Source organism: Carassius auratus, chromosome 8, assembly GCF_003368295.1.
Source record: "Carassius auratus strain Wakin chromosome 8, ASM336829v1, whole genome shotgun sequence".
In the NCBI taxonomy this organism is placed as follows: domain Eukaryota; kingdom Metazoa; phylum Chordata; class Actinopteri; order Cypriniformes; family Cyprinidae; genus Carassius; species Carassius auratus.
The window spans coordinates 4,903,322-4,975,410 of NC_039250.1; the positions used below are offsets into that span (position 1 = coordinate 4,903,322).

The following is a 72,089-nucleotide window of genomic DNA, read 5'->3' on the forward strand; positions in this document are numbered from 1 at the left end:
CTGTACATCCCTATAATATGTCTGATCAGTTTTGTGATCAAAGCTCTACAGTTTCAAAACATTTCATGCAATGCAATGCAATGATAACTGAGAGATGAACAAATAAACTTCAAAATCCTGATGACCATATTTGAAAAAAAAAAAAGAAAAGAATGATGTATGGGTAATCACTAAACCTACTTAATCCCAGTAAGTGTTTATCTTAAAATATTACTAAAAACAAAATGTTTTCTTATGTATTTGAAAAAAAAAAAAAAAAATTTCATAGCCAGAACCACAAGCCAAATCCATAATTACAATTTTCATGCTAAAAGTCTAGGCAGATATGTAAAAAAAAAGGTTAATTACTATGATACAGTAAGCATTATAGGGTTATTCTTACGCCTTTATTCCAATGCAAAACTTGACATCTAAATAGAAAAATGCTCTTAAATTTATGCTAAAGGCTGTACACGTGAAAGCTTCTCATGTAAACATGTTGCATTCTTTAGTGTTGCTTGCATCTATTAGACAAAGTCCAGAAATTGCTGTTCTAATTTCTTTACAGATCAAAATTCATGAGCATCACCGATCCCCCCCCCCCACATCTCCCCTGTCTCTCCTTTTACAAATATCCCATTTCCTTTGCAACAATCTAGCGAACCCCCTCCACCCTTCCTCTGTGACAAGCGTTTTCGTCTGTTGTGCTTTGCTGTCTAGATTGATGAGAATAGCTTTACTGTTTGACAGTCTGTTAGAAAACATTTCAAGGGAACGCTCTACTGACGGCCCAATATGGAAGCGCTGACAGCTCACTGGTGACCCGCCGCTGAGGTTTCTGAATACTGAGACGTTTCCTGCTTCTCATCTGCATGATCTGTGTTGACCGCGCCGTTTGTCTTGGTGTTTTGATCCACAGTGACTATAATTCAGACAAATCGACTATTGGCATTCACATGCTGATGATGAAGCTCTCTTGCTTTGTTTTGGGTCATGTTATGGCTGTAACCTGCCAAAGGTACTTATGAGAATCTACTGAATAGCATATGTACAGTAACTATGTTAAAGCAAAGCACGTCTGTGATTTCATTTACTTATTTTGGTGAGATGGGGATCACTGTAGTTATTAGTTTTGTTTGTAGTGTGTAGATTTGTATACTGAAACCCATGCTGAATACGTACATTTATAATAAATGGCGAATGGATTGAATCAATATGTAGCAAACTTTGATGTGAATCCAATACTAAAGCAAGAAGTTAATTATGTTGAAAATTGATATGACACTGTATATATGAGATGAGGAATTGATCACTCAGAACTCAATCATGCATGTTTATTGAAAGGTAAAGAGAAACTGGTTTGTGATTTATGTAATAATTTAATGTATAAAATATATTTTAATAGAATTTCCATTTTAAACTATTTTAGACAATGTTTTTATTCAGAAAATATATGGCTAATTGATATTGTAACATACAATGAACACAAAAATCTATATACGGTAACTTTTATTACTATTAAATGCATATGTATTTATTTTTTTGGGGTGAAATTAAGTACTTGTTGTTGTAAACAATATATTAACATGTCATTGTAGTTATAGTACTGCATATTTAAAATGTAAACACATTATAAATGTTTGTATATTTTTTAAATGTTCTGTTCAAATCCCTCTGCTCACCAACGATGCATTTATTTGATTAGAAATACAGTAAAACTGTAAAAATGTGAAATTAAAATGATTAATTAAAATAACAACATTAAAAAGAAGTTATAAATAAATATTAAATAAATAAACAAACATTATAACATCTACTACTATCTCTTTTAATGAAACTGGTCCTTGCCGAATAAAAGTATTTAATTTATTTCTTTAAAAAGTGACTGCAAATATTTAAAACATGCATAACATTTAAAACCCACTTTTGCTGAATAATTTAGTCCTTGCTGAATAAAAGTATTTAATTGATTTATTTTTGAAAAACAAAACAAATAAAATATAATTAAAAGCTGATCTCAAATGTTTCAAACTATCATAATATGTAAAACCAACTGTAAAACCAACATATATATATGCGCGCATATGCACATCATAAATGAGTACACTCCTTCTGAAACATTACTTCAGCAAATACTCTTTACTTTAAAAACATGTTAGGATTCTTCAAAGATATAACATTCCAGCAAGACTGCTTAATAAGTAACCAAAGAAGAATGTTAAAATTATTCAGGAAGATATAATTTTCTTATCAAAGTGATAAAATGCAGTGTTGCAAAATAAAACTAAATAAGGTGTAAGGTTAAGGCAATGTTTGATGCAGGAGAAACCGAGATAGTGTCTCAAAAATATGAAAAGAGAGACACTTTACCTTTAACATGTGAAGAACCTTTCTGTTTCCAGTGTATGTAATGTATGCAATGTATGTAATGTATGCATGTAATGTAAGTAAATAAGTACGTAATTAAGTAATGTCCAATGTCCAGTAGACTCTCCTGTCTGAGCAAGATTATGTTTCTTAAAGGTTTTGGCCAAGTTTGCTGATAAAAAACATTCTTTTCCAGAGTCATGTAAGGATAAACACAGCTATGTTTGATTCGGATGGTATTACAATAACACAGTTTGTCTGTGTAACACACATTTACCCAGCATTCCCGGTCTGAATAGGGCTATTGATTTAATTTAAAAGCTTCTGTTGGTGGCCAGGCTGAATCATCTATCGATGAAGGCTGAACAGACTTGTGGTTTCACATCATTTAATACAGTGGCTGAAAGCACTACAGCTACAATTTTCTTTTCCTCATGACCGGTTTCCTTCTGAAAGCGATTATTTTAAGATTAGGTTTGCTTATCTAAGATGAGGTAGTGTCTCAGAAATGCAGTACAGCTGTTGTTTTGGGAAATCTTTTGGGCAATTCTTTGGTTTGAAAAACTGATTTGTGCTCCAAGTTGCTTGAACAGGCAAATAATCAAAGGCTCTTTCTCTAGAATCCAAAATATAATTCCAAGTTGCACAGCTATTGTTTCCTGGAGAGTGTTTAAGGCAGATTGCTTTTCGACATACAGCAAAGAGTCGAGTGCACTTCCATGGAAACTCATGACGAGATTAACTCCTCGGATGACAAGCCAAATCACGTGACTCATAGCAAATATTGAATATTGCTTTTGTGTTGTTTGAAAGCTACTAATGAAAAGCCTCCTTAAGATGCTGTCTTGAGATTTCTACATTCTGTCTGAATGCATTTACAAATATAGCTGTTGCTAAGGTTGTGATTGGTGATTGGTATGACTTGACAAAAGGAGAACACTAATGCAAAACTCTGTTTAACTGAGTCACATCTCTCAGGGATGACACTTTCTATTGTGTTTGTTCATCATAATGCCCGACAACCATTGCAGGCTGGTTGTAGTGGTGTGTTTGTACTGATATTGACCCACTGGAAGTGTCAAACAATGCAACACAGTTGAGAAAAGTTGGACAGCAGATGATCAGTGGCTTGATGTGAAATGCTGTCATTGATGCTCATATGATCTGCCTCCTTTTAGTTGAAAAAAAAACAAAAACTGCATATGCTGGTTAGGTATGTTTGGATGCTGGTTTGAGCTGGTTTAAGCTGGTCCTTTGCTGCACCAGTAAAGTTAATTTATTGTTTGTATTTAGCTGTTCAATATTAGCCTATTTGTCTCCACATACAGCAGTGATAAAACATTACGGCATCCAATAATTACTATCAGTAAACAGTGATTGAAGTCAGTGTTAGTGTGAATACAGCTTTAGACTTGTATGCCTTGATAAATTAGTTCAAAAATATTACAAGTGGATAATATAATACCTATGGATTAATAAATTGAACGGAATTATTTTTTTTACATTCATTTTTTAAATAAAAAAGTTCTGTTCAATAACTTATTTGTTTTTTTGTAACTTGCTAACCATGTTAACTATATGCTAGTAACTTGCTAATCATGCTATGAGATTCTAATCATGCTAGCAAAATGCTAATCATGCTAGCAACATGCTAAAACATGCTAGTGACATGCTAGTAACTTGCCAATCATGTTAACTACATGCTAGTAACATCTTAATCATGCCAATGACATGGTAGTAACTTAGCTAGTCATGCTAATAACATGCTTGCCACTTGCTATTTATGCTAACAAAAATGCTAGTTCCTTGTTAATCAGGCTAGCAACATGCTAATCATGCCAGCAAAATGCATGTAACATGTTTATCATGTCAAAAACAATGCTAACCATGCAAGTAACATGGTAATCATACCAGTGACATGCTAGCCATGCTAATAACATGCTTGTTACTTGTAACTCATGCTAACAACATGCTAGTTCCTTGTTAATCATACTAGGAACATGCTAATCATGCTAGCAGTATGCTAGTAATAGGCTAATCATGTTAAAAACATGCTAAGAACATGCTAATCATGCCAGCAGTAGGCTAGTAACAGGCTAATCATGCTAAAATGCTAACCATGGTAAAAGCACGTTATCACATTTATCTCATCTATCCAAATATTCAAACTTCAGGCTTTCACAACCGCTTTACACATTCAGGCTAGGCTTTCTCAATCCAATCAAAGTTTTTTTTTTTATCTAGTTTATTATTACCGTTCATTTTTATCCTGTATTTATGTCAGTTTGCCTTTGTGCCACATCCTTCTGTTATTAAATAAGACATTTAGAGTAACTGCTGAGCCTGTATTGGGTAAGTTGAAGCGTACGGTGGATGAAATGGGCTGTGTAATAAGTCTAATTCAAGCTGTGCAGCGGCACGAGCAGAACGCCAGTGAAATGGTTTTCCTCACGAGATCTTCAGAACGTTTGGACATGGCAGTCTTTTCTATCTAATCAGCAGAGATTACAGCAAGCTTAGCCCAGAAGAATGTGTGTCAGTCTTAATCCTATATTTAAGTAAGCCTAATGAAAACGTAATTTATAAGGTCGACGAGGGCAACTTCCCTTAGATGTGCTGGTAAGGACAATTTGTTGGTAAGGCAATTTAAAGAGTTGTGCCACAACACAAGCTTTTCCTCCAAATGGATTACTTTTCACTTCAATGGCCTGGTTTAGTTTCAGGCCAAAAGACAAGTAATATTAAAATCCGACAAGCCTCAGTGTAGGGGATTTATGATGATTATTTTCCTGCATATTTATGGCCCTTGCCGCTCTGCTGATTTGGTCCAAGTGTTTGTGTGAATCACTTACTAAGATAGATGTGATGAAAAGTACTGGTGAGTGTTCGAAAAAGATACATTTGCACCAAGCTACAGAAGAGTTCACACTGACAGCGAGTTCACTGGAGGTCTTCGGGTCTCTGTACAGCTGGACGTAGTGGGCGTCCTGATGCTGGATGGCCTGAAGTTAATGGTGGGCTGTATGACTGGCCAGATGCGATTTATTGCAGTAAAACAATATATCAAAAAATTGGACAAGGAATCAACATCTTTCTGCTTAGAGTGAACATTCTGAAGAATAAAGTGTTTCATATATACTAATAAATTATTTATATTATAAAATTATATATTTTATATTTATGTTAATAAACACACACGCACACAGTAAATATCATTTAAATGTTATTTAATTTGAATAATGCAGTGGTGCATAATGCATACATCTACAAGATGAATATTATAAATATTAATGATTTTTTTCTTTTAAATACGTATATAATATTGCTTTTTACATATTGCAATGTTATATAATAATGTTAATCTGAATTATAATTCTTATTATAAATGCTATTTTTATATTTATATTTCTGATATTTTAATTCTTGGCATTTTAATTGTTTTACATCTTATTTAATATATTTATATATTTTATAAAATATAACAACATTAAATCTCTCTCTTTATTTATTTTCCTTTATTTTACCAGGAAATAATCCCATTGAGATTCAGAATCTCTTTTTATAGGGAATCCTAGCCAATACGGCGGAATAATAGTTCCATTTTAAAAATACATATGTATTATACAAACATTTAACATCATCTCAACATATTCACCAGCAGCACTCAGTAACAGCACATGTGCATTTAGTACTCAAATAGTTCTTTATCCTCAATTAAAATTGTGTCATTGTCAGTAAATAGTCAAATTTTAGCTTATTCTGCAATTTATACCAAGAAAAAGGTGCGAAAACTTTAAAAGCACTTTCACCAACGACAGTTCGCATTCGTGGGATATCATACATGATTTGGCCATATGATCTAAGATTACACTTCCTGGTAGTGACTTTCGTAGTCAGAAGAAAACATAAGGAAGGAGGCAGTTTACCAAGTATGGCCTTAAAAAGAAAAATGTACCAGTGTTCCAGCCTGCGATTTGTGCAAAGATGGCCAACCAACACTCTCATACAAGTTGCAATGATGAGAACGAAAATTGGAATTAGTCAAAAATCTTTCAAAGAAGCTTTGTTTGCATGCATATATAAAATATCACCATAATCCAGCATTGACATATATGTTGTTTGTATAAGTGTTTTTCTTGAACTAAAAGAGAAACATTCTTTTTTTTCTATAATAGAAACCCAACTTTACTCTTAGTTTTTTGTTAGACCCTCTATATGCTGTTTGAAAGACAAATTTTCTTCTAAAAGGAAACCAATAAAACACCATTTTATAAATACACAGTATATATATTTGTTATATTTAATTTTTAAAAATGCAGTAGTGCATAATGTATTATATTATGAACCTGATATATATATATATATATATATATATATATATATATATATATATATATATATATATATATATATATATATATATATATATATTAGTAGTGTTTTCAAATGATTAATTGCACTTAAAATAAAAGTTTTTATTAACATGACATATGCATGTGTGTATATTTATTATGCATATATAAAGTATATATTGGAAATATTTACATGCTTGTACATTTATCGATTTAGATTCTTAGATTTGATATATATTTAATACATAATCATAACATTATTTTTACATATGTGTATTTAATTTGTATATATATTTGTATTTTGTATATAACCTGTAATATAAATATAAAAATGCATACTTCTCATTACTTAGATTGTAACATCATTTTTTTCTCTTACAGTAAGATGCATTTGTCCTGCATGTTTTCACAGAAGATAGATCATGTCACGTTAGTGTTTCATTTTTGTGTTCAGTTTCTCTGTACACAGCTACATCTCACAGTAAAGCTCGCCATCACTCACATTACTCACTGAAAACCACTGACATACAGTTGCTTTGTTGCTGTAAACATGGCTTTTTATATCTTTGTGAAAGACAGTTATTTTTTATTTTTTTGTCCTTGAAGAGTGCATCACTTACAGCCGTGTTTTCCAGTGTAAATCAGAAGTACTGTATGTGTGATTGAATGTGATTTTTAACAAGGTCTCACACTGTTCAGATAACAATACTCTCTGTGTGCGGACCTTGTTCAGAACTGCCATCTGCAAAATAAATAAATAAATAAATCAAATAAACTGCAGCTTCCATTAGTCCAAAACCCAGAATACAGTGTATGAGCTCCTAGTTTAGACTAAAACAGGGTTTCATTCTGACAAACATCTTCAAAGGTGTGCGGTTACTCTCAGCTTTGACCCACGAAGAACACAGCTCGCCTGTGAAATGAGCCTGTCAGTAAACAGCGTGGAAATAAGGGGACACTTTACACTTGCTCACTTCATTCGGTTTTTACTGATCGAGTAGCTATCAAATCATGAAAAGTCGGAGTGAAAATGCCCTCCAAGACACTTTTCAAGACGTATAGCAACTTCCAATCACTCGGGAAACACATACTTTTACACAAAGCATTTGATTTTCTTTATTATCTTGCAGTGTGAGAATTGTAGATGAGATTTATATCAGTTTTGTAAAGACCAGTTTTATGTGGCTAAGTATAAATGCAATATCGATCAAGACATATGAATTGTGTTCTAGAACATTGCTGCTTGATTTACATTAACATTAAAACACATTTTGATGCTTTTGAAAGAAGTCTCTTGCTCACAAAAAAAAAAAAAAAAAATATATATATATATATTATTGCACTTTAATATAATGGTTTTCTATTTGAGTCTATTTTAAATATGGAATTTATTTCTGTGATGCAAAGCTGACTTTTCAGGAATCTACTCTTATTTGTTATTATTGCCATAGCCTTTAATTAACTGTTATAATTTTGCTATTGTAAACATTCTATTTTCTGTCCACGATATTTACAGAATTGATCTGAAATCTAAATCTTTCGTTATTAACATTATACATGTCTTTACTCTGTCTTTTTTTTTTAATCCATCTTTTCTGTATAAAAAATCAGACAGAAAGGCGATGTACTTATTTTCTTTAGTGAGGGAAAAAACTACAAGAAGTACTATGAATGACATAAATAGAATTTTTACCTTTTCAACTTTATTGGTTCTTTGTTTGTGTTTGATAAAACAATAAAAAATAAAAAAACTGAAAATATTCTAGGAATACTTTCTGCCAGTAGTTTTTTTCCAATTTCAGATAACATTTAGGATAAATTAGCTTTCAGAATGAGTAGTTGAGGACATGCCTTGCAGAGTCGTATGATTGTAGACAGCAAAATGAGTTTCTTGACGTGACCGTTGTAAGTCCACTTCACTAACAGGGTCCTCAGTGAAAGCGTTTAGCTGCTTACAGTCCTCCTCCAGCGCCAGCAGAGCCCTTCAATGCCATTTGGATTCATCTGATGTCTATTAAAATATAATAGAAAGTTCAAATTTAATAGAAAGTGAATAAATTATATGCACTGCACTAGTCTTCTGTCCCTCGGTGGCTATATTTCTCTCATAATCAGATCAGGCACCGTGAGTCTGCATTGTGTGGAAGAAGTGCATCAAGAGACTCCGAACAATGGCTAAAGTATCTCAGGAAAGTTCTTGATATGCTCTCGGCCCCCATCTCTTCTCATATCCATCTATTGCTTTGCTCTTTTCCGCTTTAACAGCCACCAGCTCCTCACTTTCCAGCAACCCCCATCACAAGACCTTTTCTGCTTTTTTCTATTTCTATTGATATTCACTTAGACATACAGAAACTGACTGTACTGATTTTTCCCATTTAGTAATGAGACTAAAACCTTATGTATATTCTTTGGTTTTCCAAAATCTTCTGCATATTTGAACCCTTTTGCATGATTTATGAGAACCATATAAATATAATATAACTTATTTAGGACTTTATTAAATAAACAATAACATGCAATTTTTATGATGCCTCTTATTTTGTTAAAATTATTATCATTTAAATGCTCTGCAAGAGGCATGTAAATTTGATTACAACTATCTATCGATATATATATATATATGTGTATATATATATATATATATATATGTGTATATATGTATATATATATATATATACAGGGGTGGATCTACTGGGGTGGCATAGGGTGCCAAATGCCACCCTAAAAGAAAGCCTTGCCACCCCTGCTGCCACGAATTAAAGGTTATGGCCAATTTGAAAATTTACAAGCGCGAATCTTTCGTGATTCGTGATCCCGCTCCGAACTCCCGAACTGATTCAAATGATTTGCGATCCCCAAATTGACTCAAATGATTGGCGAACCCGATTTGAACTCGCAAACTGACTCAAATGATTCGCGAACCCGCTACGAACTACCGAACTGACTCAAATGATTCGCTAACCGGCTCCGAACTCCCAAACTGACTCAAATGATTCGCGATCCCGCTCCAAACTCCCAAACTGACTTAAATGATTCGCGATCCCCATAACTGACTCAAATGATTCGCGATCCCGCTACGAACTCCCAAACTGATTCAAATGATTCGCGATCCCCAAACTGACTCAAATGATCCGCGAACCCGCTTTGAACTCCCGAACTGATTCAAATGGTTTGCGATCCCCAAACTGACTCAAATGATTCGCGAACCCGCTCCGAACTCCCGAACTGATTCAAATGGTTTGCGATCCCCAAACTGACTCAAATGATTCGCGAACCCGCTTTGAACTCCCGAACTGATTCAAATGATTCGCGATCCCAATAACTGACTCAAATGACTCGCGATCCCGCTACGAACTCCGAACTGATTCAAATGATTTGCGATTTTTTTTTTTTTTTGTTGTTGCTATAAAAACAGACCTAAGCCATCAATAGCCTTTAAAATGGCTTAAAATGTAATATATAAAAAAATGAGGCAATAATGATTGGTTAATAATAACACTGTTAAAATACATAATGTATAAACAATTTATGTAGTACATGTTATTACAAATGCCATTTGATTGCTCCTGTTACACTTACAGGACGATTAAATCCTTGTTTAGGCTACTGACCAAACATTTCATTCAAATATTCACTTAATATTTAATTTTTGGCCACCTTTTTGCTATAGATGACACAGGCTTTATAATTTCTTCAACAAAAAACGTGCATATCACAACCCTTACAAAAATAAACCATGGTTTTATCATAGTAAAACTGCTTAGTTTCCTTTTGCATGATTTATGAATGCTTGAGACTATAAAATAAATTAGAGTCATAAAAAAGTTATAGCCACATGTTAAGTGAGTCAAGTGAGTCAAGTGAAGTGACATTCAGCCAAGTATGGTGACCCATACTCAGAATTTGTGCTCTGCATTTAACCCATCCGAAATGCGCACACACACAGAGCAGTGAACACACACACACACACTGTGAGCACACACCCGGAGCAGTGGGCAGCCATTTATGCTGCGGCGCCCGGGGAGCAGTTGGGGGTTCAATGCCTTGCTCAAGGGCACCTAAGTCGTGGTATTGAAGGTGGAGAGAGAACTGTACATGCACTCCCCCCACCCACAATTCCGTCCGGCCCGAGACTAGAACTCAAATCTCGGGCCGGACGGAATTGTGGGTGGGGGGAGTGCATGTACAGTTCTCTCTGTACATGCATGTTAATGTCGAGAGCTACAATTGTGATTTGTAAATAATACAATTTATTCATTTAGTTTTTTATTTGATTAAAGTTATTTTTTCACCCCTATAGTAGTTTTTTTTTACCATCATCATATTTGAGGAAGGGGGGCACAACAATAAATCCTGCCTATGGGACCCCTTAAGGTGTTGTTATACATGTCTCTGGGAATGTGTGCTGTACTACACACACACACACACACACGTGGTGTTTTCAGCTCTTCACTATATTGATGCATGATGTATGCTACACATGTGCACATCTGATAGTTTATACTATATTACTGATATATATATAATTTTACAGAAAATATAGTTTTTTATTGATATATTATGTTGGTAGTTATAACAGTCCCATTTAGTTTTTATAATTTTTTTTAATATAAGTTCTTTACATGATGTTAAGATGAACAGCAGGAGAAATGTACTTAAAATCTTATTCATGCACAATAATTAAATGCCTATTGATGTTATCTAACAATCAGTTATGATGTACTGTAACATTAACATCAGAAGTTTTATCATGAGGGATATTGCTTGTCTTCCGTCAGTGGTCCAAGTGCGATGGAAGAAAGTCTGACCTCATTTCTTTCACGTTGTTTTTGCTGTTTATACACACGCAACTAGATGCAGTCTGTGCCAGATGTCTGTGAAAAAGTCTGAAGCACCGGCTGACAGCGTGGCTTTTGTGGTTTAGATTGCAGGGAGCGAGATCAGGGAACAATTGCTTTAAAATTGCAGTCATCTCTCCTGACTGTCCTACAAAGTTGGCAAAAAGGCTTGTATCCAGAGACCCAGACAATGCAAGTGAGTCATCAAGTCTGCATTTGAGTATTCGCTGCCAGATGAAAAGCTGAAGGGATCCTGCATCGCTCACTGTAATATTATTGTAATCCATACTGTCCACTTCTGAAATGTACAGTGTTTCTGGAAGAGCGGCGGCCCTGGAGAGCCTGAAGAAAGTGCAATGAGTTGCAAGCCTGCTAATGAGACAAAAACATTAGATTCCTGCTAATGACTATTATATTGATATTCATATGCAGCCTTGTGCCACTGCTATCTATCGATGATTATTAGCATGATGAATGCGCTTTGAATGCATATTAGCAATATTAGCTCTGTGATTTTGTTCTGATGTACTGTATAAATAATTCATCCAGTTTCACTTTACTATTCGGCCTCAACTATAAGTAAACAGAGGTGGTTTGACTTTCTTAAAAGTGTAACACTCTTTTTCTCTTGATCGGTCCGTTTGAGCAGCGACATTGACTCAGGCAATTGCATGTGTTTGGAGTTTGTCCGTCTTGTTTATCAGACAATCATTAGTGGTGCTACGCCAGGCATCAATATCAGCTTATTACTGTTCATTTGCACTTTTGCATGTGATGTACATTGATGTACTAGAGACCCGAGCTGTAACAAGAGAGCAGAATATCAGTCTTGAGATAAACTAGTAAGAAACTGTACCTGAATAACAACTCCATAACAACATACTCAATTATATTTAATAAATGCATTTAACAAATATATTTAGAAAACCACAGGAAACATGCCAGCATAGTGCTGGTGAATTGTGCAGCACTCAATGCGTCATCGTTTTTTAGTTTTTTTTTTTTTCAGTCTGGCTTGAAGTTACAAGTGGCGTAGAAATTACACGCTTCATCTTTAGGTTTCGAGATTGGATGCATGAAAATTGAATAGTATGAGAAATGGAGAGAGAGTGAAGGAAAGCTGAAAAGAATTGTCAAAATATGAATGAAATAAAGCATTTGCATCCAGTCCAGGAAACCTGTAATTCACAACACTGCAATTACAATCATCTTTCATGCCTCACGCCTGTAAGGAAAGCAAAGTTAATCCATAAATATTCTTTCAATATGTTCATTTACACAATGTCTTTAATTAAACATTTTAATCAGGCTACAATCAGAAAATCATTTACAAAAGGAACCATTTACTTTTTCTAGGAAACATTAATTATGTTTTTATGGATGGAAGATGTATTAAAAAGTACACTATACCATAGATTTTTTAATTTTTTTGAGAGAATAATTTTATTCTCACCAAAACTGTATTCATTTGTTCGTAAATGGTAAAAACATTGGGAAATATTATTTAAAGAGCCACACAGATGGGAAATCAAAAATGACCTGTATAACAGTGTATGCTGTAGCTGTCCATCAGTGTAAACAATGTGCAAAGTAATTAAACCAAAAAGTACACGATTTATAAAGTTATTGGCTTCTAAAGTAAGGAGTCGACTCTGAATCGCTGAAACGAGTCGTTATAGATTTCAAATCTTTTGCCCATCTCTATGTCAGTCACTAGGAGCACTTTGCATAATAATCTCCGCCTACTGTCTTGAGAGAAACGGAACTCAGACGCTCTGTTTGGTGTGAGAGCATCATGTCGAGGAGACAGTGTTTTTAATTGTAAAGGCAAGTTTGTTTTATTTACACTGCCAAAGAATGAAGATCAGAAGAACCAATGGCTAAAATTCATTTTTACCACAATCCCAGAGCAGTACAACAAATCCCTTTTGTTGTGTTCACAACATTTCACTGATGACTGATTTTCTAATCTTGGTGAGTACAAGGCGAGATTTTCAAAGCGTTTGGCCATAAAAGAAGGTTCATTACCAACTTTATTTAGACCAACAAGCATCTCCGAATCACAACGCGAAGTATGATTATGAAGTTATGTGTTTGTTTTCTCCCGAGCGTCTTATCAGTATGTGTGCTGTCTGCTGCCTTTGATCTTCATTTACAAACACATCATTAAAATGAAGTGTAACAAGTGCTGCTAACAGATATTCTGTGATGAAGTAATCCATATGAAAACAACGCTATGTCAGTTTTTCACGTCTCCCTTCGTTATATCTAATGTGACCACACCCCCCCCCTGAACGCGCTATTCAGATTCAAACTGAAGCGCGCGGCTTGGATACGCACACACAGAAGAAAAAGCAGCGAGACTGTTCAAGTTTTTTATTTTACTGTTTGCTTCGCGGTGAGAGGAATAAGACATAATTCACCCCAAACAGATGCTAACGCATAGTTTACTGTGAAGTTGTGTGCGGAACAACCAATCAAAACTGGGTCCCACTTTATATTAGGTGGCCTTAACTACTATGTACTTACATAAAAAAAATAAATACAATGTACTTATTGTGTTCATATTGTATTGTAAAACACTTTTGCTGCTATTGAGGTGGGATGGGGTAAGGTTAGGGAGAGGGTTGGAGGTATGGGTAAGTTTAAGGGTGGGTTAAGGTGTAAAGTATGGGTCAACAGTGTAATTATAAATGTAATCACAGAAATTAAATACAGATGTAATTACATGTAGTTTTTTTTTTTTAAGTATAAGTACAATGTAAAAACATGTATGTACAAAATAAGTACATTGTACTAAATTATTAATTAAAATGTAAGTACATAGTAGTTAAGGCCTCTTAATATAAAGTGGGTCCCAAAACTGACTATGTCAGTTGACCAATCAGAACACAGTATGCTACCGGAAGGTGGGGTTTAAGGAAACTGAATCTTTTGAACAGCTTCGTGCGAACCGTTTGGGGATCTTGGATGGATTTAAACCTGTTGTACAGGACTTATAAACAGTGATAGGAAGCTTAGAATTTTAATCTTACTGGCTCTTTAAAATTTCATCTAACGATTTTCCATTTGAATAGATTTTAAGATATAATTTATTCCTGTACTCAAAGCTGAATTTCCAGCATCATTCCTTCAGTCTTCAGCATCAGATGATCTTTTAGAAATCATTCTAATATGCTGATCTGCTGCTCAAGAAACATTTCTGATCATTATCAATGTAGAAAATAGTTGTTCTGCTTCACATATTTTTGTGGAAACCATGGTACATTTTTTTTTTCAGGATTCTTTGATTAATAGAATGTTCAAAAGAGCAGAATTTATTTGAAATATTTGGTTACAATGTAGAATTCGCTTCTGATAAAATTAACATGTCCTTGCTTAATAACAAATTCATCTTTTTTTTAAATCATACTTTCCCTAAAACTTGAATTTATAGTGTTTTAACTTGTCCGCTATGATCATTAATTCTGTGTTATTAATGCCAATTTGTGTTCATGTTAAAGAAACAGATTGTCATTGTTTCTCAACCCACGTGTGCTCACACAACGTTCACCTTGACAAATGGATGTTTTTTTTTTAGTTCGAGCGCTTCATCACATTATATCACGACTGCAGTGCTGGAGGTTTAACAATACAAAGTGATTCACATGTGAAAACTCGGCCAGCCAAGGCAGATTGTAACGCTGGAGAAAAATCCCATGTTCCCTTGTCACCTTTTTCCTCTAAAGCTGAATCCACAAGTCGTGCACACCTTCACAGATTGACAGGTTTTGGCTGCATATCGAAGGAACACTATTTGTCCGTTACTGACACAAAGTGCTCTTTTGCTTGTCACCAGGGAGCTCATTGGCCGGGCAGCCCTCAAACCTGTCTGCTTAGCCAGAAAAAAAGGTCAAATTCAGCTAATTCTAGAGTCAGGCTAATTTGAGAGGTTTTTTTCCCCCTGTTCTGCTGTAAGCCTTCTGTGGGCAGATTGTCGTCAGCACAGTCTCCCACAGAGAGATTTCCTTAGGGTCGCATTGTGATTGTCACAAACTGTAAAGATAGCAAGGGAACCGCTGCAGCACTATTGTGAGAATCGAACGCCTGTGTTTCTCACTTTACTTACACAACACGGTTTGGCATGCTACTGGCCATTTAGCATAACAATATTTTGGGGTTTTAGGGAAAGGTTTGGAGACAATGAAATGCTGCGTGGCTCAAACATGCTTTCATCAGGAGATGCAGATGAGCTTGTGGGAAGTCTGTGGGAACTGTATTTTTGGTTGTTTTTTTAATGATTTGAGCATAATTTTTAAAGCAAATATTAGATGTTTACGTTAAATGTTTTACTTTGGAAAAATTATTGATTTTAATCAAAGAGGTGACAATAAAGACAGTTATGTTACAAAAGATTTCTATTTCAAATAAATGCTGTTTTTGAATTTTTTTTTTTAAAGTTTTCGATTCATCAAAGAATCCTGAAAATGAATGCACCGCGGTTTCCACCAAAATGCTCAACTGAAACATTCAACACTGATAATGATCAGAAATGTTTAACACAAATCAGCGTATTTAAATGATTTCTGAAAAATCAGCTTTGCAATCACATGAATATATATATTTTTTATGTACTAAAATAGAAAACAATCACTTCATTGTAATAAATAATGTAAAAATAAGTGCATGAACTTGTTATCAGTTATTATCAAATATGTTGTTATTATATTGTTGTTTCCACCTAATCAATAACCATTGATTTAAAGTCATAACAACAGATTATGGCCTATATTCTAAACTTTTTTTTGGCAAGTATGCAATATGCAAACCTAACTTCTCTAGATTTTTTTTTTCAATTCATTTTTAATTGCAGATTTTGAAGTAATACTTATCTCTCTCATAAGGGTATTTTGCGTTGTTTTGTTTAGTTCTTTCAGTTTTTGTTATAAAGCAAACATTCTGGGTCTTGTAGATTTGTAGTTGGCCTCTTTTTAAAAAATAGCAATTTCCCATATAAAGCTCAGGACAGAACTCATAGGACACGTACTGGTGATAAGCCAACAAAACTGAATCAAATGTCACGGCTGAGGTTGTCAGTTGTAATGCCAAGTAAACGGTGCTGTGTCGCGGCACAATCTTTGACACGTAAAAAGCTTTTGGAAAAGGGCATCACGGGTGAACACCAGTGACAGGAGCAACAGAAAAACAGCAGTGAGGATGTTATGGATGTGCACCTGCAAGCTGAGCTTTACTGTGTGCGCAGAGTACATTGAGTAGAGTTTTAATCTACTAACCAGTGGGAGAGAGCTGTAAGAGACCGTGATTAGTGTTGTAAACACACCAAAAGGACTCACCAAATGGTTTTAAAGCCCTGCCTAATGAGTAAACGTGGTTGTATGAGAACACTCGACATGAGCTAAATTCATAATAGATTGAGATGTTTCTCATATTGTTGCTGGGATGAGGAGAAAAATCCACGAGAGGACCTGCTAAACGTCACTTTAAAAGCTGTGCTGCAATTACGCGAGTTTCCCTTCAGGACAAGGAAAGCGAAGATTTCACTGCACGTCAATTAAAGGAGGGAGAGCTGTCAGACGAGAGGCGGATAATTACTTTGTGATTTGGATTCAGCAAGTTCTGGCATCTATTAAACCTGATATCAGATAACGCTATGATAAACGATCGCTGATTTGATTTAGGCGCAATGCGTTCCGGCAGAAATGCTAAATTTGATTTTGCCACTGAAATATTGTATAGCCATGCCTTTAAGTCATATAAGACTGTACTTCATAAACACAATGCGTTTGATAAGCATAATTGGAAACTGCATGTTGATACAGTTAACACTTTTTCAAAGCTGCTATTTATCCTCAAAAGAGATAGGTGATGTCCAAATCATGCTACTCATATTGTTTCTGCAGTATGTATTATGTTTCTAAAATGTGCCAAACAAAAGCATGCTGTATCCCACAATGCATTGCACAAATGCATTTCCAGTGTGATAAATGAACAGACAGTCATTTCAGACACAAATTTCTTATTCTTGTCTTACACTGCTAAACTTTAGTTAAAAAGTTTGGTTTTAACCCAGTGTTGGGAAGGTTTACTATGATTTCAATTATTTTTTTAAAGTAATGTAACTGATTACGTTTTCAACTTAATCATTTTGAAAGCAGGCATGGTTATCCTTACAGTAGGTCTCAACTTATTACTGTCAGACTTCTCAAAATACTTCACTTGAATTAAGATTAGAAAAAAATATATATTTTAAATAAAAGCCTCTATAAAATCAGATTTTAACAGCTCTTTTTTTTCTTTGAGATTTAATATAAATGTAAAATCATGACAAGAAATATTTTAATAGCTGTGACACTGTTTAGAAAATCAAATCTTTTCATAGCTATGACAGGAAACACTGACATCTAACAATGCCTTGGAAAAAAACGGTAACAAGCATAAATCCAAATAGGAAATTAAATCGTTATCGAATAAGCTTGTGTCCTATTCTTTCCTAAACTCCTGAAACATTAGAGCACTCAGTTTAATTTGGAAAAGAAAGGAATCAATCAAATCTGATTGTGTGTGAAATTAAAAATAAAATTTCTCAACTTTAACTGTAATAAATATGGAATGCTTTGGAGCACAGACTTAAGTTTAGTCGATATTTAGAAATGTACAATTTATTTAGGATGTGAAAAAAAAGTGCTAAGTTAAAAAAGTTTACTATTATTATTATGAAAAATGCTAACTTAAAAAAAATTAGCATAAAAATAAAAAGTTCCACTGTAAATTGACTTCTCATTTATTTCCAATGCTGAACTTTTTAACCTTTTCAAATAATGTCCATGATTTCTTTCTTTCAATTGTTTGTGTGTGTGTGTGTGTGTGTGTTCACATGGCATGTGCAATAACCTTAACCAAGTACCATTCTGATGAACTAAAGAATTCTACAATAAAAAATTATGTTTTTCCTAATTTCAGGGAATCTTCTGACCCCACTGTGAGACTTTTTTTTCTTGTTTATTTATTTTCTAGAAAATAAGGATTCATATCTCAATTCGTTCAGCTCTTTAAGTAAATGTATCTTGATTTAAGGATGTTTAGTTTTTACTGGAAAACAAGACAAAAATGCTAAGTAAGAAAATGCAGATAAAACATTTGTAAACAAAACTGGATAAGAAAATACATTTAATAAATGAACTACACATGGATCATAATGAGACCCTTTGACAGTGACGTACCATACCATTTTTATTTCAAATACAAGAGTCGTCAGTATTCAGTTTACATCATGTAGTATGCAGTATGCATATGTTATAGCATGTGTTGACCAGAATATTATTTATGAAATATGACTGGAATATTAAACTCTGAGAGCCAAATGTCTTTGCTTTCTGAACTGCATACTGCAGATCCTCTCATGCAAATTGAAATATATTTACATAACCACTAGTTAAATCAATTCTTTAGGTGAATTTCACTTGCAAACAGACCACCTTTATTCTTATGGTCCTCTATGGTATGAAAATAAGAGCCATATTTAACTGCATTTACATAATTCATCTCATCTCACCTTTCATCATGACACTTGTTTGATTGTAGTTTAATCCCCAGCTTCATATTATATTTACACTGCATCAGGTCTTTTTTATGAAAATATCTGCAAGCAAGAGCATGATTAAATGAGTGACACTTCATGTGAGGTGCTTGTACAAATGTAATTTTTCTGCAACAAAATTAAATGAATCAGCAGAGCAGGGCCCATCATCTCAGATGAAGCGTGGGAGGTATTTAACTAATACACAACACATTAATTCCACCCTTCACTTCAGATGTGCACTGTAAAAACTATTTGTCCGCACAGCAAAATCATGAACAGACAAATCATTTGCGTGAGTTGAATACTTAGATTCTTGCAGTGGCAACGTAAAGAAAAGGTGATTCCTGTCTGTTAAATTTCTCTTAATTTTTTACTTTTGTTGCAGCAAAAGCAATCTTAAGTGACTTTAATATTTTGAACTGTATGGCTGGACAATGGCATCTCTTTGGATACTGTGGATGGGATATCCAATAATGTTCAGAATAATCAAATGTTTAGAATTTTTTTCACCAAGGCTGCATTTATTTGATCTAAAATACAGTAAAAATATTAATATTATACAATATGATTACAATTTAAAATAAATGAATATCATTTACAAATTTAATTTATCTCTGTGATTTAAAGCTGAATTTTCACCATCATCACTCCAGTCTTCAGTTTCAAATATATCTTTCAGAAATCATTCTGAAAATGGTCAATTGTGCTTAAATGTGCTGTTTGTGCTATTTATAATGTTATCCAAATATAATAAAATAATAATAAAAAAATCAGTGTATGTGTGTGTGTGTGTGTGTGTGTGTGTATATATATATATATATATATATATATATATATATATATATATATATATATATATATATATATATATATATATATATATATATATATATATTTCCTATATATATATTTATAATGCACTACTGCATTTTTTAAATTAAATATAACAAAGATATATACTGTGTATTTATAAAGAGAAAGATTTAATGTGGTTATATTTTCAAAAATATATAAATATATTAAATAAGATGTAAAACAATTAAAATGACAAGAATTAAAATATAAGAAATATATAAAATAACATAATTAGAATTATAATTCAGATTAACATTATAATATAACATTGCAATAAGTAAAAAAGCAATATTATATATTTAAAGAGAAAAAAATCATTTATATTTATAATATTCATCTTGTAGATGCATGCATTATGCACCACTGCATTATTATATATATATATATATATATATATATATATATATATATATATATATATATATATATATATATATATATATATATTATTATTTTTTTTTTTTTATTTTTTTTATTTTTTTTCAGCAAAATTCAAATTGATCAATGAATCCTGAGTTTCCACATATCAAGCAATAAAAATTCTTCAACACTGATAATAATAAGAACCATTATTAATAATTGGGCAATGATGACAATGGACCACTATAATGATTTTTTAAGGTTCATGCGACACTGAAGACTGGAGTAATGACGCTAAAAATTCTGCTTTACCATCATAGGAAAAAATTACATTTTACAATATATTCAAATAGAAACCAGTTCTTTTATTGTAATATATATTTTAATATATGCAGCCTTCCTGAGCAAAATAGTCTTTCATTAAAAAAATAATAAATAATAATAAAATCGAGACTTTTCAGTGACAAAATCATCACAGGTAATTATCTAACCACTTGTGATCATTTAGTATATAAATAGTCAACATGTCCTCTGTCAAGACATCATTGTGTCCTTAAAGGTCCATTTGAGTGCACGCTGAGAGTCACGTAGCACCTGCTAAACCACTACTTGCTTTGCATCAGAACATTCGCACGCAGCAGAAATCAGCGCGATGCACGACTTCATTACTGCTAATACCACTACGAAACTAAACAGCAAGCCCTGCAGATTAAGAGGAAGATGTTGGTGTGACTGCAGCTGTGTCACTCATGTGTCTCTATAATGACACTCGTAATTAAAAGCGCATTAGTGTCCTCTCTTAAGGATGCGAGCCAGTGACAACGACAGCTTGGCAATCCATTATTCACACACCATTGCACCCGTAACTCCAGCCTCACCGTCAGAGGAGAAACCGACGGGGAGCACAGCAGACAGAGATCTCACCCCTGCAGAGGAAGAGGAGAGAAACAATTGCTTCTGTCCCATGCTATTATGAAATACAGAATAGGACTGATTGGATGCCAGTCATTCTGATTAATCTTTTATTATAGGCTTACATATTAGTGCAGCATTTCAGGGACAGTGCCTTGATTTTATTAAATTTATTTTCTTCTTCTTTTCATTTTAAGTAGTCATTCTTCCCTAAATGGGCAGACTCTATTTTGTCTAAGTAATTTAAAGTGACTTGCAGTTAGGCTGAATGATTTTATTAATTTATTATTTATAAATGAAGACAAAAATTAGACAAAAATCTATTCTATTAGGTATTGTATTCTACTTTCTCATATTTTCACATCCTTGAAATTAACGGAACTTAATTTAATTATTTTTTATTATTCTTAATGAATTCTATCTTTCTATCTGTCTGTCTGTCTGTCTCTCTCTCCCTCTCTCTGTCCGTCCTTCCATCTGTCTGCGTCTCTTCTCTCTCTCTCTCTCTACTTTTTCAATATATTATGTTTTTATTTAAATACAGTTGTGTAATTTTTAATTGTCATGCAGGATTTGAACCTACAGTCTTGTAACCAGCGTATACCAACATTGACAAATCAGTCTTTCAAGATTATTTTATGAAAGTATTTCTTTTATTTATTTATTTTTCAAGAAAGGGAGCCACATACATACAGGATACAGATAAAAATACAAATATCAACATATCTTTTATCTCTGGTCCAGGATTTCATAAGTCTGTACATGTGAGCATGGCAAGTGATGTCTTTTTTTTGGCTGATATTTGTATGAAATGCACGCTGCAAGACACAGCCAGGTGTGGCCTGTGATCACAGAGAAAGATGAACATACAAAAGCAGAGTGTGTCACAGTGTGCTTGATGTATCGTCATAAGGGAATCAATGAAGAAATGTTTTAGGTTCAGTCAAAGTAAAGCTATATAGACAACATCTGAAAACAGTTTCTGCTTCAATCCTTCAGGATGGAAACACAAGCACTGGGTGCAGTTTGATTTGTCTTTAAACAAGGATAAATGTTTTAAAAGTGACCAAGACTTGAACATAATTTGTGTTTACGTGAAACAGCGTGATGAAATCGCCTTTTCTATACAACGTTATATCCAATATTAAACTCTTCAAAGCCTTTAAAGTGACTTCTATTGTAAGTGCAATATTGTAATTTGTGTTAACCAGGGTCATTACCAATGCTCTTTATACATTAATTATGAATTTACCAGCGGGCAAGCTTATTTTAAGTCTTTTATCCAGTAACTCTTTTATCCAAAGTGACTTAGAAAGGAAGAACCTCGAAAGCAATTTGTCATAAACCAGTGTTTGTTTATTTTTTCCTTGGAACTTTAAAAATATTTTTTTATATTTATTTTGCCACAGGTGAATTAGATATGAAGTGCCAGAAGACTTGGAATTTAATGCACACATCAAATGGACCACTTTTATGATATTCTTTGAAGCAGCATGAGCCAATTTGATATTCTGAGGTTTTTGATCTGGTTAAATCGTCCAGTGTATGTGTCTCCATATGATTGAGATCATGTCACAGAGGTGGTCAACAGAGCTTAACTAGTCTTAAACCTTGGAAACATTAATTGAACTCTCTCTCATATCTCTCTTCAGGTATTGTGATCCCGTGAGTGTTGCATGCATGAAGTGGATGATGCAGGTGTGAGTGTCATGTATTACAGTTTAAGGAGGAGCAGTTTATCCTTCATACAAACATTCACAAGCACAGACTGAGATTCAGTCAGCAGAGTTAACCTCTAACAACCTCGTCTGTCTCCTGAATAAATGCACATATAGATCAACACTGACACGGTACTGATTTACTTGTCATTGGGGTCCAAAATCTGTTCTAAGAAATGCTTCTATTATGCTTTTTTTTTTTTTTTATTGAATTTGGTTAATGTTTTTCTTTGCATATTGTATTATTAGATTGACAAATTTAGTGGAAAGTTTAATTAAAAAGCTGATCTGGAAAATTAGTTCAGTGTCATTTATTTGTATTAATGACCTGGAAATAAGACTTGATGACACTATTGACGAGCATCATAGCATCATAACATCTCTTCATCACTTGCTTACCAATAGATTCTCTGCAGTGAATGGGTGCCATGAGAATGAAAGTGCATGCAACTGATAAAAACAGCACAATAATTCACAATCAGCCGAGTCAGAGGTATAAGTGGATTTTGATTATAAACACAATGCTTTTTGCTTCACAAGGTATTATCAATTAAGCAAAAAGCAGCATGTTTATAATCAAGATCCACTTCTTTAGAATCGTTTTGGAGTCTTTTCGCTAGTAAATGGAGTTTGATATGTGCATATTTCTCTCTTCATATTTAGCATTTAAAAAAAAAAAAATCACCTTGATGTATTTATTTCTTACAAATGCACATTCTTACTTCCCAAGAAATCATATGATAGACTGGAATCATGTGGATAACTTCTTATAAGCTGTTTAGACTCTCATTCTGACGGCACCCATTCACTGTAGAGAACCCATGCTAAATTTACCCACATCTGTTCTGATAAAAAAAAAAAAAGATATTAGAGTACTTGAGGGTGAATAAGTTTTTCTTCTTTTATGATTTGCTTTTCATTACCATGGCTTCAATTGTTTTTAAATGTGAGCCAGTGATGGAAAAATCAAAGGATAACATGAAAAAATATATATATATTGTTCAATTAAATTCAAAACACCAGCAAATGGAGTGTTCTGGTTCTGTTGGTTTTCTAGCTTTATAGAGATGAAGACAGAATGTATCTTCACAGCATTTCAATGTTTTTAATAAGAACATAAAGAACAACTATGCTTTAAATCCTATTTTTACACAAAAGACATGTCTTCAAATTTAGAACAATTCAGGAGAGAGCAAAACTGGGCAATTTGTCCTTGACCCTTTTCACACATGAGCTCAAAATGCAAATCAGTATTTACACCTTCACCGTCTGTCTGCTTCAGTTCAGTCATAATGGTACAGAGCCTTGAACATCTTCAGCTAATAGAGGCCTCTTAGAGAAGCAAATTGCATCATTTGCGTTTTCCCCATCAGCCTAGTCCTGCTTTAGAAACCCAAGGTTGTTGTGCACGCTGAAAAGTGGATGGCTAACAAAAATATGCATGCATATCGAGCATATAAACATGTGAAAGCCCTCAGAGAACTATGGGAAAAATCTTTTTAATTTGACCAGTCATTTCTTGGGAGGTATGAAGACACTTCATCATGCTTTAAACCCAGAGGCATGATTAAGCAACCGAGATGGCCTTTTTAGTTCTTTTATTATTATAACTCTGACTAAAGGATTTCTTAAAAAAAAAAAAATCAATAAATCAGGGGAGAGCTGTTCTTCTAATCTGAAATCTGTGAATTATTTGGCTTGTTCTTCAAGAGGATGTGAAGTGTTACTAAGCAAACTGCACAGAACCCCCCACAGTCAGACCGTCCCTGCAGTGACATTGATAGATTGTGTGTTCTTGGCAGACACGGCCCTCCCTAAGAAGATCTGATAACATGAGACTTTAAGGGTGGCCATTTCTCACTAAAGGACACATGATGGCACACAACTCAGTGGCTTGTTTTACATCTTTTCTCAGTGGAGTTTGCACAGGCAAACTTAACTCTCACTATTGCTCAGAATTAAGACGGTTTCTGTGCGTGACTCATCCATTTGTTGCTCATCCTCAGCGTTTGTTCTTTGGGCATGAGATACCACAAATCACGCAGCTTGTTGAGGAGAGATGTGCTATTCATTTTCTAAGTGATCTGACTTATGATTTCTGCCTGGCAGGTGATCAAACAGGCAAAAAATTCCCTCAGATATTAAAGAAAGGACCTAAGCCTTTAATCTAGAGATTAAAATACCATAGTGTGGGCCTTTATTAATTGGGATTAATAACTCATAACACTATAGCATTCAACTGAAACCATTTAGTACACCTTAGCAACATGCTGGCGCTTTAAACAGTGATGTGATTGTTGAACCATTTGGGTTCTCCAAAGAAACTTTCAGGTAACAGTTCTTAAATGAGCCATTTTTCTCCTTAGTGGCACCATATTAATAATCTGAATATATTTATTTCACTATGAAGGTGCATTTTATGCAGTGGAAATTTTCCAAGGAAATTTAAAGTTCTTCACTGATGCGTCAATACCAATAAAGAACCATTATTTTTAAGAGTGAGTCACCTCCATCTCAACTTCAGCTCTCTTTAGCTAATATCTTTGACTAATAGCAATAACTATTTGTTCTGCTCTGGCAGGTCTAGTTCTCATTCAGTTTGTTACTGACTGAAAACACAGCTGCATATATGTTAACCAATTATGATGGATGTAATTATAATGATTATACAACAATCAAGAGGGGCTTTTGGATGCTTTTGGACAGATGGCAGTGGGTGTGCATATTCTTTCCCGTGAATTTCTGTCCGTTTGCATTCATTCACTGACGTGCTTGATGCATTTAGTTACACGATGAATGTATTATGGTCGTCCAAGTGGGAAGATCTGAGAAAGGTTTTAAGTCTCAAAAGAAACCCAGATTTTGCCTCAGAAATTAAGTGGTGACCCCACATGATACCCAAATTATTTACAATACAAAAAGTAAGAAATGTCCCTAAATTCAAACATTAAAATGTAATAATACTATTTTCAAGAAATGCAAAGGCTCAACAATATGCTAAATTATTAACTTGACACAATCTAGCTAATTTGGTTTCTAAAGCATGATGCCCTAAACAGACAAAAATTGACCTTATAAAACACATTGTGGTCTACACAAACCCTGTGAACCCATATTTAATGTAATGTGGGTCATATTTTCCTCACGTTTAGGATTTTGCTCATGGATTTTGAAGATTATGTCATGCAGCCTTTTCATTTTTGGCTTTTCTGTTTTGTGGATACATTTGTGCCAAAATACTGTAGAGTTGGATTGCACACATCTTCGACGCCCAAAATTAAAGCATTTATTTTGCAGTGTCAGCTATGAATGATTATATGGTTAGCTGCATTGTATTATGTGTCTACGACCCTGATCAGAACAGACCTGCAAGCCAATAGTTGAGAACCAGTGTTTTATGCCATGTTAAATTTGCAGCACAAAATAAAGATGGTGTAGAGAGAAAACGTCCAGTGTGATGATCCGATGTCAAGTGACAAAGGCATTCGGATGCAAGTGTTTCAAAAACATGAAGTCGATCTCTCTTTGAGTCATCACATTCGGATGATATGTTGCTCATAAAAAAAGTAATCAGCTAACTTTTCTGTCTGAACCAAGAGAAAGGACTGCTAAAAATCCAACTTTAAACGGAGAACAAAAAAGCGAATTCACGACACACATATACGATACCCACAATTCAACTCTCCCGTGGTGTGTCCAAGTTCAGCCAGGGTTGAAATCAAAACACAGTGGGAACTCGTGGTGAGGTTACAGTCCTCGCAAACAGGCTTTTCTTCACAGCAGTCAAAAATATCTTCTGTTGTTATGTAGTCCTCAGAAACATTCTCGTGGGTTGTGCTCAACTGAGCAATTACCGTCCACTGATCACGAGAGACGTTTCCGATGGTTCGGCATGAATAGTTTGTCACATCACTACACAACACAAAGGGATGAACAGGACAGTGGGCGTTGATTCCTTGGAGAGAGCAGGTAGTAGCTATCATACAGCAACAATGGCAGCGTTGAGAAACATTTGCTGGTTCATTACGGATGAATTTGCCTTGCGTGCTCGCAAGCCCCATTGTGGGGGACGTTTATTGTTGGTTGAAGTAAAAACCAAACCGGTTCGACTCGAGGATGGTGGGGTGGGGGGTGTCAAATTGATGCCGTATCCGCTTGCTCAACATTTAAACGAGTCCAAAACGAGGGGTTGAGGATGTGTGCTGCCCATTCAGCCTAATTCTTTCGCCTTTTGTTTTGGAAAATTCAGGAAAGGCTTTATCTGAGCCGTTGCAAATCATAATGGGCAGTGGTGCATTTTCTCATGGGCCCCTCAGTGAATTGTGGATATGTCTCCCATCCAGGCCCCTGGCAGTGGTCTGGGATACGTGTATGCATTCTGTGAAAACAAGCGAGAATGCATTAGATTTACATGACAAATATAGCATTGTATCAGGCACTTTTCCAGCACAATTGGAATGCACTAAGCATGTTGTTTACACCCGGACTCAATGCATCCAAACAAATTAGCTTTCAAATGTGTTTAATTTGATAGCGTTCCCAAGATGATGTTTCTTGTGCAAATAATGCTCTGCTTTTAATCGAGCTAAACTGTCTTTGACTCTGGATGAAGAATCAATTAACTGTCACAACTATATATTCGGTATCTTTCTTCCTGCAGCCAGAAACATTTTTTAAAAGCATGTCATTTTCCAATTAACTTCTACACGGCGCATTCACGAGATGAGCGGTTCACTTAATGCACATAAACATGTTTTGCACTCACTCATCTTCATGTACAGAGTAACCTGTGTTGCGAACAGCTCCAATGTTGAAAACCCATTAAATTAAAACGATCCCTTATGGAAAAGTAGCTGTGCATACATCGCAGTATTGCATTAAATGCGAGTTACCAGATGCATGCAAATCATCTCCAATCTCTGTGCCTTCTCAGAAACACAAGTTTGTTCTCTGCTTAAAAATGTCCTTTCATCCAGCCAACAAGATTTTTTTTTGTGTAATTATGTGCCAAACAGAGGAGTTTACATGCTGTTTTTATTTTGTAGTGTTAGTTGAATATATGATCTTCATTCTTCAAGACACAAAAACAGTAGGGGTCTGATCTCTCAATTGCAGGGCTCCACGGAGAGTTGTAATTATTGAGCTTATGAATAAATCATATATCATGTCTCGCAAAGTGGACGGAGTAGGATTCAGTTTGTCAAAGCTGAACATAAAGAGGAAGGTGTACTTGTAAGGCAAGTATAGCTAGGGCATGACTTTAAATTGCCTATTTAGTTAATATTATAACACTAGACACGGCTGTGGGCAGGAAACATACATGCATAGTGAGCAGAATATATTGACGTGATCAAGGAAATTAGAAAAGGCAATATCCATTCACACTAAGTGCAAATAACTGACCTTGAGTTATTGAAAAAGCTGTTTTCCCTCCACCTACCACTGCTTAGGCGATGTATGCTAAGTACAATAGCTTTCCACTTCAATTTCCACTGTGTGAGTGGCATGTCTGTTTGCACTTTGTCTGAAAAGGATGCTCTGTGTTGCTGTATATACTGGTTTAATATTCTGTTACACTTTGTGTAAATAGCCATTGGTGTTAAACACGCAGCAGGTCAAGTAAATTGGTTCTTATCAGCCCAGATTAAAGTGGCCACTGGAAATTATAGTATATATAATGGTGTAATAAAATTACTGGAATCAAAACCCTCATTTTTTTATTTATTCTTCTATATCTCTCTATTGAGTTGATGTCGAATGAACATCCAGTTAGTATTACAGTCTGTTGACTGATAAATGATAATAAAAAAGATCAAAAGAGTCATTATTTTTTGTTTGTTGCATTTGTTGAAATCAAAAGAAAGAAGTATTTGTATAATTGTTCTGTGCCCAGTCTGTCATTCTCATCTCATTCTATTCACACTGTAAGGTTTTAGTGCAAAAAATAAATAACAATTTAAATACTGTGTGGGTGTATTAAACTTACAGCAAGATAGTTTAGTACCAAATCTTTCCAGTTTTAATCTAAATCTACATGAACAGTATGTACTGTGAAAAAAAAAAAAAAAAAACTAAATTACTAATGAAACCTTTAAAAGAATCACTCAAGGTCATGTTGACATTATGCAAACACTGCATGCATACGTAAGGGAACATACAGTTCTTTAGTTTTCTTTGCATTTTAGTCTATCTGTCTGTCTGTCTGTCTGTCTGTCAGTCTGTCTGTCTGTCTGCTGGCTGTCTGTCTAAGGTTCTATAGTTCTATCTATCTGTACCATTCTAGTTAGCTATCATTCTTCCTCTTGCTGTAGCGAAGTCATTTTTCTAGGTATCTAGCAATTCTTCTAGCTTTCGTTTTAGTTATTGTTCTAGCTAGCTATTTTTATAACTATCTGTCTACTGATCTAAAGATCTAGTTTATCATTCTTGCTCTTGTTCTAGTTAGTTTTTGTTCTAGCTAGCTGTCATTCATTCTAGCTCGCATCTAGATATCGTTTTACTGTCTACTGATCTGTTGCTCTAGCTAGCTATCTGACAATCATTCTAGCTAGCTGTCATTCTAGCTCTCATTCTAGTTAGCTATTGTTCTAGCTAGCATTCTAGCTATTGTTTTAGCTAGCTACTTACTGTATCTAGCTAGCTAGATCTAGCTGCCATTCTAGATATCTTCTGATTTATAGTAGGACAAGAGCAAGAATGATAGCTAGAACTATAGATCAGTCGATAGTTGGCTAGAACGACAGCCAGAACTATATCTAGCTAGATAAATTTAAGAACAACAGCTAACTAGGATGAGAGCTAGAATTCTAGTAAGCTATTGATATAGCTGTCGTTCTACCTCTCATCCTAGTTAGCTGTTGTTCTAGCTATCATGCTAGATAGCTGTCCTTCTAGCGATTGTTTTAGCTAGTTATTTATCTAGCTAGATATACAGTAGTTCTAGCTGTCATTCTAGCTTACTATTGACTGATCTATAGTTACAGCTAACTATCATTCTTGCTCTTTTTCTACTTTTCTATCTAGCTCTTGTTCTAGTTGGCCATCAAACTAGGTAGCTTTTTATAATCATTAGTTATCTGTCATTCTTTTTATTTAGCTATTTTTAAACTACCATACTAGTTAGCTAGTTCGAGCTATTGTTCTAGCTAGCTGTAGTTTACGTTATAAACACTTTTATAAAGATGGGACGTACTGAGGATGATAATGGGGAAGTAGACGTTGTGAGCCAGATTCAAACTCTAATTGCCCTTAGAAGCACCACTGCAGCATGTCTATGTGTTTATTGATAAACCTTGACTCCAGCTATGTTTTCTTTTGATCCTGAGTTTTGAGATTTCCAGATTGTTATAAATCACTCAGACCTCAGATAACCGCTAACCTGAGAACTCTTTTCACCACGGTGGGAGATGCTTCTCTAATGGCTTTTTAATTTGCACCTCATCAGTCCTGCTATAGAGTTTTCCAGACGGAGAATGGATAGCGCTCACCTTATCATTGATTAGTCTTTCTCAGAGACTCTAAATGAGCCTGTCCATCAGAGGTGCTCATTTCTGTACAAAATAACACTTACCATAATGCCATCATTATAAATCTGCCTCTGTGCCACCTAACTACCCTTTCAGCACACGTCTGCACTCATGTGTGTTAAATTGTGTGTGTGTTTGTAGGCAAACTTGGCCTTGATTTATCAAGCCTGAATTGCTGTGGATTGTGAATAAAGGACAGCAGCTCTGAGAGATGCAAGCCAAACGCTATGACAAATAAACAGGCAAGCATATAAATCTTGATGGCCACTCCACCTCTCCGCCTGTACAATAGAATCATGAGTCATGCAGTGATGCAAATTAACTGATGGGCCACATAAATTGTTATGATGACAAATAAAAACGTCAACATCAACACTTCGCCAGGTTGGAACACATTTCATATAATGTGGCAGTCGGCTGGAGTGAATCTAACAGTAGTGAGACACAGAACTGAAAGGTTATTACTTTCACAGCTCAGAAGTCTCATGGAATATTTTGTTATGTATTAGTCTTTTGATATGTCAATATGCCTCAGATGTTTCTGCTAAAACACCCTTAAGAAAAATACAGATTCTCACAAGCTGAAATACAGGAACAGCATTAAATGTGCATAGCAGCTAGGATCATTTGCTTTTGTGAGAAATATTTGAATTTATATTGAGATCTCTGACTTTTTAATTTTTCTAGGCAAGACTGAGCATAGTTCAAACATTCCCCTCTAGAGGAGAGAGGTTTTGTATTCGGTGGTGTTATTTTTGTCCAATACAGTTGTGATTTCGGCCACAGTGTTTTAGGGAACCACTTTAAACTTACATTAGGCTTCTAACTTAATCACAGAGGAAAAAAATCTAGATAGGAGATTTCAGCAAATGTCTCCACTTGTGCTTTATTTTAATCTCATTGTTACATAGGAAAAAAAATCTAAGATATGTGTTTTTATTGTGTATTTTATGGCTCCTACGATATACGAGAATCTGGAGCTCATACTCGATGAGGAAAAAACACCGAATTTCATTCAGAGGCCAAACCGAGCAACAATATGCAATTTGGGGCTGTTACTGATATTTATATGACTGCTTTATAACAGTGTAGCAGACTACTTGTATTAATAATGCAAATGAATATCAGTTGTCACTCTTTATCTCCCATTAATATGTCTTATTAATGGATATTTAAATTTTCTTAAATGATCAAACTCAATTTTTTAATATTGTGTGGGCAAAAAGAGTCTGATTTATAATTGATTCTCATATTTTAACATGATTTTTTTTCTCTAAAAAATAATGTATGTACGATCAAGTAAACCTATGACCTACAACTAAAATGACATTTACTTGCTAAGACAATAAGAATCATCAATCAGATGACAGAAGGCATTAGAAATGTGCATATTTTCATGTCTCATATGATACAGTATATGGGCTTAATGAGGTTAAAGGAACATCTCACCCAAAAAGTTTAATTTATTGTTTGCACATGCAATTTTAAAAATGCACAAATGTAAAAAACCCAATCCAAAACACATTTTTGAAGAATGTTCATAGCTACACAACGATAGTTCATAATGCTCAAATTGGGCTCAAAAATAGGTAAATATAATTATTTCATGGTAATGCTCTTCATTTACATTAACACACTATATTCCAAATCTTATGAAGTCAAATGAGCTTGTGCAAAGAAAGCACTTTTTTTTTCTTTACTCTCCTCTGGGAAAGGATGTCAAAGGGATTCGAATAACAGAATGTGGCAAGAAAAAAATGCATGTGCAATCAGACCTCATTTGTACCTAGTTTATTTTTACATTATTCCAGTTTGAATCGGATCCCAGAGGTGATTGCGCATATGTGCACACGCATTTACATGCCCACCCACAGCATTCACTCGTACTCCCATCAGGTAACATCGAAATGAGTAAAGCTGCAGAGTGAAGCGAGCATGTAGGTCATGCAACAATTTCCTTTTTGACGGCTGTGAAGGCAGTATGCAGATGCACACCCAGAGGGCTCGTAGGAGTTTGGATCTGTATAATTGTCTCTATTACTAGCAGGAGAGTGACTTTTATATGTCAAATGTTGGTGATTGCAGAAAAAAAAAAAAAAAAAAATTAGACAAGCATCTGCAGGTAGGGATGGTGATATCTTCAGGCTACTGTGACGTTCTCAGAGGGGAAATTTCAAGAAAAAGTTTAACTGCGCTTTTAAGTGCCCCATTGTACATTATGAAAGAGGACAAAAGTGAAACAGCTTGTTAGCTGTGAATAACTGAAATCAAGTTAAATAAGTTCCACAATTGCAGGCGTGCTGATAACTGAGGGAGAATTGTGACCTTTTTAAGATGTATATTCAATGCTCTGCAGGAAAGACTCCTCTTTTACTTGCTGATTAGACTCTGATTCTGTTTCTTCAATGCTGGTTGGATTTGAAAAGCTGGCGATGTGTGGAAGGGAATACTAGCATGCTGCATACTGTGCAGTATTCCGTGCATATTGCCTACTAATAGTGAGTAAGACGTAGCAAGAATTCATGCACTAGTTAATTGTAAGATTTTGGCCTAGTCGGACAATTTTAAAGGTATCGTTCAACCCCCGCACAACAAATATTTACTCACTGAGTTTTTCATCTAATGAAAAACAAAACAACAAAAATGTTTTTTTGAAGAATGTTGGTGCCCAAATACTTGCTGGGATGTTAGGAAAGTAAATGGTTACCAGCAGCTGTTTGATTCCAAAACTTTTTTTGAAATATCATCTTTTGTATTCAACAGGTAAAAGTTTATGTAAATTAAAATGTAACTTTAGGCTATTAGAACCCAAAATATTAAATGGCAAGAACTTTGTCAAGTTTGGTGGTGAAGGTCCGACTAATATGCTTTTTGAGCATGCTCAGTTTAATGCACTTGAATAGTTTGTATTTTTGGTTAGTGCATGGCCACTTTACAATAACATATATTTATTATTCAGAGTTAACAGCAGTTTCATATCTATGTTGAGTTTTTGATTGCATTTGATTGTTTCAAGTTACCATTCTATTTTAATCAGTATCAACATATATATATATATATATTAGGGGTGTAACGGTTCACAAAATTCACGGTTCGGTTCGATACGATACACTGATGTCACGGTTCGGTTCGGTTCGGTACGTTTTAGATACAGCAAAATGCAAAAACATCTCAACTTTTCAGAATGCCGCAAGCGCACCGCGGGTCATGTGACAAGAACTAACCAATCAGCTTCATCCTTTCCCATAACAACGTTGAAAACTCAGCCAAGATGAAGGAACAGCTGATTATAGTTGTATATGGATTGCAATTTTGAAATAAATTTAGTAGCAGAGCTACTGCAAGCGATTTTTAGAGCTGCAAATCCATTTATCCTTCGCTGAAATTTCCGCGTCTCATGGAGAGAGCACGTCATTGTTGCTTAGCAAAGACAGACGCCTCATGAGCGCTTCTGCCCGAGCGCTTTGGAAAGGAGGAGAAAGACGCGCTTAGCGTTTTCCACGCGTTTTTAGGAGCGATATGTGAACGGACCCTAAGGCGCTCGCTCACTCAGCACGCGCTGAAGGCTCATTGCAAAATGTCTAATGCATTTAACAGACCAGAAATATACGATCCTAAAATAACCAACAGGTCTGGTGTTTGGGTGCACTTTGGATTCCCTGTAAGCTATAATACTGGTGTCTAAATGCTGCAGGCATAGTTTGTTGTGTGCATGTTTCTCCTTTTTTTCGTCTTTTCCCAGATAGTACTGACACAATAAGGTGATGTCGGCGTAAATGAGTTGACATGTTTCAAGTATTCACGCTGGTGTTTTTTTTTTTTTTAAAGCAATGAAGCAACCGCGCGAAGCCCTCACTATATAGGATTTTAGAAAGAATGCAGAGCACTAGTGTAGTGTGCAAACTTACCACAGTGTGGATTTCAGAAAGTGTGCAAAGACTTCACGTGCACACTTACCATAACATGGATTTACAAATAATGTTCTAAGGAGGGGCTCTCATGTCACTCTGATCGAGCAGCTCATAGATGGAATCATGCATCTCAAACAATATGTTTGAGAGTCATCTTCTTTTTCTAGTCTGTTAAACGCATTGGCTATTTTGCAACGAGCCTTCAGCGCGTACTGAGTGAGCGAGCGCCTGACTGAGTCATAACATAACATAAACATAAGTTGGTGTTTTTTTCTTCTTCGGGAGTGTCAGGGGCGTTGCCTGTTACGTCGTTTGGGTTATTGGGCTACCTTGTTGAACGCATATCATTATATTTCTCTTTTTTTTTTTCAAATATAATTAATTAGTCCAACGAACCGTTCGGTATGCATAATGCGTACCGCGTACCGAACCGAAAGCGTCGTACCGAACGGTTCAATACGAATACGCGTATCGTTACACCCCTAATATATATATATATATATATATATTAGGGGTGTAACGATACGCGTACCGAACCGAAAGCGTCGTACCGAACGGTTCAATACGAATACGCGTATCGTTACACCCCTAATATATATATATATATATATATATTAGGGGTGTAACGATACGCGTATTCGTATTGAACCGTTCGGTACGACGCTTTCGGTTCGGTACGCGGTACGCATTATGTATACCGAACGGTTCGTTGGAGTAATTAATTATATTTGAAAAAAAAAAAAAAAGAGAGAGAAAGAAATATAATGATATGCGTTCAACAAGGTAGCCCAATAACCCAAACAACGTAACAGGCAACGCCCCTGACACTCCCGAAGAAGAAAAAAACACCATCTTATATGTTTATGTTAGGCTACTCAGCAGGCGCTCGCTCACTCAGTACACGCTGAAGGCTCGTTGCAAAATAGCCAATGCGTTTAACAGACTAGAAATGAGAAGATCCTCCAATAACCAACAGGTCTGGTGTTTGGGTGCACTTTGGATTCCCTTTAAGCTATAATGGTGATGGCAAGAGAGTGGTGGATAAATAAACAACGGTATGTCGCATCTGCAACATGACAGGGTACACCAGCGGGATTACAAAAAAAAAAAAAAAAAAAAACCAGCGGGAATATCTGGGATATATGCGTCAGTACTATCTGGGAAAAGATGAAAAAAAGGAGAAACATGCACGCAGCAAACTATCCCTGCAGCATTTAGACACTATAGCTTACAGGGAATCCAACCCAAACACCAGACCTGTTGGTTATTTTAGGATCTTATATTTCTGGTCTGTTAAATGCATTAGACATTTTGCAACGAGCCTTTAGCGCGTGCTGAGTGAGCGAGCGCCTTAGGGGCCGTTCACATATCGTGCCTAAAAACGCATGGAAAACGCTAAGCGCGTCTTTTTCCTGAGGCGTCTGTCTTTGCTAAGCAACAATGACGTGCTCTCTCCATGAGACGCGGAAATTTCAGCCAAGGATAAATGGATTTGCAGCTCTAAAAATCGCTTGCAGTAGCTCTGCTACTGAATTTATTTCAAAATTGCAATCCATATACAACTATGATCAGCTGTTCCTTCATCTTGGCTGAGCTCTCAACGTTGTTACGGGAAAGGATGAAGCTGATTGGTTGGTTCTTGTCACATGACCCGCGGTGCGCTTGCGGCATTCTGAAAAGTTGAGATGTTTTTACATTTTGCTGTATCTAAAACGTATCGAACCGAACCAAACCGTGACATCAGTGTATCGTATCGAACCGAACCGTGAATTTTGTGAACCGTTACACCCCTAATATATATATATATATATATATATATAATGTGTGTATGTGTGTGTGGGCGTGTTTTTGTGACATATCAGGACATAACACTATATGACCTTTTCTCTTTACTCAACAAGCTGATACACAAGAAAAAATAAGATGGTTAATCATAATTCATAAATAAAGAAAAAGGAAGTTAATCATAATCTTAACTTTAAATTCCCAAACAACAGTCAGTTATTATTGAGTTCATATAAGACTTTTTTAATAGTTGATGGAAGCACAGACTAAATTAAAGTCGATGCCTCAAGTTTTTGAGTCTTCTCAACATCTGATGTTTTACAGTAACAGTATTCTACATGGTGTGCTCTTGTATACTGCACTTTTTGGTAGGTTTTGTTGTAGGCCAGCTGGGTGAAGTGCTTTAGCTCTAGAGGAGTAATTCAGCTCAAATTTGGTCATAAAATTCTATTTCGTCTGTGGAACACAAAAGCACTTTTTGTCCTAGCTTGGCTTTTTCATGCAATTAAAGTTAATGTGGCTAATTTAGACTCAAAAATGACAGTAAAAGCACCATGGAAGCCCCAGAAAGCTGTTATATGACTTCAGATGACTTGAAATGCAGTGCATTGGCAGTTTTAATGGTGGCTTTATGCTGTTTTTTAGCCTTTTTTTCTGATCAGCATCTTTCCCCATTCTCTTTTCTTGACTTTTATTTTATAGGGCATACCAGACATTCAAAATCAAGTTTTCCATTTGTGCTTAATAGAAGAAAGAAAACTAAAGGAGAAGAACTGCAAATAGGAGAATTACCTTTCTGTTTAATTAGCCACTGGGTCGAGGGATCAGGCAAAATTCCTTCTTTCTTAGATGAAGTCTCATCGTAGTGTGATATAAATAGCATTAACATCCTGCCGCACAGTTTGTTTTTAATCTGCACCTTTAATCCAAGATGGATTCTGCTCTATGCTTCTCTGCTCACTTTAATTTCCTCTCTCACTCTGTAAAGAGTGTTGAGAGAGAGAGAGAGAGAGAGGAGACTGCAAGGGCAGTTATGAAGCGATTGTGCCAATGGATTTCTCTAATAAAGCAGGACTTCCTCTGACCCCCTGAGCTCAACCGTCCCTTCAGCTCTACACCTCTGCTGTCACACTGTGAGTGTGTGTGTGTGTGTGTGTATGTGCATATGCCACAGCTCGAGAAGGCAGCCGCTTTCAGCAGATAGGGCACTAAGTGTCTGCCTTTAACTGATGGAGGAAAAACTCCACTGAAACTGAAATAGTTGCAGAAGTGAGGGATACAGTGTGTAAAACTTATACACTGCTGTTTGGTTGAACATCAGGTGCCCCCTTTAAAAAAAAAAAAAAAAAAAAAAACTACACTGGCCTACTTTAGGGTTAGTTTTGAATAGTAATTGGGTTAGCTTTGTTTCACATACCTGGCAACCCTGGCATCAAGCTTTGATGCAAAAGTAAAAAAAAAAAAAAAAAAAAAACGTGTCGTATATTTCAAGTGTTATGGGTGTAGGCCTATATTATTGAGTTTGGTGAAAAACAAACCAAACTTTGCTGTATTATTTAACTGTACTGCTATTTTTGATATGAAACAAAGTCTCATACTGCATTTCAAATTCTGACCATTTTATTATAATATCCAAACAATACCGTTTTGGTTCTGTTTAATGTGGAGTGACCGATTACAGTGCCTCAGTTAAAGATAATTTAATTTGTGTTTCATTTATGTAATCTTCAGTATCTAATTTATATTTGAATAAATCCGTTAGGTTTTTATGACAGCCAGAAAATCCTGACCTTGGCTGTTGGTCTCTGTGCAAGACTCTATTAGCACTGCAGTTCACTCCAACTCGCCGAGGAAAAACACACAAGTTGTGAGAAATCAATATTAATCTCTCAACTATTGCTATAAATTGTGGCTATATAACTACATGTGAATCCGATAGTACTATTTTATTATAATAGTGCTGGTTACATTTAAATGGTGTATGCAAACACTTTTTTTTAACTCAATGGATATTTCATAATAATGAAGGTATAATTTTGACTTCACAATTACATAATTAGGTCTGTATTTCTAACTTTATTAAAGCGGAGGAGGTGATCAGTTCACGTGCTTTGTGCTGCCACTACTCGTCACTCTACATTAAACAGCATCTAAACGCTAATTATTATTTGAATATTGTGATAAAATGGACAGAATTTGAAATCTGACACTTTGTTTTGTATAAAAAAAAAAAAAAAAAACAACAACACCGCAGGGCTTATTGTGATGGGAGGCGCACTATAAAAAAATTGAGACCAACACCAGGGTGAGTTAACGATGACTTGATCTTCATTTTTGGGTGTACTATCCATTTAAGTGATTTTGTTTTTCAAGGCTACACACTTTTGTTTTAATTTTCTTTTATGTTTAGATGTTGTACTGGAAAACAAGCCTGTTCAGTTACTCTGAAAGAAAAAGATTCAATAAACATGTATTGATAAAGTTTTACAGATGAGTTACATCACACATTGCTCTGAGTTTTATTTGAGACAGTTGTTGGCAAGTGAACTAGATCTCCTCAAAGCAGAACTGCTCTTTTTCTGGGTTATGTCTGTGAAATAATCACTACTGACTACATTTAGACAGATACAAATTCTAATTGAAAAGTCTGCACACAGTCGACTGTGTTTTATTTATAAGCAGTCACAGACTGCCACTGCTGTGCAATTACAGTCTTTAAATGATTGGGCTATCATCGTGGTGTGAACTATTTCAGATAAAACACCCCTAATCAGCACGTCTAAACACAATCAACTTCTGATTTTGTGGTTTGTAGTTTTGACCCGAGCAGTTCTAAACTTGATTTTGCAATGAAATATACTGAATCGTTTTTAGGATTCACATTAGATTTTATAATATTAAAGAAGTCAGGATTTCATGTTGATTTTAACATTGCTTTCGATCCAAGTAAATACAAGAATTGTGTGCCTTATGCAAAGAGTGTAAGACTCGAGGGGGAAGGATGCAAGCACAGCGTAGAATTATCTTTTGTAAAGTTTTATTCGTCTCACAAATGATACGCAATATCTGAGGTGAAATGAATGGTTTCTTCAGGATATGATAACGTGAAGACATTTCATATTTCTAAGAATGCTGCACATTTTATATGACATTTATGAGTCACCAAACACAACTGCAGATGTTACAGTAATTCAATAATAATAATAATTATTACTATTTATATACATTGATCTGATTTGATTATTCACATAACTCAAAATAAATCCCTCTTCACCTTGCAGTGGAATCCATTTTGCATGTAATGCACATATACATAACATTAGCATCTTGACTCTGATCCGTTAGTCTGAAGGCTCCTGACACAAAACACGCATTGCTTTCTCCCTCAGAAAATGCCGCAGCCTCTAAAAAATGTGCCAACTGCCGTCTATTAATACACCTCGCCTTTGTATCTCATCCATTTTAGCCTGTTGTTTGAAAATTGCTAATAAATGTGACGCCTGTGTAAACGGCGTCCTTGGCTTACTCCTGGGAAGAGCCGTGTGCAGTTTAATTTGGAGTGCAAATTTAAAGTAATTATCATTAGGCCTATTTTGTTGCAGGAAGCGATGGAGTTATCACGTAATTGATACTGTTGTTGTCTAAATGATCAGCCTGAGCCAGTCACACTATCAAAACAGACCTGCTCACACAGATTCCTTTTAAATTAATATTTGCCAGTGTTTCTAAAGAGAGAGAGAGACAAGGAGAGATTACTTTTTTATTATTATTATTAAATGACTTTATTAAAAAAAATGTGTGGGTTGTAACTTATTTATACAAATTATTGCTTATTAATGCTGAACAAAAAATATATATAGTAGACATATTAATATATATTCTGCATGCAAAAATAGTAAAACTTTCTTTACGCAAAATATAATTCCTCAGCTTTGTGATATTTACTCAAACTGAAAAACTGTGATTTGTTTTAGAAAAGTCATGTTGCGACAATCTACTGCATACACTGCCTTGCTTGAAATTGGACCTGCAGTTTTCTATGAAGAAATGTGCATTCAGTCGAAAAATATGAACTCAAAATGCAATTCTAAGTGCATTTTACTTCATGGTTCTGGGGGCAAAGTATCCTTATCAGTTGTAGAAGCAAACAAGCAGCGAGTATCCACTTAGAAAACTTCAGCAGGGATGAAAAAAAATGAGCAATTTCATGCTGAGATTAGAAATGTGAAGCCAAGGTGGAAGTGCCACTGATAAACAGCTAGAAAAACAATCTCACTTATTAGGGTCGCCAGAAGATTGGAGAAGTTAGTCACAGTACTGAAATACAGGTTAAAGCAGAGCATGACATTTCGTGTTTATGCCTTTCAAATTCAAGATGCATGCTCCACCAGGTTGTCCTAACGAATCAAAACACAAAACCACAACAGCTGGGTTTGAATTGGGAACCGTCAACTGTCCAGGAGATTGACTGAATAATTAGCACAAGAACAGCATGCAAAAATGATGTTTATGCAAATGCTAAATGTATTCTGCTTATGGTGTTACAAATCAGTTTCATAACAACTACATTACTGATCCTAAAATACTCAAGTCTCACTTAACAAAACAGACATGTTTTAGACAAATTTATCATTATTATTATTATTTTTTTTTTTGTATTTGTGGAGGGAGAGATTAGTCATGTCATTTATTAGTCCCTGAGGAATAATATAAGCTCTAAATGCCTTCAGCAGGATGCATATGAGCATATGCCACACTGTATACTTTTATAAATTGGAAGCTTTCTAGAGTGGTGGGAAGATGATTGGCATCTTTATGAAACTATCAGGCACTGTAAAATGTGACATTCTCTGAATGTCACACATCAGCACTGGGAGAAAAGCCAGTGGCGTCGCTTTCATCATTATGGTGACACGAGTCAAGGCAGTGGCTCTCAGCTGGTTTCACTGCATTGGACATCAAGAATTGGATAGCAGCAGGATGATTCACTGTTTTGGTTAGTGTAAATGTCTTTTGAAATGCAATGGTTTTATGCTTTCAGCAGACATTACCTTGTGTAGTTTCGTGTATGTGTGTGTTCATGCATATTCTCGTATTGGCCCTGTTGTAATTTGATTATATTGTAATATACAGATGAAATTGTCCCAAATTACCATAGTACCAAATTACCCACCCCCACCCCTCCTCCTTTTAATAAGCCTGTTTATTGCTCTTTACTAACTATGGATGATTACGTGGTTAGTTGCATATAATATTATGGCTGTAAATCAATTTTTAGGCCTGCTAATTAATTAAATTAAATTAATTACGCCAATTCATGAAATTAAACCGAATTGATTGCAAATATCTGTTGAGAAGATATTTATGTAAAATTAACATTTCAAAGCATATAATAGACAAATATGGCTTTAGAATTGTTAAATACATGTGGGCTGATATTCAGTTAAATGGAAAAAAAAACTAACTTTACAATGGAGTCTTCACAGCTATTTATGTAGGATCCATTCATTTGCATTGACATATTTTGCTTATTTATTTATTGGTCTTCATACACATTTGGCTGGTGCATTATATTTTTTTTACATTTACTTGGTTTTTAAGTAATTTTAAGCAGACTCACAAAAACATGAATGGATACTTCAGGCTTGAATGGTTAGAAAATACCTAATTACAGAGTTAACAAATATTAGAGGGCACGATAAATAGCATCACATTTTAAAATAATCACACTAAATGAACATTAAATTAAAATGATAAGCCTAATTTGCATTTTCCCACTGCTTTCTGTCACCCTTTCAATATGGTCCATCAGTTGAGGCCTGATGCAATGCATGCAGAAAAGTATTTCACCCTGAAAAATACAGTGAGGATTTGATAGAAGCTTGCGACGTCACATCTCATCCAGTGTGTCCTACTATTGCTTTGCTTTTCTCTTGGGGTGGGACAGAAAGTCAAAAAGGGTACAATTAAGGCGTGTATCTTCCCCATCAGAAATGTCATGCATTATCTGGTTAGGTTTGTAAAAGCTTTTATGAGGCTACTTTTAATTATTTTGCATCACCCAAAATAATAAGAGAGACCAGAGTCAATCTGACACAAACATGAGAAAGAAAGATAAACAATAAGATGCATAAATGAGTATCCCACTCATTAAATGTCAAAACTGAATATGTGATGACCCATTATAACACAGAGCTCCAAAGATGTGACCAAATGAACAATGTAGCAGCCCCAAGCAGGAGTTAAAAGACTAGGCAATAATTGAAGGTGATGGAAAACATGAATATGTACATTGATTTCCAACAGCTGGTACTGGTAAAGGGCATGTAGTCATGCAGCATAATGCGTCTAGAAAAAAAAAATGCTTTGTAAAATAAAGCTCCATAATTTAAGTCCATAATTACTGAACGCTGTTTCAGTTCCTTCTCGTTCCGTGATAAACACAAGGCTTATAATAATGACTCACAATAATGTCATTGTGAGTGTTGTTTCATGTCAAGAAGGCTTCGTTTCTGTGAGGCAACTACAGATGACACTACTCTGCTAGGACTGTTAGCTATGAATTAGGTTTAATCGAGGGAGACCGTCAAAAGAAAATAATAGAGCTGGTTGAATAGCACTTACGGGTGGTAAAATCAAATAAAATAGTATGATGGGTCAAAGGATGAACTTGTTTACAACTTTTACACATTACTTATCAATGTAAACCAAGGTAGCAGAATTTATCCTGTTGAATACTTCCCTGTGTGCCACATCTCTGACAACTCCAACTCAAAGGAATAGTTCACTTAAAACCATGCAGCAACAAAAGTAGATTATTGTTATTTACTTATTTAGAGGCTCAGGTGATGTCTAGTAGTATGACTTTTGCATTTAAAGGAGGAGGTCATGTGATTTTATTTATTTTATCCACATGATTGTCCTTGATTGATTGGCCTCTTACAGGTTAGGAGACTTTCTCATGAGGAGATAGACAGTTAGATGGTGGGGAGAAAGGTATACCGCAGGGAGCCGCTCCATCACCTGCCACACTAAGTCACATTTAATTTTCAGTGAGCAGCCTCAGTTCTTTAAAGTGCCTACTTCTTTTATACTTTTTATAATAGTGACCAACGTCCTGTGCAGTGTTGATCATAAGGACTGTGGACTGTTCAAAATCTTAAGGTCCAAAACCCCCTCTCTATTCAAGCACTGCCCAAAGTGTACAATTTTATCATTTACTCTTTCTAAACTTTTATACTGTTATTTGCTCTGTAGAACATGAAAGGAGCATCTTAAGTTTTTATTTTTTTTCCATTAACCATCCATTCATTCAAACCATAAAGATTCATATGACAAGTTTCATGAGCATGATTAACGTGGTCACCGAACTATTGCTGTATGAAAAAGTCTTTGTGTGAAGATTCTTCACATTTCACCTTTAGAGAACTACCGAAAACAATTAACAGCATGTTTGGAATTACTTGGTGAGTGACTAATGAGAGAATCTTTTAATTTAAGTGAACCATTCCTCCACTCATGCAATTAAATGTGAGTATTTGAATGATGTGTTTCAAAGTAGCAACAGGAAGAAGGAGAGAAGGTTTACGGGCAGTCATGCTCATAAAAACTTTACCTCTGACTCCCTGGTGCAGAGAATGCGTTTTTTTAGCGGTAGGTCATACCTCGCACTCTCTGGAGCCCGAGATGGTGCAGGTGCACGCCCCGTTGACCAAAGAATCCATGGTCTCGGCATTGGCATGGTTGTAGCTTAGGTAATACTCTTGAAGTTGAGAGTTGATGTTGTGCTCAGGCTCTTGAGTCTTTTTCCTGCGCTTGCGTCGAATGGAGTGCTGCTGGAGTTGCCTCATGCTGTTAGGGTATCGTCGCCACGACACGTAAATCACTAATAGGATTAAAGACACAGATAGAAATAGGGCAACACTGCCAGCGATGATCTTGTGGAAGGTCATATGCTCAAATTCAGGTTCTGGGGTGAAGGGTAGGCTGCTAGGTGTTACTGAAAGGGGTGGTAGGAATTCATTGTTGGACTGAATAGGGAACAAAACCTTTGGGGTGACTCTTTGTACGTGGGTAACTTTAGAAACCTGTCTAGTTGTGGTGCGTGGGGTTGTAGTGGTGGTTGTGGGTGGTTTTGTTACATAAAGAGTTGTTGTAGTTGTAGTCAAAAGAAGTGTTAATTCCGTGGTCGGTTCCACAGTGAATATCTCCTCACACACAGAGTTGTTCCTCACTGCGTCCATGACTCTTTCTCCCTGAAGGGATTTGGGAGTGCTGCAAATAATACTGGCATCTCGAGTCCCCCTGAAGTTTCTCAGCCAAGACACCAGAGGGCAGATACTAGAGCTACAGTCCCATATGTTTCCTGCCAGGTTGATAGTGCTAATGGAGATCCACGATGAAACAACCTCCTGGGACACGTTGCTTATCTTGTTAGACTCCAGATTGAGTGTATGCAAGTTGGGCAGACACCTAAAAATAGCCGGATCCAAAACTTGAATTTCGTTGCCTGATAGATCCAATTTCTGTAAAGTGTGCCAAGTCCACGGCGAACCCTGGACAACCGACCGTATGCGATTCCATTGCAGATAGAGAGACTGCAGATTCAAGAGGCGTGGAAATAGGAAAAAGTTAATCCTGGAAAACTGATTGTGTTCAAGGTGAAGTTCTGTTAGCCTGAGCAGTCCTAGAAATGTCGTACGAGTTATAGTCCGTAGGCGATTATAACCCAAATCTAGAAACTCCAGGCTTCGACATTCCATAAAAGTACGGACAGGGATGCTTTTAATGTTGTTTGATCGCAGGTGAAGATTCTGAAGCTTGCGTAGTCCATGAAAATGCCCTGGCATCAAGTCCTGCAGCTGGTTGTAGGACAGGTCAAGGTTGCGCAGGTTTGGGACAGTCTCAAAGGTGCCGTTTTGCAACTGCGCGATCTTATTAGAGCTTAGGATTAGTTCCTTTAGCCTGCGAAGCCCCTGGAAAGCCAGTCTATCCACTACGCTGATGGAATTGTGGTCCAGGTAGAGCCAGACCAGCTGGTTGAGGTGAGCAAACTGGTAAGGTAGCAACAACAAGAGGCTGTTGTACCGCAGGGATAGACCCTGGCACCCTAGAGAGATGTTCTCCGGGACGTCTTGAAAGGCTCCAGACTCGCAGTAAACAATCTTGCCTTCGCATCGGCAACTCACAGGGCACATCCGCTCCCCCTTGCTGAGCAGCAGGAGAACAGAAGCATGGAGAAGAAAACATGACAGGCGCCCTTCCCAGAGTAAGGGCCCTGCAGAGAGAGACAGACAGACAACATTTGAGGTCAGTTTTAGTATTCACCCTAGTGAGCACAGGTTTGCAAGTGACAGTGGGTGCACTCATCAGTTATGCACAGCCGCATCTTTATCATCAAGAAAAACGATTCATGACTGTGATGGATGGGGAACATCCTGTAGAGTGTGCAGAGTGTTTGCAAGCTATTAAGACATAATGCATGAAATCCAAAAAAAGAAAAAAAAAAAAAAACACTGGGGACCCTCTAATTGAATATGAAAATTCAAGCTGAATTATCCATCATTTAGCACTACACCTTTTAACGTGCACTGGTTTTAGCCAAAATGGAAGCAAGTGGGAAGCGAAGAGGGTGTTTTAAATGAATGGAAATCAATGAGATCCACTTATCAGAGCGGAGCTAATCAGCATACATCTAACATATGCATGGAACAGTTAGTCGTTTCTCGTACACCCCCTCAAAAGATTTAACTAATGTTGCAGATTAAAAATAGCATGCACAATCTACAGTACATAGCTCAAAGCAGCTGAATTCTGAATGCATCTTAGAATTCAAGCCAAATTAAGTATGAGAGAAAGGCAACATAAGGGTCATCCGTCTCAAAGTTTGCTTGTATCATTAGCAAGTAACACATGACAAATACGTTTCCCACTGTTCTGCTGCTTTGCGTTGATGCTTTAACAAGAAGAGATGTACATTACCAATGAGGCATACCAAACGGTTTACACAGTCATCAATTTGATATAATAGTGTCCTATTGGGGCAGTAAATATGTTTCATCCTGTGGCTAAAGGGCAGTCACCCATCTCCTGCTGACTAGTTATTGGAACAGAGAGATGGCATTGAGACCAAGTCGCTTCCCTTAGCAGCAGAGATCATTAGCGGTATGGTCTTAATGGATAAAGATCCATAAGAAAATAGTCATTCTTCCAACATGAGACTTTGCAACCAAGCAAGCTGGCTGTATTCCCTACAGTCTTTTATATAGAAAGAATACAACATTTTATAAGTAATTATATGACCCATTAATACTGCACATTCTTTTAATTGGGGACAAAAAATTTGATGAGAGCCGTGCTCCCACAGATATATTGTATGGGTTTTCCTCAAGGAAATTTCATGAGCAGTGGGCTACTCGATGGATTTGGTACATTTTCCACTGCTTGTTATTAAACTGGTACAACAGGAAAAAACATCATCCAAGAAAAGGCTGCATGTGAACCTTAGCAATCAATCTCCACGTCTAGCTGTTAAAGAAATCAATGAGCAAATTAAACCTTCGAGAGTCATTAGAGGCCAAAGATTTGCAGAGCTTATTCGCGTAAGGTTTTCCTCTCACTTAACTGTTTAACATCAAGAGTAAACAGAGAAGGATGTTTTTAAAATCATAGCTGTCCAATGTGTTTGTAATGGAGGGTTTTTTGTGTGTGTGTTAAGATTTGTTGTGCTTCTTCTTCCACATGCTACAGTATGTTTCCTTGAATTAGGTTACTTGAACTAAACATTAAATCAAAATCGATCTGTTTAAATTAAGACAATCCTGGTCTTAATTTGTGTTTGTAATGTTTCATCAAAATGTAATTCATTTTTCCTCAGGTTTATACACTGCTGTTCAAAAGTCTGGGATCAGTAAGATTTTAAATGTTTTTGTTTTAAAAGGAGTCTCTTAAGCTCATGAAGCTGCTGCATTTATTTGATAAAAAATACAGAACAACAGCACAATATCATTGCAATTTAAAATAATGGTTTACTATTTTAATATACTTTAAAGTGTAATTTATTTCTATGATGCAATGCTAAATTTTCATCAGCCATCAGTGTCACAAATTAGAATGAGTAGAAATCATTCTAATATGCTGATTTATTATCAATGTTGGAAACAATTTTGAAACCTGTGATACTTTTTTCAGGATTCTTGATGAATAAAAAGTGAAAAAGAACAACATTTATAAAAAATATATATATATATATATATATATATATATATATATATATATATATATATATATATATATATATATATATATATAATATTATTATTATTATTATTTTATTTTTTTATAGAATCTACAGTATCTACCTACCAACCTGAAATGTACCACATTATAGAAGTAAATCAAGTTGCAAACATTGTTTCGTTGCTTGCTGCTCCCTGTCTTTTACCTCAGCATCTCACTATAAAGGCCATATTCGTGATCTGATGGATGCACAAAATGACATGAATAATTTACTGTGGAACTGTGAACTTTTCACCTGTTTCACCGCCACATTTTAACAGACATTTTTTTGAGGAGCCCAAAGAAAACTAATTGACATTTGAGACACTCGTGTCCATGTTTCTGTGGTTCAGAAGGCCATTAACAGGCGCTTCGACATCAGGACGAGGAGAGAGGCTGAGAGAACGAGGGCTGCCATCTCCTTGGCAAAAAGACAAGTTGATATTTCAAATGAATGCAGCAGTGTTCCATTACCCTGACATGGAGCGGAATACCCGGGCCGGACTCAGCAGGAGATGATTAAGAAACAAGATAAATGCAATGAGGGATTGAGAAATAATGTAACAGGGTAACAAACCAAATAAAGCAAAATGTGGCAGACAGGCCACATTTATCCAGTTCTTCAGGTACACAAGAGTATTTAGATCTTGGTTGCTAGCAGTAGGGCCTGTCTTTTTATCCAAATAACAAAAACCAACACAGCTAGAAATGCACCAGATGGAGAAAGGTCAAGAGTTACTCTAGAGAAGTATTCGTGTTCAAATTAGAGCTGTCAGTTGAATTTACTACAAGTAATTGCACAATAATAACTTTTAATCAAATGAATGATCTTAATTTGGGAGCTTTTCTTAGTTAATATTGATAAATGCAATCAATTTGAAAATGACTAATTAAATGGGATATCATGCAATTAATTCACATCGATTGACAGACCTAGTTTAAACTTTGGAGGATGTTGCTTGATGTCGTGCTTTGTGGTAGATTGACTTTCACTCGAGCATCAATTCCCTGTTCACAGAATGAGTTCCCAACGCTTTCCAATGGAGTCTATTAAAGTTTCCTTTTTTCAGACTGACTGTCCACAGGGACTTCCCTTCCCAATGGACTCTCCTTGTGAGGAGTTAGCTGTGCTTTTGTAATGCCTTTTTCTCTGTGTCCTCAGAGTTAAACGTTTAAGGGCATAGCTAATCCTAATTTGAGTCTATTGTGTGACATTCGATCATAAGGAAAATGGATGTGATTGAAATACAAGCCTTGTCAAGAGCCATAGGGGAGAGCAAACTAAACCTTGCCCGAGGAAAAGGTGAAAACATTGTGGTTCTGAGAATTTCATTATTTATTTAATTTTTTTGTTAGAGATGAAGCTGAAATTAACAAGCATTCAACCCCATCTGTTCTCTGTGCAATTAATATAGCTCAACTGTTGCAGTCAATGCCAAGGTCATGGGTTCATATCCCAGAAAGCCTACATGCTTATGGAAAATATATCTCGATTGCACTGTGAATTGCTCTTTTTCAGAAACCCGTTTTGTTTTCGTAGTGCGATTCACTTAGCAAACTGCATATCCAATGAAAAGGGGCAAAAAGAGCGAAACTTGATTTTATGATTTTAGGGTTTAAAGTGGGCATTTCATAGTAAAATAGAGTCATAATGTGAGTTTACAGTGGGTTTGAAGGACTACTCCCCTCCTGAAACACTCACTTTTGAGGAGGCTTTGAGGACTGGGACGCGGAGGCGTGAAGGTCAAGTTCACTCCAGAGCATCTCTACTTATCCCAGTTGAAAAAATGTTCAAATCCTTGCTGTCATTGTGTATTTTATAATTACATAGGCTGCATTACCTACACTCTTGGCCGAAAAGGGGCAAAAGCTGTCACCGGGGAGGTACCTTTTCAAAAGGCACTAATATTTATCTTCAAAGTGCATATTATGCACCCTTTAACTACCCCAGTGACAGTTTTTGTACCTTTTTGTCAGGAACTTAAATAACAATTTGACTAATGGTTAGCATTAAAGTCTAAGTTGCATAAGACAAAAGTAAAGTTGTTCCAGAGGCAGAATGAGATCTTACGTTTTAATGAAAAATTATGATTGCTATGTATGTATTAATTTTTTCTTAATTAATTTTGTTTTAGATTACTTAGAAGCATTCATGGATGAATATGTAGTAGTATTAGTACTACTACTACTAATAAAAATAGAAACATATTACGTAAAACATGTTGATTTTAAAGTGTTTACCAGGTGAGTAAACAGTATTGTGGCTACTTCTGCAGTCTGGGCATCGTAACCAGTCACGGCTAACTCTATTAAAGCTACTTTGACGTGCATGACTGGAATATCAAAATGTTCTTAATGCAGTTGGATTTGTGCCGTATGGACAAAGCCCTTCTTTTCCCTGGAGTCCTTAAGATAATGCATTTTGATAATAATAATAATAATAAATTAGAATAATCTTGATCGAGAATACAGTTATCAGCTGGTGTTTTCTCATACTATGGCATGCATTAAGTGTTCACTCACATTAACATATCTGTGGTTTGGAAATGAATTATTCATGTCAACATACTTCATTTAACACTGTTCAGCTCTGAGACTCAAAACGGAGTATTTGTTAAAGATTTTATCACAGGATGATCTGCAGCTCTGCACATTATGCCACGTATGGGAATTCTCTGGTTTTCAGGTGCAGTTTCTGTAGGAGGACCTCACATGCTCCTTTTATAGGTGTTTGGAGTTCTTCCAACATTTGGCTCAACATAAAAGCAGGTTTAGCTCAAACTGATCAAACCTTTGCCATACAATTTGGTTTCAAGCTGATTTTTTTTATAATTTACTATATATCTGAATTATGATTAAAGATACCACAAAAACCTCAAAACCAATACTTTATGGAACTAATATAAAATGTGTGTGTTAGAAGCTTAATGTGACATCAATGTTTCTGGAGAACATGCAGAACTCTGGTTCTACTGTGCAGTACTTGGTGATCTATGTGACTGCAGGACAAACGTAGATTTGTACATAACTCAGAAACAGCACAGAGTCAGCAGTGTCAACAGATGGATGCCCTCAAATACACAGTCTTAATTGATTATAACATGGCCACTGATTCAAATGATGATTGAGGATTTCAATGGGAAACACAAGGAACTGTAACATTATGAAGCCTAGTATGCAAAGACACAAAAGACAATGTTCCACTGAACTGCCAGCAAGAGACCAATTAAAGCCTTTTCCATATAATTCAGACTTATCATAAAGCGCTTCTGAGTATTTAATAGGGCTGTTGAAAAGAAATACTTTTGAGAAGTTGATGTCTTGAGGTGTGCCATGCAAATATCTAAAGTAAGATTGTGGTCGTTATTTTTCTTATTATTATGCATGCAGATGTGAGACTATGAATATTTATCAGTATTTTTGCTAACGATACATAAGGGAAATATAGCATTTTTGTATATAACTAGATATGTTTAAATGTGTGATAAATGCACATAATTAACCGGTAAAGGCAAAAGGATGACGTTTTCCTATAATGGTGATAAAATAAATGCACCAAACCTTATAGATCTAGAAGAAAACGCACTTGTGCTGCACGCGTTACTGTGGGCAACAGAACATTATTTTTTCACTAAGGAAAAAAATTGTCCGTTTTCTGTCCATAATAATTAAACTACAAACAAAAGAAAAATAGATGCTTTTGTTAATATATTTGTTGCATCTTATGTTGATATCTTTAATAAACTCGCTTTGTTCAAAAAGGCTCATATTAAAAGTCCAGAAGCATTAACGCTTTTCAATTTCAGCTCCGTGTTTCAATATAAATCACGATGCGTTTGAGTAAATGCTTGTGTCTAGTGATGAATGAGGAGGAAGGTGGAAAAGAACATGACTGAAATCAGGAATGGTGAAATTGATTGCCCATTGAAATGCATGCAAAACAAACGCACACGCATAAATCCATAATGAACAAACGCGTCAAACGAGACAAATATCGCATCCACAACAGATAATTCAAATTGAATGTTTCTTTGCTTCGTGTTCTTACCCATGACACTGGTTCTGCTCCAGCTGAGTGTTTAGACGGTGATGGAAATCTCTCTGCGCTTTATGGTGATGCTGAACTTCAGTGCAACTAAATAAAAGCCTCAGTTTATTGAGCGCAGATGCGCGAGAGTCAAACTGACAAGCATAACTACAAAAAACCGAGTTGATGTGTCAGATTACCAATTTCCACGGATATTAAATCGCGAGATGATGCGAGCGTGATGAGTAAAGCGACAAAACAAAACGAAGAGAAGTTTATCAGGCGATAGAAGGCATCATGATCCATACTGTATCTGAGAAAGAACGCGGGATGCTGGAATCTTCGGGAGCGCGCAGCTTCAGCACCGGTGAGTCTGAGGGACGTGTTGCATCCGCTGCTTACAATGTTGCGCTGCGAGCGATTGAGGAGCGTCGCGGATGGACGGCAGCGATCACACGTCACGCGTCTGGGGGTGGCTGTGGTTTAGTGGTTTAATGATTGAAGATCTCGCTGGGAGCTGATAGGCTGCAGGTCTCAACTCAACTCAAACAAGTGTTGATTCATCAAATATATCTGTTGTTTACCTGTAAATGATTTTAGAGTAACTAAATATGTACGTTTTCACATTTTCCTTTTATATTGGGTGGGATATCAATCATGCATTTTATTTTGTATTGCAATAGGCCTACTGTTGTCAACACAGTGGCTAATTTGAATTCATAACTTTGGTTTAAGTGGATGTTGCCATTTTGTTCATGTCTTCTAACAAGAAAAACTGGTTATTTATTATTAAATATTCTAGCTTTTCACCGATTTCCCCCTTTCTTTACCACACTCTCCTAGGATTGTTTCCTAATCTTTCTGCTTTTTTTTTAATCACTTCATAGCAGATACATACAGTATACAGTTGAGTCAATGACAACTTAAATCTGTTTATGAGTTTGCATATCCCTTGCAGAATCTTTAAAGTAATACTTCACCCAAAACTACAAATTTGCTGAAATACCCCCAGACCAGCTTAGATGAGTTTGTTTCTTCATCGGAATAGGTTTGGAGAAACTTAGCATTCCATCACTTGCTCACCAGTTGATCCTCTGCAGTGAATGGGTGCCGTCAGAAAGAGAGTCCAAACAGCTGATAAAAACATCACAAAAATACACAAGTAATCCACACAACTCCAGTCCATCTATCACCGTCTTGTGGAGTGAAAGGCTGTGTTTTATTACTTTATCTCAAGTGAATATATCTAAATGCACACAAAAAAAAGTATTTTATATATATATATATATATATATATATATATATATATATATATATATATATATATATATATATATATATATATATATATATATAAATTCATGCCTCCTCGCATACAGGCTTTCTGGACAAAAAGTAACTTAGAAAATTAAAATCAATACCTTGTTTTCTGTGAATGAGTGAACAGGATGATTTTCACATCATTTTGAAGCAAAAACTCCAGGCTTCTCAAAAGTCTTGTGGACAAATGTTCTGTATGTGCTTTATGGCCTTATTCAAGCGATTTAACAAGGACAAGAACAAGGTCTTAGATTTACTGTGTCCCTCCTGACTACTTGTTTCAACTGGAAAGAGATCATTAGAAAGAAAATTGTGTTTGGTAAACCATTTCACGGGGAAGTTAACAGCCTGATCCCTCAATCGCTGAGTCAGGCAGTTATAACTCAAGGTTTAAATATCAAAGTTTTGATGGCAAGGAGGAGGATACACTGATTGACATAAATGTGGTCTCATTTTGATGTCTAATGGTGTGATCTTATAGTACATTACATCTCTTCTACTGCCGTCTGTAAAGCCAGCAGAAGGCCAATATTAAGGTTTTATATAAGAGATGATATTGGCAGAATGAGATCTAGGCTCTTGAGCTATTTGCTTCAGATCTTTATGATATTTTACTGAAGACTTGCAATAGTTGCATGCACCACTTTATGATAGTTTCATGGTGCATTTGTCATTTTTAAAGCTTGACAGAGTTCATCCTCTCACTTTTTTTTGTGTGTGTATGGAAAAGAGTCATCTGCTTTTGTATTCCACCAGACCAAAAAAGAAAGTTTGGCTTTGGAACGAGGAGGTGTAAATGATGACAGATCTTACCTTCAACTAAATCAGTCTGTGCAGAATAAACACCCATTTCTCACTGATTCCATGGAGGGCACTATAAATATCAGAAAGTTTTATACGACAGTGAGATTTTAAAATTTGCCCTGCAGAAGTTTAGGAAGGAAACCATCTTTCATCGCCGCTAAAGTGAAATCGCTTTGTAACGATTTGATGTGCCTTGAGGACTGTTTTGACTATTTAATGCTTCATTGAAATCACCCTCTGAATAAATGAAAGTTGTTGGCAGACAGTAGGCGATGCTCTTGTGATCTTTAATTGATGTCAGATGTAATTATGTTGTATTTCTCTAATCATCAGCCAAAGTCAGGAGTTGCTGTTGACTCACCAGCTAATCACAGATTAGCAGCACCATCATTTTGGACCGGAATCAGCTCTGATAAAGAGCTATATGTGCTTAAAGTGACATTTAAAGGTCATGTTAACATGACTCTTGTGATTACGGTGATCAGCGATGTCTTTGTCCCGGCTCAACATGGGTGTTGTATATTTAATCCAGAACTCTCATTCTCAACCCCTCGTGTTTCTTCATTAAACATTGAGTTACCTCTGAGCAGTCTCTGAGATAATGATGGACTTGTATGAGTAAATGTCGGTTGTATAACCTGTGAATTTATAGTATTATGTCCTCAGCTGTTAGATTTGAAGGCGATTGATCATGAGAGGAGTTCTTTAAAGTTCTATCGATCTATCCATCAATCCACCCATCCATCCATCCATCCATCGAGAGGGAAAGAGAGAGAGATTGATTTTAATTATGGTTGTAAACAGGATGCATAAAGTGCCTAGTGCTTCTAGATATTTCTTTCTTCTACATATGTTTTGAAATGAAGTTAACTAATTTGTCCTTGGTGGTTATAAGTTAAGTTTGTTTTATATAACTGAAAACAATGTTGCTGATATTTACATTCATCAGACACTTTTATCCAAAGCAACGTACTGTACAGTGCATTCAGGCTATAATTTGTTTTTAATCAGTGTGTGTGTTCTCTGGGAATTGAACCCACAACTTTTTGCACTGCTGACACAATGTTCTACCACTGAGCCACAGGAAAACAAAGTTCTCTTTCCTGGTTTTAAACATTTTGTGTGTTATTGAGAGTAATGTAAATTATTAAATTATAAACATTGCCCAAATTGATTGCAGGATCATTGATATGTGGACATTAGGGTGCTGTATGTATGTGTTTGTTTGTTTTTTTGTTTAATTATGTATTGTGTTGCAATGTGGTTGCTTACTTGCCAGTATCTCTATTATATTCGAAGTATGACTCAGGTGCCTCCTTAAATGTAATTGCCTTTTTACCCATTTCCTTCCAGTTCTTTAGAAAAGTAATAGCAAACCTCTCCGCATGATTTGAGGAATCATTTACTGTATATCCTGTGCAGGGCAAGTAACTTGATTAGGTTCATACTTTTGCTGAGGGATTTGTTGAATGTAAAATGTCTTTGAATGTAAAGTAGATCATATTTTTAAAGGCTTCAACTAGTCTATGTATATTAGTGCTGTCAAATGATTAATTGTATCCAAAATACAAGTTTTGTGTATAAAATTGTCAAAATAATACATTTTTCTTTTATGCCAAAAATCATTAGGATGTTGGGATGTAAATTTCTTACCATAAATATATGAAAAAACGACTTTTTGATTAGTAATATGCATTGCTAAGAATTTATTTGGCCAACTTCAAAGACAATTAAATATTTTGCACCCTCAGATTAAATAGGCCAAATAGTGTCCGATCCTATTAAACCATACATCAATGGAAATATATATATATATATTATATAAATATATATATGTGTGTGTATGTGTGTGTGTGTGTGTGTGTGTGTATATGAACCTAATAATATATAAACCTTACATTAAAGGCACTTGTATGAATCACATAATTAACAGTACACAATGACTTGCTACTGAATCCCCAAAGAGTCCAATTTTTAAATGCCAAGGTGTGTGCAAACTACATCTCATATCAACAGCTCATATACACAGCTGTCTGTGTGCAGCTCCATGAACTCCCGGAGGATTCTTTGGGAGGGGAAATTCAAAGATTTCTGGCACAATAGTAAATAGCATCAATATTTGGAATGTTGCTTAAAGGTTATAAAGTCAAAAGTGTCTACAAAAAGTGTTCTATTACTGTTGAGTCACTGAAAATGTGCCACTGCGTTTAAAGGGTTTTAAGAATTTATCTGGTGGTTTATCATGAAGCATGGCATTTCGATGCAGTCATTTTGATATCAGTTTCTTCTCAGTGAAGTTTTGTAAAGAGTCCAGATGTGTGAAAAGTGAAACTCCAGCACCGATTTAACTGCTAAGCTACTTTTCATAAAAAATAAATAAATAAAATAATAATATCTTTATGACTGCTGTTTTTGTGTCCAAAGAAAAGGCAGAAAAGAGCTCCACCTATAACATGTTAAGCTGATATTGTAATCTGAAAGAGTGCACTCAGACTAGAAGACATTGCTTTTATCCTGGTGCTTCTGATCACATTAGCACTGGAAAATGCAAGACCGAATCTCAAACTACCTGCACTTGCTTATGCAACACTGTCTGCTGAGGCTTCTGGGTAATAACTTAAAAGAGCTGTGTGCCAATTAACCACTAATAAATCTGTTCACTTTCCTGATTTCTTCAGGTTTTATGGTTAAACCTTTTTTTATTTTATTTTTTTGACAATGACTGACACTGAGAATTGATTCTAAAAGCATTTAGTTCTTATTACCTGTGGCGACACACTCCGTATGGACTTTATTCATGCAGCCTCGGTATTTACTGGAGTGTTAACACATCCAACTGTTTCCCCCCGTTCAATAAACCACTTAAACATTGTTCAGCTTGTCTCTATAGAGTGAACATGAATTAATAATCTGTGGTGCCTTAAAAAACATTCAGGAATAAGGTATCCTTGGAGAAAGGCATGGCATTTATACATACTTTATTCTGCTTTATCAAGCGTCTTCACGTCATACTCTAAGGTTTTGTGTGTGTCTTGTGTTCATGTGTGTATATGGCAGGGGTGTATATGTATTAACCTTTTACCATCAAAAACAATATTGTAAACTCCACCTTGGCTTCATAAGATTACTGAGGCTGACAAAATGCACGGAAATTATAATGTTATGCAACCATAATGAAATCACAAACCGTTAAGTAGGAGAGGTTAGAACTGTCTGTCTGAGAAAAGTGCTGTACTCATTTCACTTGGCAAGTAATGGTACTCTTTGGATTGACTTACAGTCTTTAGTGTAACGTATAGATCATGTGATTTTCAGAACGCAGTTTCATCAGAAGAACAGACGTTAAACTACAGTACAGTCCATTGAACACACTGTACTTCTATCCATCACAGCCTCATTTTCAATCCTGTCAAAAGTTGAATTGGGTGCTGCCCTGATAAAAAATCTTCCTATCGGTGATTTCTATCCCTATATTTTATCTTTAGGTGGTTGGCTAAAGTTAACATAAATGACAGATGCTAACTTAGTCACTACTGTACAGGAGTTCATCATGGTTTAGAGCAGGGGTATACTATTATTGCCTGAGGTCCAGTAATGAACCCTCCTCACCAGCCGAGGTCCGGACAATGTAGGCCAACCTAAAACCATTAGATTCAAGGCAAATTCATGAAAATTCAAGGTATCTGCAGGATATTTAAGCTCGTACTGTATATATGACCTTTCAAGACCTCTTTTAGACCTCCACATATACAATTCAAATCAATGTAAAAATGTCTAACTTAGAGTTCAGATACAGGTTTTCACAAAAACAAAATTTTATAAAATGATACTTCACATTCCAGCCTTTAAACATGGAGGCCAAATGTTTAATTATTAAAGTAATTGAATCAATTATTATCAATCATGTATTGATATATGTGTTTATTAGTTAAATAACATGCATAGATGTTACTGTCTGAATTGTTAAATATTTTATAATGCATTGTCTTCTGGTTGATCCCGTAGTTCATATTTACATCTCTGCATTTTTTGCTGGATGCAAACTTTAGTTAATTTTCACATTGGTCTGAACAAAAACAGCAGATGGGCTATTAAATATGCAAATTCTCCCTCTGCCAGCGAAAGGCGCTTTTGGAATGGCAGAAATAAAATGGTTTCCCTGGTAACGTTAGTACACAAAGCAGCGGAGAAGCTGACTTTGAAAAGTGCAGCACTTATATTTAATGAAATCATATTAATCGTCACATCAAGCCGCTGTATTGCAATTCGGTCTCACTGTCCTCAAATTTATGACCTCCTGAAATCACAATTAAGACTTTCTTGTACCATTTAAGACTTTTTATGTCCTTCATACAACTAAATGTATAACGTTTTCATGACCTGTCAACTTTCCTAATTTTTGAGAATGTCATGCTTTTCCCTCATCTGTCTGCGCTCTCTGCTCTCTTCAATGCACACATGCCTTTTATTTAATAGAACATTGGAGTAAAAACCATTACGTTATATTGAAAAAAATTAGCAGACATGTTCAGAATAAGGACCTTGAGAACTTGCACAAAGTGCTAATGTGTGATAATTATGAAAGCAATGCACATTATTGTATTTTAGTATTTGCTTTCCCTTCTTGACAATGCGGCAGTGAAAAGACCTATTTGCAATATTTTTTTTTCATCAATTTAATGTTAAATGCATTAGTACCTGAATAGAGTCTAGATTAATAAATGCTGTAAAAATATTGTTAATTGTTATTTAGGATACCTAATGCAGGGTAAGGTCACCCAAAAGTGAAAATTTTGTTCTTATTACTCTCATGTTGCTCTAAAGCTATGAGTTTCTGTGGTTCTGTGGAACACAAAAGGAGACATTTAGAAAGACAGTGTGGACCAAACAGCATTTAAATGTAATTGTATGGACAAAAACACTTTTATGTTTCTTGAAAAAAAAAAAAAAAATGAAATTGCTTGGGGAAAAAAATCATAAAAAGACAACAACAACAACAACAAACAGACAGGAGCTTAACATTGGATGAGTTGAATTTCAAAACTATTTCAAAACAATCAAAACAAGATACCTCCTGATGTTCATTCGTGTTTATTTCATGCTTTAACTAGTTTACATGCCACTTGAACTGAGGTGCTATAGTGATCTGTCACGATACATAAGAGCCACTAAATGGTATTTATTGTTTGAATTTCTTACAAAAAAAAAAACAACTAAATAAAAAGTTTGAAAGCCAAGTCTAATAGTACTTTCATACTAAAAGTAACCTTCTCTGTCTTGTCTGACGGTGCATTGTCAGTTTCCTTTACGCTCTGCAATGCATTTTTCACTGCATGAGAACATGTGTGGCGTGAGAGCACCATTGCTTGTCTTATGGTCAATTGTTCGAAGACATTTCTAAACTGGGCTTTATGAACATGCCTAAACCACTGGATGAACGTGCTCAAGATGCTGTGTAGCGCTAAAACACATTTAGAAAGTCTCTTCCAGTATAGACCGCATGTGTATTTTATTTCACCCACTGTGAGTGCTTAAACTTCTGTGATTTGCCATAAAATGACCCACTGAGAACTTGCTTCATTCAAGATGGCGGAAAGCAATGCAGAAATGGAGAATGATATCATTGCAATGCTCCAAAACACCCCTCTTGGACTTTATTAATTCTGATGGAGGAATTAGTTTTCGCTGCGTCCAGTTAATCAGAGCGAGCGCTCTCTGTCAGGTCTCATCTGAAAGTAATTAAGAAATGGTTCAGAAGGCAGGAGAGCTGCCGAGCCACCGGGCCGCCGCTGCAGGAGAAGAGGGAAGAAGAGGGCCACGAGTCTGGAACGAGCGTTAGATATGAAAGCTTTTAGTTCCTGGCAGGCATGAGGCGAGAGAGAGAATAGAACCTCAGGAATGAGTCTTTTGGATCGATGGAGGACCTCATGTGGCACTTGTTAGTGTTTAGCAAGTTTTTCTTCCCGTGGTTTGCTCTGAAAGGACAAAAATGAGAGACACCCTGTTCAGAATTTGCTACTGTGGTTGTTTGTAGCTCTCATCATGAAACCCTTAAAACATTTACCTAATCGATAGTCTCTTGCATTGCAGTGAATGTGGAATACTGGTCAGAAAATGACAATATGCAATTTATCATCCAGACAGCCCTCTGACTGTGTAATGGGCCGATCTATTCTGAAATGGCAGAAAGTCTTGGTAAACCTATGAACTCTAATCAACCTCTATTGAAGTCAAGTTGTTTTAGGTTATTTGGAATTACAGTATGTTTCATATGGTGTGCTAAATGCATTTTACATTTTCTGCGGTGGATTTATTCAGTTCATGTGCAACTGGAAACTTTTATGCCAATATTTGTGATGCTTTCTTCCAATTATGGTCGCATGGCCATGTTATATACGGCACTGATGTGGAATAAATTCATGTAAATGTATATAAATAACAAGTGCATTTCAATTCAATTGAATAAACTCTGAAATGCCGAACTATGGAAATGAGAGGAAGTCTTCATATGTCTCACTTCAGACAGCACTCTGGGCTCAGTCCCAAAGGAAAGACACATTGCTTAGTTTATTGTGACACCTTAAGCATATTGTGCTGTCACAGAAAATAAATAATTTGTTCCGCCATCCTCTCGAAAAAGAAAAAAATCCGCTCAAAGTGGAAGACGAACAAACCATTCACCCAAAAAGAATTTTTTTATTGCTTAGAGGTTGCTCTTGCTTAGCTCAGGAGATGTAATTGAATTTTCGGATTCTGTAAAATGCCTATACTAAGAGTCCTTAAGAAAAAGAAAAGTATACAGAGTGTGGTGCTGTAAAATGAATGTGGATATCATAGCTCATTTTATACATCATTTGGCCTTGGGATAATTGAGATCTCTGATTGTTGATTGCAGGCTTTGGTATACTTGCAAATTTGAGCATAGTTGCACAGTTTGTTCTTTACAGAAAAAAAGGAATAATGCTAAAGTAAAAACTTGTTAATTAATAAACTGTTACCTTATTACATTCAGTGAAAATAGTTAAACAATGTATAGCATATGCTGCATTGAATGTAATTGTATTGTTATATACTGTAAAATACAATAAAAAAAATTTAAACAGTCGTTTGATGACATCACTGTTTAGAAGAAATAGCTGAGAAATGAAAAAGGTTAGTAACATTTTAGCTTATCAGTTCTCACTATTAACTAGTTGCTTATTAGCATGTCTATTATTACCATATTGGCTGTTTATTAGTACTTATAATAAATAGTCTTCGTCCCTAAATGCCCGTTCACACCAAGCTCGATAACTATAAAGATAACGATAAAGATATAGTTCTAAAAATCGTTCTCAATATTAAAGAATAGCACAGTCCACAGTACAACTATAACGATAAATTCACGTAACGGTATCGTTGGAATCATTTTCAGAACAATTATTTTCCAGCTGATGAGTGATACAAACATTGACATCCAATCAGAATCCACCCTGCTATAACCAGCTCCAGGATTTAAAGCGGCAGACGCACATTCGCTCAGAATAAACAGACGATATCGTTCGCTGGTGTGGACGCTAATATCGTTATCTTTATAGTTATCTTTATAGTTGTAGTTCTTGGTGTGAAAGGTGCTTAATTCTACCCAACACCCAAACTTAACAACTTACTAACTATTAATGAGCAGCAAATTGGGAGTTTATTGAGGCAAAAGTTGTAGTTAATGGTTTGTCAATAGCTACAAGTGGACCCTAAAATAAAGTGTGAACAAAAGGTTTTTGTTTTGATTTGATTTAAATAATAAATAAAGGTTTGAGTTGTGTAGAATAGGTTGCTTGGTTGTATCGTTATAGCATTATAACATTACTATTTCTTATTCAGGCTGACCAGTCCACATTTAGAGTTAAACTTATCATAAAACAAAGTTTGTCTTGAGGCATTCGACTATTTTACACAAGTGTAATGTTTTGTAACTCATCAAAAAAAAGAAAAAAGAGAAAAAGACATCAAACAAGTTTCTCGCGTGTGGAGGAGAGTGTCATCTGAGTTCATCAGCTCTGTGACATTGTTCTTCCCGCCTCAGGTTTTCCTCTATTCTCAAATGCAGATCTGTCAGTCCCCCTTCAACCTTGAAATGCACCTTATTCAAAGTCTTTTTCACCATCTCGTACCTCGACCATCAGTACTGACTCACCCACCACTTCACCTCTCCTCATATAGCTCTCTTGACTCCTCTCTATAGCTGATATAACTTTAATATTTAATTGTTCCAGTTTAACGAAGTGTTTAAATGACTTAAATGACCAGTCTCCTGTGGTCTCAGATAGTTTTGAAGAGTGAAAAGTTATGCTAGTTCAAGTACTGGTGCTTTAAGGTTGGTATGTTGCCTAAAGTGGATTCAAGACATTGCTGTGCGGTTGCTAGGGTTTTCTAGTTGGTTGCTAGGTCAAATATTGCCCACCCTCAAGTGTGTATTATATTCTAGTCTCTAGATATGACTTGTGTTCCTCCTTTAAATGCATTTTCAGCTGTTTTATTATCCTTCAGGTGAAGGTGCATATCTGATTGCTAAGAAAAGTAATAACATGCATCTCTATAAAGCTGCATGAGAGAATTTTTTTTTTTTTTTTCTGTAGCACAAATGATGTGGGATGAGTTATGAGCTAGAGTTTTTATACTGAAGGTTAGTGGTTTAGAACAAACTCTTATTCTAAGCCAATATATCAATTACATTGTTTGTCCTTTTTATTAATGTATTGGCAAGAAAAAGAGAAACAGGATATAATATGAGCCAGAACACATGCTAAAAGCTAGTAAATCACTTTAAATACAACAGCATAACCTTGGTTCATTTGGGAAATGAGAACAAACCTTCAATGCACTGTGGTTTCCAGTTGAAATGAACACCAATTGCAATAAAACATAATTAACATCCATTTTCACTTGGGCTTTAATAAATACTTATTTCACATACTTTGCAAAATACTATGTTAAATGACCTTATATGACACTATACTGGCAGTTTCATGAAGAATATTAAACATTCATGGAGCCTTACAATTGAATCTTTACAATGGAGAAACATTCTTTAGCTCATTAAAATTTTCTTCACACTAAGAAAAAATGGTTCTTTTAATAACTTTTCACTGAAAGGCCCTTTGGGGAACCAAAAAATAAATAAAATAAAAATAATCTCCACTTGTATGGCTTTTCTGACAAGGTAAAATTGCTCTGTTTCCCCACCTGGTAAAATGGTGCATTTGTACATCTTGTGATCCACAGTGAAAGACAAGTCATGGTAAAAAAAAAAAAAAACTGACACTTGTAGAAAGAAGAGCTAAAGAGGCATAGCTGCTTCAGAAAATGTATTATTATATCAGGATTGATTTTTATTTTAATACTATTGGTTATATTATGGCAGGCTTTAGTGTAGGTGGTACGCTATTTTTCAACTACTATAGCGCATTATCTGTCATCTTGATTTTGGAATAAGCTGTCAGGGAGGCAGTCCTCTTTCTAAGGGTACTTATATACAACATTTTGGGTGGTAATATTTACCTTTAAAGTACTAATATTCACCCTTTAGGGGTAAATAAGGTACAGTTTAAAAGAGTATTGACCCAGTGACAGCATTTGTACCTTTTTGCCGAACTACAAATCTGGCAGTAAACCTGTAACTTCATTGAGATATATACATTGTGTGGGTCTATACTGTTGAGGTTGGAAATGGCGTTTGATCAGAAGGATGCAGTATTTGGTAACATTTCTGTGAACGTATTTGTCAATATGCCTAAAATGAACCACAGGTTCATTATTGCATTCACAGCAATTCTAGCGTTTCTAAAACATGCCCTTGTTTTGTTGCACCACTTGTCGCTATCAGGATGAGATGAACCTTTTGAAAACCTCACATAGATATTGTGAAATGAGTGGGTGACAGCCTCACTTGATCAATGATGTGTCCTTTATGAGAGTTGAGATGTAAGGTACAATAATACTCTGGCATGTTTGCTGGTTTGTGTGGCTCGAACCAATGAATACATTCTGTTATAGCGTGCAGCTCTTGCTATTGTGTTCATAATTCGAAATATGACCAAAAAACAATAGCTCATCTCATCAACTGCACACCAAGTGCAACTGGGATGCTTTTTTTCTGATTTCTGAACTGCCCTGGAATGACTGTTTGACAGTGAATTTCAAATCCTCTTCATCTGTTTGTCATCTTTTATTTAGTTTAATAAATTGAAGCCGAGCTCTTCTTATATTGAAGAAGTGATGCGTAAGGACACGTCTATGCCGGTCAATAAAATGTGAAATCCTGCTCTCTGAAAACATGCATGTTTAATGGTGATGTGTGTTACATTTTCAATGTTAGAACGCTTTCTCCATTTATTGTTTAAGAGTGTAAACACTCTGGCTCCCACAGCCACATCTAGAGACCAGACTATTCTGGATTATTGAAATGCATTTCACCTAACAACCACTCAGAACACCCTAGCAACCGCATAGCAACACATTTGCATCTTTGTTGTCAGTTTTACATGGGCAAACACCACACAAGTCTCTTCAGGGTGCCAGTGGCGCAGAAATTGCACTCTTCACCTTCAGTTCATCACACTGATGGATTGAATCCAGTGCAATTCTCTTTTTTCCCTTTTTTGATGTTACCATCGGGAGCAACGTGTCAAACTTCTTTAGAAAGTGCGTGTGTAGATTTCAAGGCTTTTCACAGTTATGTTGTATTTGTGGCTCCTCTTCGGCTTACTGCCGCCCACTCGCCCACATATGAGACATTCGCTCTCTCCCGCTCGCTCAGAATCTCCACTGAAAGCAAATAACGGCTCAAGAAGTTCAGAAATTGGAGGTATGGGAATTGAACTCAAACCTGTAATGCCTTTGTGGACTTTCTTTTCCAGGTTAGATGTCCGTCTAGCGGTTTCATCTTGACTCTGTCATTTGACCTTTAAGAGAAGGTTACCGCACGGTGCTCGATGTCTGAAGTGAAACTGAAAGCAATACCACATAATTATTTACTGTGGTCTTTCAGACACGTGTTATATGTCTCTCATGGCTATACAAACAGCTTTTTTTCATGGAGCTATACATAAGATGACAGCGCACTGGACCGTGGCATTATCCCGCAGATTGTAATGTGATTTGCACTGTCAAAACTGTTGTGTATCAGTGGAAATCTACAGTGTTAATGTCAGCCTTGGTGAAGCAATAACTCACAGAAGGCCATGTGTTGCACTGATTTCCAGACTGTGGCTAAGATGTCACTAATGAATAGCCTATAGTGCTATTGCCTAAAAAAATAAAAAACCCTGGCAACCGCATTACTTAAAAATAATTAGAAGTATTCAACTTTACTGAATATAAATGTTAATTACGCCTTTTAGAAAGTGTGTGTGTGTGTGTGTGTGTGTGTGTGTGTGCATATACAGTATTGTTCAAAATAATAGCAGTACAATGTGACTAACCAGAATAATCAAGGTTTTTCGTATATTTTTTTATTGCTACGTGGCAAACAAGTTACCAGTAGGTTCAGTAGATTCTCAGAAAACAAATGAGACCCAGCATTCATGATATGCACGCTCTTAAGGCTGTGCAATTGGGCAATTAGTTGAATTAGTTGAAAGGGGTGTGTTCAAAAAAATAGCAGTGTGGCATTCAATCACTGAGGTCATCAATTTTGTGAAGAAACAGGTGTGAATCAGGTGGCCCCTATTTAAGGATGAAGCCAACACTTGTTGAACATGCATTTGAAAGCTGAGGAAAATGGGTCGTTCAAGACATTGTTCAGAAGAACAGCGTACTTTGATTAAAAAGTTGATTAGAGAGGGGAAAACCTATAAAGAGGTGCAAAAAATGATAGGCTGTTCAGCTAAAATGATCTCCAATGCCTTAAAATGGAGAGCAAAACCAGAGAGACATGAAAGAAAACGGAAGACAACCATCGAAATGGATAGAAGAATAACCAGAATGGCAAAGGCTCAGCCAATGATCACCTCCAGGATGATCAAAGACAGTCTGGAGTTACCTGTAAGTACTGTGACAGTTAGATTTTTTCAATTTGCCAAAGAACACATCAACTGGCCTAAAGAGAAATGGAGGAACATTTTGTGGACTGATGAGAGTAAAATTGTTCTTTTTGGGTCCAAGGGCCACAGGCAGTTTGTGAGACGACCCCCAAACTCTGAATTCAAGCCACAGTACACAGTGAAGACCGTGAAGCATGGAGGTGCAAGCATCATGATATGGGCATGTTTCTCCTACTATGGTGTTGGGCCTATTTATCGCATACCAGGGATCATGGATCAGTTTGCATATGTTAAAATACTTGAAGAGGTCATGTTGCCCTATGCTGAAGAGGACATGCCCTTGAAATGGTTGTTTCAACAAGACAATGACCCAAAACACACTAGTAAACGGGCAAAGTCTTGGTTCCAAACCAACAAAATTAATGTTATGGAGTGGCCAGCCCAATCTCCAGACCTTAATCCAATTGAGAACTTGTGGGGTGATATCAAAAATGCTGTTTCTGAAGCAAAACCAAGAAATGTGAATGAATTGTGGAATGTTGTTAAAGAATCATGGAGTGGAATAACAGCTGAGAGGTGCCACAAGTTGGTTGACTCCATGCCACACAGATGTCAAGCAGTTTTAAAAAACTGTGGTCATACAACTAAATATTAGTTTAGTGATTCACAGGATTGCTAAATCCCAGAAAAAAATAATGTTTGTACAAAATAGTTTTGAGTTTGTACAGTCAAAGGTAGACACTGCTATTTTTTTGAACACACCCCTTTCAACTAATTGCCCAATTGCACAGCCTTAAGAGCGTGCATATCATGAATGCTGGGTCTTGTTTGTTTTCTGACAATCTACTGAACCTACTGGTAACTTGTTTGCAACGTAACAATAAAAAATTTACTAAAAACCTTGATTATTCTGGTCAGTCACATTGTACTGCTATTATTTTGAACAATACTGTACATACACATATCTATTATATTTAGCGTAATGTATTTATTTATCAAATAATAGTTATTTTATTAATGCATTATTAATGACAATTAGGAGTATTTACATATACTCCTGAATGTTATTTAAACATTTCAGAAAAACATTGTGTGTGTATACACATTTGCATGTACATATACCAACATGTATTATATTTGTAATATTGCATATTTAATGTAGAAATGTGTTGTTTTGTTATATATAGTACATTTTTAGTTTGAACCACCATGTGCTTCCTCTGCATCTGGATGACTTAGTTTGCTTTGTGAACATAAATTCAAGGAAGTAGTGTGTAGCAAACTAGAACCGTCCCAAAGCAGCTAACTACACCTCTGAAAGGTCAGGTAATGAATTAATGATAAAGCAGAGCTGAGTGAACGGAACTGGTTGTACGGTCACACCGCACAAGCACTACTAAAATTATGCTATAAAGCAGAATAGTTTGAGAGTTTGGCCATTTGTGCACAGTTATTGAGCTTTGAATTTTCCTCGTAAATCCACAGGCGGAGGGAGGCCAGTGTTTTAATTTCGAGTCTCAGTAGGAGCTGTGCCCTGTGGCTTCGCTTAAGCCTTCCATGGGTGGCTCAATGTGCCAGAAATTCCCAATCATGCCGGAGTCAAGGAGATTAATGAGGTGGCATTATCTTTTAGAGAAGTCAGGTCATGCATGTGTACTCGCTTTCTTGCATGTGAAATTAAATACAGCTTGACAACAATCAGCACTGAAATATGTTCAAATGTCACTTAATTATAGCTGCGTTGGTTGTGTATTCTTGTATTGAATAATGTATCATGGTTGGCACTTGTTTTTTCCATGTATTAGGGATTTTTCTGCGCCTGGTTTAGATTTGAGTCTTTAAAGATTTGAATCTTAACATCTTTACTGTCACTTTTGATCAATTTAATTAATCCTTTCTGGAAGTAAACTATTAATTTGTTTGAAATTACAATCAAAAAAAAAAAAAAAGCCCCACTGACCCCAAACTTTTGAACAATTCCAAACCATAAGGGTGGAAATAGCAACTGGATGCAATCCAGAGTACATTAGAGTCCAAATTGGATCACGATATGCCCAAAAAAAGACACAGACTGGACAAAATGCCAAAAGCTCTTTTTACAGCTTAATGCTTTTAATGAATGCTCTTTATGGACCGCGGGTGGAAGTTTTGATGTCTTCTAGTCTTAAAACCAAAAACTTTTATCGCAAAAGAATGAGAAAAAATGTGTTTCCACATGATATGACCCCATTAACAGTTTCCAGTAAATGTGGACAGTAAAACGCACCATCTTTGCGTATGCAGTTCTTGTGTGAGAATCTGGGCCGTATCGGAGCCCTTCTGCATGCTGATGTAATGAATAGATGCGTTTGTTAACCAATCTGAACAAGCTCAGTGTTTCTCCTCGTACCCAGAGTCTCTCACAGGCGCTGTATTTTCACATTCAGTGCATGGCTGTAAAACCCATTATAGAAGCTACTGAATGCTTTACTTTCTGATCAGAGAAACCTTTTAAAGTTGAAATGAACCAAAGTAAACAGATGTGCTGTTGATGGTTACATTTTATTTTCTCAATTGTGCAAGATCTGTGAAGTTACACTGATGTAATGCATAAAATGGTGTAAATGTTGAAAAGTAATCCATATAATCTAAGAGTTTTGTCTGCCAGTACAGAATTCAGCACCATGATGCAATGCTGTTGTGATTGTGATTGCTTTCAGCATGTTACCGTGGGGTTGCTACAGTAGTGTGTTGCTAAGTAGTTACTAACTAGTCTAGATCTCTGATGTCCTGGTCTCCAAAAAACAAACAAAAACAAAATCTAGAAAATAATTGCATACCATAGATTCACAAACCTGTCTGACCTGGATCACTGTGCATACCAACAGTCTAAAATCCTTGCTTCTGATTCTAAATGCTGCATATCAACTTTCCTAAATCCATAATTCTAAAAACCTTAGTAACCACATAGCAAACACCCACAACACCCTAAAACTGCGTAGCATATAATTCTAAAACACTTAATGTAAAAAAAAAAAAAAAAAAAAAAAAAAAAAAACTTGATTGCAACACCCTGGAAACCATCCACAACATTCTAACAAATGCATAGCAACATCATAAAATCCTTAATTGTAAAACCTTATTTACCCTCATAACAATGCCCTAGCAATCTCCCACAACTCCCTTAAAACATTCTAAAGAACCTCAACAGCATAGCAACCCCCAACAATTACCAACAACACCCTAGCAACAGCAAAATTCTAAAACCCGTAATTCAATAAAAACACTGCATAGCAACCACATAGCAACACCTTGTCAACCACTCACAACACCCCCAAACTGCATAGAAGCATTCTAAATTTTAAGACCCCATCCACCCATATAGCAGCACCTTTGCAGTCACCCACAACACCCTTAAGAATGCATTCTAAAATCTTAGTAAGCAAACTGAAACATCTTGGCAACTGCATAAGAACATTCTAAAACCCTTAATTGTAAAAACTGCATAGCAACCACTTTGCAACATCCAGATAATCTAATGGTGTGAGGGAAATTTTTGCCTTTGATTAGGCTTTAGCATAGGGTTTCTAGGCTGTTCTGGGTGGTTACTAGGTGGTTATTTACTAGACTGGGTCTCTAATATTCTGGTGTGTTGATATGGCCCTCGGGCAAAAAAAAAAAAATGTTAGTCCAATCACTAGCATCTCCAATTCTTTTTGTTCTGTTTTGACCTTGAATCTAGCACAATGTCTTGCTGTACTAACTCACAGACAATTCCACACATTACTGGATTTACTCTAGCAGCAGATGGGGGAGAACAACAATTTTGAAAATTCCTTCATTTTAATGCAGTACACTGGGACATATATTTATAGACTGCTCCATAAACATTTCTTCGAATAAGTAATCTTAGGCTGTCTATGGACAGCCTATGAATTCTGTTTTATCCTTTTTACTACAACTTGATTACATGTCTAGTCCATGCTTATGTTTTCTTGATGATGTTTCTAACTCTTGTGTAAGCTCAGCTCCCCCTTTCCTGTTTTATCAGTTTGAACCGATGTTGCTTGAATAATAAAAGAAAAATGCTTACTGCTTCCTTGCTGAATAAAATACATTTTTACACACACATTGGTAATACAGGGACTCTCCATAGGCCTAATGTTTTTGTACACTTTACAAACTGTATTTGCTATCGCCCTATACGGAAAACCTACACCTTGCAGAAAACTTTGTGCATTTTTAGATTTAAAAAATAATTAAAAAACATTAAGTATGTTTTACGGGAACACAGGAAGTGTCCTCATCACCTTCACATTGTAATATGTCTGTCATACCCATGTCATTATACAAATGTGTGTCCCCGTAAACCACCCAAACCAGTACACACACACATAGACACTCACACACATCCTGATTTTGTGGAGTAAGATGTGTTCCTTGGTCCACATATTTTGTTGACCCTTGAACATTCTTGACCATATCCTTACACCTACAGTAAACCTAACCTTAATAACCACGAGAAATCCCTAAAAGACACTTATGTTCAAGCAGCAAACTTTGTAAGCCTAAACTTCACACAAACTATAAACTGGTGGTTCAGATCTGACTGGTTAATCAAATAATTTTGTTCCAGGGTCAACAAAAATGTTGATCCAGGAACTTGTCACACTTGCTAAAATCAGGTTGCACACGCACACAAATCATCTTACTGACCTCAAACCTTTGAACAATGTTTTAATGAGTGAAAGAAGAAGGTTCTGTTCAAGCAGACGATTTTACAGAATGCAGATATTTAATGCAATGCTAAATACAGTATTTTTAGTTGTAGAAGGTGTTCAAGTCGGAGTTAACAACCATTACTCAAACCAGATTTGTACATTTTCTGCAGAATATGTGAGTGGTGCTTACCTGGGCAAAACTCAGCGGCGCTCATGTGTGCTGTGGGTGGCTGCTGCGGCAGTGCTACATACCTGATCTGAGAGCTTTTTAGTGTGTTGCTATGCGGTTGCTAGGGTGGTCTGGAGGTTGCTTATTAGCCCAAGCCAAAAGAGCCCATACTCAAGTCTATGTGATATTCTGCTGTCCATGTACAGCTCAGGTCCCTCCTTCAATGCGAGTCTGTGGGGTTTTAATACTGCATGTCTGTTCTTGATTTCTCATCCAAACACTTATTTAATTTCCAAGAAAAGCCTCGTTCCCTTGTGTTGTAGCTGTAGATCATATTCTAGATGAATTCCACTGAAGGATGATGCCATCCAACACACTGGGGTGTTTAATGAGAAATTATGAATTGATAAAGAGTGATTCACTGATTAGCTGATCTTAAATCCTTTAGAAGAAGATGAATCAGAGGATGAAAATAGCATTGGTCATGTGATCAAAAATATTAGCAGCTCTTTTTTGTCATCTTCACACATTTCATATACTTTTAATTGATAAAATATCTGAAAAAAGCCTGTAGATTTGTGTTATTTATTCATTTTATTTTTACTATGATCCCTCACCTTACTCCACATTTGCATAGAAACAAAAAAGCCCTGATAACTGCATATCAGCATTTTAAAATGCTTCATTCTAAAATCCATACCAACACCTTGGCAACCGCCCACAACACCTTAAAAACTGCATAGCCAGATTCTAATATTCTTAATTCTAAAAACACAATAACAACCGCCTACAACACCCTAAAACTGCATAACAACATACTAAAAACCTTCATTATAGAATCTGCATTCCAACACCTTGGCAACCATCCACAACGCCCTAGCAACTGTTCACAATAAAACTGAAATGGCATAGTGATATATATATATATATATATATATATATATATATATATATATATATAACTTAATTCTCAAAAATAAACAACAACAACAACAAACAAAACACCCTAAAACTGCATATCAACTAAAATCCTTATAGTTCTACAAACCTTGGCAACACCATGGCAACAGCCCACAACACACTAAAACCTCATAGCTACATTCTAAAATCCTTAATTCTGAAAAAAAAAAAAAAAACTTAGCAAACACATAGCAACACCCTGGTAACCAATGACAATATCATAACTACACAGCAACATTCTAAAGTTCTAAAAATAAAAACACCCCCCCCCCCCAAAAAAAAAACAAAAACAAAAAAAAACTTTGCAATCACATAACAACAGCCCACAACATCCTAACACAGTGAATTGGAGAAAGTTGTGTACTAAAAGTCTAGCATATTCTTTATAATTAATAAAGTGAGTAAATGCCAGTCTGGTCGATCTCTCATTATTATTATTACACTGATCTGACCAGTGCTTGACTATATTTAGGCATTGTTTTATAAACTGTACATTGAAAAGCCCTCTTTTGTGATTTAGAGCTCATACATTCGCCTCTTGGCACCTCATTTTTCATGTCACCGAGATCATCATTGTGGCTTGAATAATATTCCGATTATGGAGCTTGAGCTTGACCATGAGCTTTC

At 35.8% G+C, this 72,089-nt stretch overlaps 1 protein-coding gene across 2 annotated transcripts; it reads right to left on the bottom strand.

Moving 5' to 3' along the window:
* Positions 1-23,154: 23,154 nt before the first annotated feature.
* Positions 23,155-51,909, bottom strand: LOC113107042 (leucine-rich repeat transmembrane neuronal protein 4-like). Of its 2 annotated transcripts, none has more exons than XM_026269175.1 (3): positions 51,511-51,909; positions 43,850-45,462; positions 23,155-27,341 (listed from the first exon to the last, which is right to left on the bottom strand). In XM_026269175.1, exons 1-3 carry the CDS (start codon positions 51,512-51,514, stop codon positions 27,276-27,278), a joined length of 1,683 nt encoding a protein of 560 aa, XP_026124960.1. In that variant the 5' UTR covers positions 51,515-51,909; the 3' UTR covers positions 23,155-27,275. The 2 variants fall into 2 exon arrangements, with proteins under 2 accessions (XP_026124960.1, XP_026124961.1); XM_026269176.1 differs by having other exon boundaries at positions 27,259-27,341; positions 43,801-45,462.
* Between the last annotated feature and the right edge of the window lie 20,180 nt (positions 51,910-72,089).

Excerpts from the sequence above, each read along its gene's own strand:
- LOC113107042 (XM_026269175.1), bottom strand. Across the intron at positions 27,342-43,849 it reads CGGGCTCCAGAGAGTGCGAG|AATGCATACACGTATCCCAG; the intron begins GTATGACCTACC and ends TTGTTTTCACAG.